Source organism: Lutjanus erythropterus, chromosome 6 (genome assembly GCF_056507025.1).
Source record: "Lutjanus erythropterus isolate fLutEry1 chromosome 6, fLutEry1.hap2, whole genome shotgun sequence".
NCBI lineage: Eukaryota > Metazoa > Chordata > Actinopteri > Lutjaniformes > Lutjanidae > Lutjanus > Lutjanus erythropterus.
Window position 1 is genome coordinate 20,014,211 of NC_139322.1, and position 72,089 is coordinate 20,086,299.

General features: G+C 39.7%; 3 protein-coding genes across 5 annotated transcripts; all 3 read right to left on the reverse strand.

Annotated features, from left to right (window-relative positions):
- Positions 1 to 14,421: 14,421 nt before the first annotated feature.
- znf740b (zinc finger protein 740b) lies at positions 14,422 to 22,600 on the reverse strand. 2 transcript variants are annotated; one of them, XM_084721076.1, is made up of 7 exons: positions 22,345 to 22,600; positions 19,397 to 19,548; positions 19,010 to 19,243; positions 17,318 to 17,446; positions 17,097 to 17,229; positions 16,176 to 16,294; positions 14,422 to 16,022 (listed from the first exon to the last, which is right to left on the reverse strand). In XM_084721076.1, the coding sequence occupies exons 2-7, from the start codon at positions 19,439 to 19,441 to the stop codon at positions 15,873 to 15,875; spliced, it is 810 nt and encodes a 269-aa protein (XP_084577202.1). In that variant the 5' UTR covers positions 19,442 to 19,548; positions 22,345 to 22,600; the 3' UTR covers positions 14,422 to 15,872. The 2 variants fall into 2 exon arrangements, with proteins under 2 accessions (XP_084577202.1, XP_084577203.1); XM_084721077.1 differs by lacking the exon at positions 19,397 to 19,548 and having other exon boundaries at positions 22,345 to 22,599.
- A 177-nt stretch (positions 22,601 to 22,777) lies between these two features.
- csad (cysteine sulfinic acid decarboxylase) lies at positions 22,778 to 29,362 on the reverse strand. 2 transcript variants are annotated; one of them, XM_084721080.1, is made up of 14 exons: positions 28,245 to 29,362; positions 28,014 to 28,156; positions 27,799 to 27,925; positions 27,618 to 27,708; positions 26,321 to 26,543; positions 26,119 to 26,198; positions 25,453 to 25,507; positions 25,181 to 25,297; positions 25,000 to 25,064; positions 24,780 to 24,861; positions 24,496 to 24,695; positions 23,915 to 23,966; positions 23,733 to 23,822; positions 22,778 to 23,496 (listed from the first exon to the last, which is right to left on the reverse strand). In XM_084721080.1, the coding sequence occupies exons 1-14, from the start codon at positions 28,267 to 28,269 to the stop codon at positions 23,323 to 23,325; spliced, it is 1,524 nt and encodes a 507-aa protein (XP_084577206.1). In that variant the 5' UTR covers positions 28,270 to 29,362; the 3' UTR covers positions 22,778 to 23,322. The 2 variants fall into 2 exon arrangements, with proteins under 2 accessions (XP_084577206.1, XP_084577205.1); XM_084721079.1 differs by having other exon boundaries at positions 22,779 to 23,496; positions 28,014 to 28,159.
- A 25-nt stretch (positions 29,363 to 29,387) lies between these two features.
- LOC146325204 (uncharacterized) lies at positions 29,388 to 38,566 on the reverse strand. Its single transcript, XM_084721078.1, has 4 exons — positions 38,426 to 38,566; positions 36,145 to 36,485; positions 30,440 to 30,520; positions 29,388 to 30,352 (listed from the first exon to the last, which is right to left on the reverse strand). Exons 2-4 carry the CDS (start codon positions 36,458 to 36,460, stop codon positions 30,072 to 30,074), a joined length of 678 nt encoding a protein of 225 aa, XP_084577204.1. The 5' UTR covers positions 36,461 to 36,485; positions 38,426 to 38,566; the 3' UTR covers positions 29,388 to 30,071.
- Between the last annotated feature and the right edge of the window lie 33,523 nt (positions 38,567 to 72,089).

Genomic DNA, 72,089 nt, shown 5'->3' on the forward strand with positions numbered 1-72,089 from the left:
ATGCTCTTGATGTAGAAAATGTCTTTGGCCTGGGGTGTTGTGGAAAGGATCACACACATAAGTGGTAATGTTGGAATGCAGAAAGGTAAATTAAGAGTATTTCATCCTTTATTTGCCCGATGGGAAATTTCATACCTCTGTCAAATGATCACTTAAAGGGATGGTTCACCTCAAAATCAAGATAACATAATTTTCTTATGACCTGTGGTGCTGTTTATCATCTAGGTAGTTTTGGTGTGGGATGCAGAGTTTTGGAGTGAGTGGCACTCAGCTTCTAGTGCCAAATTTTTTATTTTTTTTTTAAATTCAACAACGGTGTCTCATTCCAGGGATCATGATCCAGTTACTCAAGAGAATCCACAGACACTGTTGTGAGCAGTTTCATCTAGGAACTACTTTATTTCTATGGTAGAATTTACCAGAAATACTTTCTCTCTTATAAGAAGAAAGTAGCTCACAACAAAGGATTTCAGGTAGTCGACTCATTCGTAATCTAAAATCTGAGGATTTTAGACTAAGATTGCGATCGAAGGCTTCCATAAAACTTTTCAGGTTAATGGTAGAGATTGCAGTGTTTAATGTCCTCTTCTTCCCTTTTATCTCCATTTTGAAACCAGTGCAGTGTCTTAAATGGCGTATTGTTTCTTAATAGTGCAACTGAGATAATTATAGAGTATTTCATGTCTGGCTATAATCTACAGGGCATTTCAGAATTGAGAAAGGAGATCACAAATTAGATCGTGATTGTGATTAAATATATTGTGATGTTTTTTTTGCCATATCACCCACGCCTATTCAGTTGAGAAAAAAGAGTTGAAATTAAAGACTTCATTTTCTAGTTCAATGAATAACATGTATGTATAAATGCATAAAACATTAGAAATAGCTCTCTGCATGCTGTGAATCAATCACAGTTAACTGCTGGCAGACAGCAGTTCATACAAAACAAGACAACAATGTGTGCATGTGTCTGGATGCATGGATGTGGGTTGATGTTTTCACATAACGGAGAGGAGTGTAGTCAATGAAACTGTTATTGGCTCTGACCTGTGGTCCTGTTGTTTTGGCTTTGCTCCAGTTTGATTCAGCCCTTGCATCTGTGGCTCTTTATGGCTGCAGAGATAGCATGAATGGAGTCTGTGGATGCTACTTGCTCAGTGTTTTACTGGAGAAAGCGCAGTAAGAGAGGAACAGGTAATCATTATAAATGGACTCCATTATCGCTCCAGTTTACTGTTATCGCACCAGTTTGCTGGTATAATGAGGACAGCTTATGTCTCAGTGTGCGGTGTCAGTGATTGGAGGAAACACGAAGGTTAAAGAGGACGAGGTTAGCAGAAGTAGACAGCAGTAAATGTGATTAGACGAAATCCCAGCGAGGGCACGATGGGAAAGAGAGAGGGTTAAAACAGATCCCACCCAAGGTGCCTGTCCAGGCCCTAACTTCTCATCTAGATAACCCTGCAGCAAAATCGGGGGCACAGTGAGTTGCTTTCATCTGCTAATTACAGTTGCACCATCATAAAAAACCAGCAAGGTAATTTATATTAATTATACAGGCATGAGTATAACAGTTTGAAACGCCATGGCTTGACATGCTGTACATAACATGCAGTAAAATTGTCAGAGACGTGTGGGCTAGAGCCTTGTAATTGATCGATGCATAGTGAAAGAGTCCCTCTCTTTCTCTTGTGTGTGTGTGTGTGAGTGGACTGTGTGAATTAGAGTCAATAAATTATCATCATCGGTAAGCTTACAGAGTCTTTATGTCATAGTCAATGGGCCTGAGCACCCATCCAATGACTTGCCCTGCTAAAGAGAAACAACACTGGGGAAAACAATGACAGCATGTTGGATCCAATACAGTAAACATATTAAAGGAAGTGCCATTATATTGTCTGAGTAGGACAAAGGCCAAGACCCACATGATGTTTAATGACCCAGTGTATTAAAATTAACAAGGCTATTTTACTTCTACTGCCTTCGCATTTCCACCCAGCAGATAATGCTTAACTTAACGTAACGTTAACTAAATGTAATTATATTACATTTTTTTCCCGAAAAAACCCAGTGCTGTTGAGCATTTTTGTTTTTTTTTTTCCTTTGGTGCTTTCAGGATCAGAAGTCGAGTGTGCTTTAGTCTGATTATGTTAGAGAGAAAGCAGACATCTCTATGGCTGATATCTCCAAAACTCAGCAGCTCACACCAAAAAAGTCTAGATGGATAAACAACACTACAGGCCAGAGGAAAAATATGTAATTCTGATTTTTTAATAGGGATGCAGCATTATATTTAACATTACAATAAAAATATGGCTTAATACTGTACAGAACAGTTATAATATATACCATGTTATTATATGGTTATTTATTTTATTTCATTATTTTGCTACCGAAAGCTGCATTGTGTTTGTTTGGTAATTGCATATACATATTCTAAGCATATATTGCCAAAGACGAAGTTAAAAAGAAAAAGAAATTTTATATTTGGAAAAAATGCTGTACACTTCAGATTTATTATTTAATAAACACCATTTTGAAGTCATCATTTTTCTTTGTTATTAAATATCTCAATAACAGACTCTATAAAAGGTTATTATCATACCGTAGGATTCTGGTATCTTTACATCCCTACCCTTTAACATAATGTTTGGAGAAACTGACCTAATTTGAAAAGTAAATCAACCCTACTGTTGTTTATTGTTGAGCTGCATTTACTCAGTTTTGAAAATAAACTGAACCACCATCATATCTGCACAATCATTCTAAACATAGCATTTTGAAATAGGTCATTAAAGGCTGCTCAGTGCGTGTGTGGTTGTGCGTGGGTGCGTGCGTGCGCAGTTGCACAAAGGAGGAGGTATTGGCCCAGGCCTGCTCCCTTCGCCTCAGCAGCATCTCGGCAGCCTGACGTGGTTTATGGCCCCAGTTGCCCTCTCCGGGTCTGTTTATGGATTCCCATAGAATAGAGAATCATGGCCACTCCAGGAAAAGCCAGCCAAAAACAACACCTCCACCACTGCACTCTTGCCTGCTTTTGCCATAATTCAAGGCACTGTTTATGTTTCTGAAGAAAAAAAAAAAGTATTCATAGTAATGACATAAGATGACTGTAAATTCTGATGCTAATGTTTAATTTTTTTGTTGATGTAAGATAAAAATGTCACCACAAATGTGGCTTGTTTATTGGATGTCGTTACAGGTTGGTGAAAAAATTGCGGGCTTTGTTAAGAGAAAGCTCTTTTCTTTTGGGTTGGAATAGCATTGGCTTTGTAGGACCAGTTATTTTATGATACCTGTAAGATTTATTGCATGAAAATGTTCAACTTTGATAGGATAATGAAAGTGCACCACCAAGGGCATTGTTAATCGAGGAAATATTCTACCTGATGTGTTTTCCCTCTGCTTTTTTCCCCACAGTTCTCTTGTGCCAGTGCAGTGCATTACTCTTTAGTGAAAGCATGCTTCAGAAGAGTGATAGTGGGAGCACTTTGGATGTGAAAATACTCTCCGGTCAGAGCTGGTGCTGGTTAGATGCAGCAGGACAATGTTGTGTTTCTTTGTTGTTAGATGGCAAAACAAAATCCTCATAAGCATAGTAGCTCAGGTCAGCTGTGCCGCAGGGGCAACTCCATCATCCTCTGAAGTTGCACAACTGGGGCACATCTGGTTAGTGGATGGGCTTGACTGGACCCTCCCTGTAATCCAGAGGGTAGTGTTTAGCCAGGGCGCCTGCCGCTGCAGTGTCATGGCAGTCAGAGGTTACTGGGTTACTACTGTTATCAAACAGTCAACACTAAGTTTTGGTCTAGCAATGATGCAGAAGAGCGCTAAAGAAGGGCCATCAGTCATTTTCACTGTAGACAGTCAACATCAGACACAGCCATGCTGGCCGTAAAGCTTTATGAGTGTTTCTGCTGGTGTTATTCAACTCCCACTGCATCCGTCAAGGAAACATACAGTCTGTTTCTCAAGCTTTTTCTGGCCATGTTTAGTCTTTTTTTTTTTTTGTCGTTGGTGTTCTTCTTTTTTTAAGATTTCCTCCTCACTCCCTGCGGTGTTTACTACAATATGTGAGCATGTATTTTTGCAGTAGGGGCCAAAAGAATGTAAAGCAAAGCATTTTGTGTTGCATAGCTCAGAACCCTCCGTTTGCTCCCTCCTCCCTCTGTCATCTACTCTTTCTCACTTTCTCCCCTCCCTCCCCGTGGATTCCCCAACCACACCACAACACCGTTAACAGACGCGCCCTGACAGATTTACTGCCATCGTCTTTCCATTGGCCGCCAGCATGACAGCCGAGATTTAATGCTGCCTTCTCATTGGCCAAGGCTCGACAGGTTAATTTATGGGTGCACTGTGATTTGATGCCTCCTGCCTTTGAAGTGAGTTACAGCTCTGTCGCTTATAGGACACAGAAACGGTGTCAGGTTGCAATCGTAAAATCTTATCCCTGAAGGGGGGTGGCGCTGGAGTATAATAGTCCTGACGTCATGAGAGAAGAGACCTTCTTGTGAGCACAGAGGAAGAACAGAGAAATGTGTGACAGGGGAAAATGCTAGGTGTCTATCCAGAAATGCTTTGAGTAGTTTGCAAAATATTAAAAACATCCAAATATGCTGCAAAGAGAGAGGAATGGATCATGTCTGCATGCATTCACTCACATCTAACACCTTGCCTCTGATTTGAGGTTTTTCAACCTGGTCATTTGTCTTCTTTCTTCTCTCATTCCGCTCGTCTCATGATCAGCAGCTTTTTGTTTGACTCCAGGGTCAGAAGATCCTGCATGACCGACTAAATTACACATATATATCACATAGCTAATCAACAGCAACAAACTGCCAAAGTCACTTTGGCGTCTGACTACTTCTGTATCTGCTCACTGCAGCACCAGCGTTCGTGCAACACCATCATCTATCTGCTCCCTATCTCTTCATCAGCCTGGCAGTCTATCCTGACAGGATCAAGAAGAGCGAGAATGTGGCCCTGTAACAGCCTTGACCCATGGAAATCTCTAAGGGTAAGAAGCATGGCTGCCCCTGCCCTGTCTATCAACCCCTGTTGGATTCATGTGCCGTTTCCCTTGGATATCAAATCCCTCTCTTTACTCTTTCACTTCACACTTGAGGTCGTCTGCTCAAGTGGAAAATTGTTGGAAAATAAAGAGACAGAGGAAAGCCCTGGACTTGCCTTGTCAAGTGGGATTGCATAATTTCATCAGAGACCTTCTCATGAACTTGATAACTCGGGGTTACACAGCATGCCCTCTGACAGTGTGCCATGTAAGAGAAAGAAAACAGGTTTTACATCTTAAAGAGACATGATCTCTCTGAACTCGGAGGAATGATGGATAGTTTGGCGGTGCGTTAGAAGCGGTTGATACTTGTGTAGAGTTAACCATTTCAGTGAGGTTTTTACTGTTGAATCATGCTCTAATTGTGACCCTTGTTCTGCTGCCTGTTTGTAGTTTGTCTTTAAAGCTACAATGTGTAACACTTCCACATCAAAATGCCTACGAATGCTTGACATGATATATATTTTGTTGAGTTGTATGCTTACATTATCCCAAATGTTTCCAGTGATGTTCAGACCTAGAAAAATCTGTGCCTCAATGTTGCTGCCATTTTGGTTAGGTCAAGACTGACCTGTGAACAAAGCTGTGTTTTCTTTCTGGATAAAAAGCACTAAAACTTTTATTTCTCAACCAGTCTTAATGAGTGGTGTTATATTCAAGGGTTAATGATCAACATGGAATAAGAAAAAAACCATGACGCCACTCATTGAGATTAGTTAACCTAACAAAAATGGCGGTGACATTGACAACAACAAGCCGAGGCGGTCAGACCTCTATTTGTATATTCTACATATAATATATCATTGTGCCTTTTTTTTTTTAGACCAGTGAAATTTCATTGTTAGCAGGACTTGTTTTACCAAATCTTTTAATGGAAAAAGCTCTGCTGAAAATTGATATTCTGAGAGGCAGAGAGGAAATATGTGGTTTTATTTTCATCTCTCCCTATATTTGTTAAGTATGTTTCTGGTCTATGGAACATAAAGGTTGACGTGTCCCAGATAAATAAGTCTTCCCACAGTGCAGTGAGCATCCAGCACCTCTGAAGGCCGAGTATGGACTCTTGTTGTGGCTGGTTGGTTGTTCCCTGGAGAAGCAGCTGAGTCCAAACGCGTCCCAACAAGCTGTCGATTAATAGGGTGGCGTAAGGCCAAGGCATGTTAATGTATCTGTTGAGGCTGAATGCACCTCCATTGCAAAGTGATTTTTACACAGTCGGCAGGGCGCTGGGGTGTCCATCGTGTCAAGGGGAATGTGGATGACTCTGTGTGGCCAAATAAATCTCAGCAACAAGGTCCTGCACAACTGAACTTGATCTTTGTAAATATATGCATAGTACAGAGCCTCAGCAAAGGTGTACATGGCAGAGGAGGAGGCGCTCTTACTCAGCAGCCTCTGGGCTTCCTCCTTTCTCCCTCCTCTCTTTGTGAGTGCTATGTATTACTAACATTTTTTTAAATTGAGACGGAAGATTTAGTAATTGTTTGAATTGAGGGCTGGCAGTTCAGCGCATGTTTACACATTAGAAACTCATATTCATACTCAAACTCAGACATACGTTGTGTAATAGGCCTTTTTCACAGCAACATTTTGACTTGTTATTGTTGGAAAGGCACTGGTGTAAGTAACAATATTTACAATGGCTCTGTTCTTTTCAAGTGTCCCATTAAATCATGACCGTGTGTATAGCTGGGTATTGTTTTAAAAAAAAATGTGCTACAAGTACCGATACCAGTACACTTAAAGGGAAAATTCAGCACTTTTCATGTGGATGTCCAGTTAATGTTGATGTAAATGTGTTCCACTGAAGCAATAAATTCCTCAGTGTGTGCTGTACTGATTGCAAAAACGTTTTTCTTCTGCAAAATCTGTTGTTCTTCTTGCATCCATTGATTTCACAGTGATGTCGTTGGTGTTGATGAAGAACTTCAAGCTATATCAGCTTAGATCTCTAGTCTCCACCTCTGGGTGGCCAGGCGGCGTGCTAGATGAGTATTTTTGCTCCCTAACACAGCTATAGGGTAGGGTGGTTATAACATGCCAACATGACTGTGGGAGTCACAAGCTCGCTTGCAATGCATCCTGGTACATGTAGGCAATGCTGCATGTGAATATGTGAAACATTCCTGAAATAATCCCTCTGCTTTTTATGCATTTATTTTAAGTAGATGCCACAGGTGTGGAGTATAGCCATAATTTTGAACGTTTTGATTCAAACAATTTTTTTTTCTAGATCTGGGTACATAAAGGATCAAATGTGGGTGTTGTTTGACTGGAGACGTTTTTACATGGTAATAGGATATTTCAGTTGACACAAAGGTATAGAGTGCCGATACCCAGCATCAACAGTGTGACAGTGACCTGACGTGCACAATACCAAGTCCCTGAAACTTAAGTAACTAAATGAAATTCAGCCATCATTCATTTTATTATTTACCTGTACTTCTCTTACTCTGACACATCAATATTTCTTCAGTGAAAAAGGCACCATTTGGTCAACGTTCAAAGAGTTTCGGTCAATCTTATAGCCATTTACCCTAACTGTTTGCTCTCTTGCAGGCTTTACTCCATATGTGCAATTTTGCCAAGATACAAAAAGTTAATTTTGAAAATTCAGTTTACAACTTCTGACTTGACTGGAGATTAATTTTAAAGCATGAATATTCATGATTTGAACATACCAAAATATGCAAGTAGGCCGAACTTTGCTTCTCCCTTGTTACCAGTCAGATGTGATGGCTTTCGCTTCTCTTCTCCTCTGTGTTGTATTTTGAGTACTGGGAATGATAAGCAAGGGCTAATTAATCTTGTTGAGTTACACTAATTAGAAAAGCAGTGACAGACATTTGAATATGGGACAGTTTGAAACACGATATGACAGAACATCCCCCATCAGAGATGCTTTGTGAGGCAGGTGGCTGGCAGACATCCCGTCGCTGACTTTCACGTGTTTACTCGATTTTGGTAACAGTAACAGGCTTTGTACGGGTGTTAGGAATCCTTGAAATCACATGAATTTTAATGTAGTGTTTTAAATAATTTTGAATTAACTCCATGTCCATGTCCTACGTGGATAATATAAAAGCTCATTGAAATTGGTTGAGAACTGTAAACTTGATAGTGCTTTTTATCCTGAAAAATGTCTTGACTGGTCCAACACGGCAGCGTCTACATATATGTCTGTGATGGATATTGTGTACACACCAGTTTTATGTACGTTCTGGAGACCGTCTTGTCCATTTCAGATTGGTGTAAAATGGCTGTCATTTGTGCAGGCCCTTCACTTAACCCAGCTATTCTTTAATTTTATATCCCTAAAGTTCTCATATTGGTTCAGGATGCCTTTTGGTTATAAGGCAGACCAGGATCCAGCTACATACATAATTTATTTCTGAATAATAGCCCCCAGTATTGGAGAATATTACAATATTTGGTAATCATTAATAAGTCATGCACTCACACCTTCGCTGCTCATTGTTTGACGAGAACTTTAGATTTATGGCAGATTCTTTCATGTAATATCAAATAATTATTGAGCAAGTGTGATAAGTCAAATTGATGTTTTTACGTTTATGCTGACACAGTTTGGTTAACATTAAAATGCATGTAAGAAGACAGTGAGTGCACCAACAGGGTCACGATCACAGTGGATATGTTTAATTTCAGGTTTCCTCTTTCGCCACTGTTTACATCTCTGATATTTATTTAAAGAAAAACAGCCGTCGTGTTCTCTTTCATTGTCATGTCACGCCGTGCTCTGCCTGTCTGAGTGAACGTTTAAGGACATGCTCACTGAGGTGTCCAGGAAAATGGGAGTAACCCGGACAGAGGAATTGAAATTTTAATGATGAGCAGCACCACCAGCACGCTGACGGCCATGGAACACCTCAGACAGCTTAAATATCACCGCTAATTAACACAGAGAGGTGGGCTGTCACAGGCATGATGGATGCTCGGGGGGGCAGACCGCTGCTTTCAACCAACCAGCGATTCCTTTATTAATCAAAGGCTGAGATGAAAAGGCTCTCCCACACCTTGGGGAGAGGGAGATAGCAGGAGCTATTGTTGGGAGGGTTTCAATCATCTGCTGTGAGCCTGTGATGTATTTGATCAGGGGGCATCCAAACATTTGTAGGAGACAGAACATTTCTGCTGCTTGTTTTTGTAAACCTCTGAACCACCCATGTGTTTACAGAGCCTCAGTGTGTGCAGTCGGCGTAGATTTACTGGTTGTTGGGGAAATTTCTGTTTGGAGGTGCTATTTTTTTATCCCTCTGACAGGAGAGGTGAGCTTCTAGAGAGCTGGCTATCAGTCTTAAGCAGAGCTCTCCTCCCTGATGGAGTGAGCCAGACTGAGCACAAGGCAGCACTCCTACACGTTACCTCTGGACTGACTCCATGATCAGTCTGTCTCGCGGAGATGATTTCGAACCTCGATGATTTCAGCACTTTGTGTATGAAGATGGAGTGTTATCTCCTCCTCTCTGGTCTCCTCCCCATCTACCTCACTTAAGGAGGTCCATTGTTAAGTGCCGGGGGCCTGTGGGTGCTGTAAATCAGGCTGCAGTGGGAGGGGATGTCTCCCATGGGGGAAAGCGCACACTCCCAGCAGCCTTCAGGCTGATCTCATCCTGCCTATCCTAATGCTTTAATTAAGGAACTGGTCAATAGCAAAGAGGAAGGTGCTAAAGGGTATGATCTGTACTTCCTAACACACGACTGATGTGGCAGTACCCATGCAGGCAGAGTGACGGGGCAATGTACTTGAAGAAATTCTCTCCTCCTCCCTGAAGAATGTGGGTATCAGCTATCACCACAGACTTTAATGCCTGTTTGATTACACAGTTTTACTTCTTAACTACAACATTCACAACAAATCATACCGATATTTATATTCATTATTTATAAAGGGCTATAAAGGTTTTGTATAGTTTTAGCAAGTTTGTAATCTAATTGGATTTACAAACTCATTAAATGTGACTGTTTTGATCTTGGCCTGCTTTTACCTTAATTTTTACTTTTCTCAGTCTAAGTTCAAAATAGTGAAATTCAGCATCAAATACAAGTCATATATTTCCACTTACTTGTTGGCATTATGATTTGTGCCAATTATAATTTTTTCCCAGTTGCTAATAAAGATATCACCTTTTATTTTTAGTTGGTATGTAAACTTTTCCATTAAATAGATATACCACACAACCTCAAACCATTATTCTCTCCCTGGTGGCTCAGTTTTATACCAATTTCATGTTTTTCACTTCTTGCCAGATAAGACCACCTCAAAATTCCTTAGGTACATCCCAACACAGCTGTCTGGAACAACATTTGCTATGATATCTTTACATTTTCTAATTTAGTGCAGCTTCAGAAAACAAAGGTATGGGTGGCCTCCAGGTTGCCACAGAGCCTCCAACAAGGCTGCTGGGTCTTTAGCTCCCTTCCTAAATCCTTGAACACACTTGAAATTTGTGGATGGTGTTTTCAAGATTGGAAAAGTGCTAACATTTTGGATAAAGTGCTTGAAATTCTAATCATATTACTTTCATAATAAAGCCACATAAAGGGTACGTCATTTCTTCAATTAGGTTAACTGCACAAAAGTTGGCTATAACTTTGTTTAAATAGCAAATTAGCAAGATAAATGATTTTTCAGGAGTTGTGAGTGTTTTGATTCATATTTTACAACCAACTCCAGGCTATGATATCAGTGATTGATTCATGGAAGAGGTGTATTGATCATCTGTTGTCCCGACTTTAACAATCACTAAACAAAGTCACCTGAAAACTACAGAGCACTCTGCTTTGCACATCTTGCAGCATCAAATCTCATACTTCCTCTTTTTACTTTCAGTACGTACTACAGCTGTCCTTGCAAAGTACATACTGTTGCATGCAGTATGCATACAACTGGGACATATTACTCATACTACTCATAACATTGCACCTTGAACTTTGACCGTCTCGTTCATACATCCATCACAGTCCGTAGTGCTACGTTTGCTGTGAAAAGTTTTTTAAAAAGTTTGGTATTTGGAACGCAGCTTTACGCTTGAATGCACTGTCATCTATCAGTGAGTTGTCATCTGTCTGTGCTCTCTCAGGGATTTAGTCGATGTGATGTATCTCCTGTGCAGAGGATTGTGTCGCAGAAAAGCATGCTGGCCAGCATACTGCAAAATGTGACTGGATACAGCAAGACATGCTTGTATTTTTCACACATTGCATTAACATACTGCTGGTGATGATTTCCTTTTATGCCCGCGTCATGCACACAAAGTGCCCAACCCTCATGGGTTTATAGGACACCAAATACAGTTGCAGTGTTCAAACGTTTTTTTCTTTCAATACAAAATTACAGTCCATTTTATAGCTCACACTTAAACAGAATATTCTGCCTTCTCTCTCAAGCTAGGCAAATAAAATCTGCTACAAAAAAGATTACCTTTCTAAAGCACAACTTAAGTTTCATAAACTCATCCAAACAAATAAGTCAACATAAATAGAGGATATTTTAGTAAAAACTACATCCCTTGAGTCATCATGGGCAGGACAACTTATATACTACGTATTGGGACTGACTAAATGTATTTTGGGGATACTAAATAGCATGGTGGTACAGGTAGTGGCACACATCCACTGTTGTGAATTAACAAGACAGACAACTTAGGATACATCTCCCTCTTGTGGTGTAGACAAGGTTTTGAATGAACCTCCTGAAGTGACAAAACTGTATTGGCATGTGGAGTTACGGTAGTTGATCAACTGATGGTGATAGAAAGAGAATTAAACAACAATTTTCATTAGCAATTAAATATTTAAATCTCCCATTAACAAAGCAACACGTGTTTGCTTGTCACAGCTTATTAAATGTGAGGATTTCCTGTTTTCCTCAGCTCTTGTAAACTGAATAGGTTTTGTTGAACAGCGTTCAGAAAAATGGGACTCTGTTTTAAGACTCTTGGCTCTAGTACAAGGAGATTTATTTTAAAAAGCTGATTAATCAGTTATTGCAATTGGTTAAATTTGTAGCATCATTTAAAAGAAAAGAGTAAATGCCTTCATCTCATACACTGTATGTTAATTAATTGGCCTGTGCTATATTTCTTACTCAAAACTGTGTGAGTAATATGATGTTTTTGGTAGTCTCATTGTAGCCTGATGGTCCTCTGATCAAAACTTTGTATTCAAGTCAAATGCAGGTAGAGACAGGACTTGACTGATCTCACTACTTGTGTTTTCTGCCTGCCTCCCAAAGCTCAATTATGTGTGTAGCAAAAGTGTTCTGACATTTCATTGATACTTAAAACAACCGATTAACATCCATCATGGAAAGTGATGACTGTTTGGTTTTACTTCATCCATGACAACTGTGTGCAAAATTGAATTTCCTTCTTAATTTATTGCAATGTTTTTTTTTTTCTCAGAGCAGTATGTGATAATTTTGAATTACCACCAATCTGTGAAAAACAATTTAAAGTGTTTCTTCATCTTCATTACCACGCTAGAGAGAAACTTGGCCCTCATGTGGTCGTTGATGCCATCTGCTGACACAATTGGATCATTACATATATCTGAAAAGTTTTGCACTTCTAATTCTTAATTTATAATTATTTGCACTGTGATGGACTGGTTGCACAGCAAATATTTTGACTTGTCAGAGCAGAAGAAAACACAGGTGGCCTTAATGGAACTGAGCCTTAATGACTGTTATTCAGTGTCTGAGTAACAGTGACAGTGAACCAGCATGCACAATAGAAAGACCTCCCTTAAGTGGAGCACAACAATCATTAAAACATCTGAGTTTTCTGTTGTGACATGTCAAAATGTCTGCTGTGCAACTACTCCATTCTGACTGAAATTCAGTCTTGCTTTTTAGAAAACAAATAAAAAAGGGAAATGTGGATCCTTACACTAAAATCACTTTGCAGAAAATGTGAACAACATCCATTTCTTTAGAAATTGTAACAGCTTTATTGAGACTTGGGGCCCTAAAACTCTATTACAAACTCCATCCTACAGTATGATTGATTGAGTCTAAAGCCGCATTTCCACTGCAGGAACTTTCCCTAGGGAACTAATTTCCAACCACAGAGACTCCTGCTACAGGAACTTTGAGAGTGGGGTTTGCAATGCCAAACATATCTGATTGGTCGAGTACTTGCAGAAATTTATTTCAGCCCCAGTTTTTGAAAATCTGTAGCCACAAACCAGTTTGTTTTTTGTTCACTGTGCTTTGACACATCAAAGTGGAGTTTCAGAAGAAAGAATATGACAAATGGGCTGATGACAATCTTTGTTCTATGGTTGCATGCAAAAATTGCACATAAAAAACAGCTGTCATATTTTCCTAATCTTTGCATGTCTTAAGACTGTGGTGGAATGCAGACAACAACGGGCTGAAGCAACCCCTGAAAAGTAGTTCCTGGGACTAAAAGTTCCAGTTACTATGAGTGGAAACGCAGCTAAAACTGATTTCACTTCACCCCTGAAATGACAAAAAAAAAAAAAAAAAAAAAGTTGGAGCTCACTTTTTAAAAAAATATCTTTACCAAAACAAAATGTATACAAGATCCTCCAACAAACACATGCAAATGAAACATAAAAAAAAGATGCCGACTAATCGTGGCTGCTATACTAAAAGGGCAACATTGGCAGCGTTTACTCCTAATAGCAAATTTAAAGATGACCTGCCATGAATTTTTCAGTTGTCATAAGAATCATCAGACTACAGATTATAAGTTTGTAAATACTTTGATTTTCTTTTGCTGTGTAGGTCCCATACATACTATTTCTACCCCTAGTACAATTTAAATATATATTAACTTCATAAAAAGTAGACAAGTCAGTGATGGGCCCCAAACTCCTTCCACAATACCTAAAGTCTGACAGCAACAAAAGTACCAGTCTACAATAGTCTACAACTGAGCTAACGTTTTCAGTCCAGTGTTTACAGTCTGATTTAACCGTACAGAGGCCTGAACATACAAAACACCACGCTGACCTTATATTCCCCCATCCACTGCGTACAATTAGTCACCTTCACTGAAGATGCTCAACATTAAACAAGAGATGAGATGACATGGCACCGTGTTCAGATCACATTCAGTCAGGTCAAGACAGATATCAAAACTAAAAATCTATGGATGTGCCAAATTCTACTTTTAACTGTTTAATTGATCTGGACTGCTACTAGGAGCACTGAATTAAACCTCAGGAACTAGGGATGCATGAATTTATCAGCCGATATTCACCTTGGTGAGAGCCACTGGCACATAAGATGATGCAACGTTTATCTGTTGTGTAACATGTGTTGGTTATTTGCGGTAAGACTCTGACAACAATTAAGATTTCCACGTTTCTGAATGAAAGGGGAAATAAATAACAACAAAAGCAAAATATACAATCACAAAAAAATTTGAATGTCAGCTATCAGCCAAATTGTTATTTCAAACATCGGTATCAGCCCATAATTTCACAATCGGCGCATCTCTTTCAGGAACCTTCAGGTAAAACACGGTGCTTCAGATAATATGCTCACTCAACCTCACAAAACAAAATGTTTCTGAAAGGACGGAAGTCTTTCAAAGTCAGAAGGATCTATGAACACAGAGCACGAAAAAAAAAAAAGACTGACAGGGGTTTCTAGAACTAAGGGACAATAAATATATTGAAGTTATACTGGAGAGATTATTACAGAAGCACCCTGTTTTTTTGTTCAACAAACAGGTGGTTCCTACATCCTGTTAAAATGATAAAACAAAAAAAAGGCTTACTGTCTTTGTTCAAGAACTTAACAAAATGGGCTCTTCTTACAAAACTGTAAAACAAGGTAGACCAGTGAATATGTGAGCCAGCAGTTGCTACACAAACATAACTTGTGCCAAGATTAGCTTAAAATGTAACATTTCAGGGACATCTAGTTAACCTTTAGTGTTTTTCGACCATCACTGACAGGACTGTGCCTGTAGTTATTCTCTCAGTGTTACAGCTGGATGAGAAGATAAGAAATTATATTTTAGATCAATTTAAGACTTGTGTGTTAGAAAAAAAGGCTTGTACATGAATTAAATATGGATGACTAGTTTGTATTTTACTCTGTATTAAACCTATTTCATGTGTAGATCAGTGTTATCAAAAAGTACATTTAATTTAATTTCAGATGTAGTATGCACACAACACCTACAGTACTGGATCGGTGTCTAATTACTACCTCAAGTCAGCACGAACCACAAGTCTGCTGTGATCTTTCGCTCATGAACAATAGCTGGTACAGGATTAGTAGCATAAAGAACACAAAATTCAGCGGACTTGAACAATAAAAAGCTACACCCTTCCGTGTGTGCCCTTTAGTGAAGTGTCCAGACGCAGTAGAGGGTAGCACTGGGGTTGATTGAAGGGCAAGAGAACACCTCGGAGGTGCTGCACGATACATTGACGGTCAATGCAGTCAAAAATACTGGGAATCCCTTTGCAGCAATGCCAAAAAAAATTCCTGAAACCTTTCAGATAAAAGGAAAATGTGTGCGTTTTTCATTCAGTTATTGCCATATACCTTGACCTACTGTCCACGATCATGAGTCAGACCTTCCTCTTTTGCCTGTATCACAAATGTAACAGTAGATAGAAAAGTACAAAAATCCACTATCAAGCTCTATGAATGAGCCAGCAAGAGCAAACTAAAGTTTGGTTGTGTTTAAGCTAGACTGTTTTCAGGTTACAGTGCTGTTGAGCTCCAACGTGCGACGTCAGTGAGCTGCAGACTGCTCCTATCTGTAGGGTCTCTGTGGGAAGCTGAGGGTCAGACAGTCAGACGGTTGTTTGAAGGCTGTAAGGGGCTCCAGGAAGCAGGGTGGGCAGATGTGTCCTGTGAGTACTGGTTTTCCTCTTTGCTCATCCCAACTGTGCATAGCCGCCGGTGTCTCAGCAGCCTGTCTGTCCGTGAGAAGTTCTAGGGACAGGCAAAGAAAGATGTGTGTTAGTGTTACAGTTAGCTGCACAATGCTACTCACTGACTTATTGCTGCAAGGTCCTGGCTAGTATACAGAAACCCAAAAGCACATGTAAAAGCATAGAAGCTGTACTGAAATGCTGGCTGACGAACCTGATGGCAGCGATCACACTGGTACGGCTTCTCTCCGCTGTGCACCCTCTTGTGTCTGTCCAGGTGGTAACGCTGAATGAACCGCATATCACACGCGTCACAAGCAAATGGCTTTTCTCCTGTGAACAACCAAAGGTGGAACATTTATTCACATTTATCAAGACTAACAGCATATTTCAGTGGATGCAAGATACTTAAAACAGCGGTCATCAAATAAATTTGCAATTAAAGGGATAGCTCTGATTATTTGAAGTGAGACTATATGAGGTACTTATCCATATTCAGTGTATTAGCTATAGCAGAGGCTTTTATGCTATATGCTATATTTTGAATAGTTTCATTGCTTTGGCTTATTTAATGACAGCTTCTTAACAGAAAATGCTGTCTAATGTCAAGGCAAAGAGGTGAAAATATTCCCATTATAGCATACACTTAAACTAATGGCTGTTTTCAGTTGGACCGTTTTTAAAAGCTTAAAAAACGTTTTGCTGCTGACCCTTTCCACAGCAGTACATTGCTTAGCTTCCGTGCCCGTGCCCCTCTTTGCTTCTCCAAACTCAGGGCATGCAGACCGACATCTATGGTAGGTGATACACTAACTATCGATAAGCACCACATGACAACCCCTAATCTGAACTATCCTTTTAACATATCTTTTTTGAGAATCCTGCCAAAAGAGAAACACAATTGCATCGAACCAGCATTCACATAAAGAAGTGAAGAGTAAGGAAATGTAGAAAAAGCATTTTAAAAATTCTATTTCTTAACAAAAACAAAAGGAATATATGTTAAAACAGTATGTATGTAGTATGTTCCAAATTCAAGAATACTCATTACACCACCCTGTTTCCCATATCTAACTACGACATACAAAGGAGCGAGACAGGCCACACAGCGAAGACGTGAGCTGTGAGTTCTCACCTGTATGTGTGAGAATATGTCGCTTGAGGTGGTAGCTACTGCGGAAAGCTCCATAGCAGTGATCACAGATGAAGTTCTTCTGAACTTTCAAGGACATGTCATCATCATCCATTTCCATTGCTGGAAGTAAATGCTAACAACAATAACAAAAATAAGTTGAAACTGAACATTTACATATGTCATATAAATACTTAAAAATGCAGATTTGAAACAATCCTTACCTCCACTTTAACTTTGTTGGATGAGTTGGACTTTTTGTGCTTCTTCTTGGGTTGCATATTCTGGTTTGCCTGTGTGTCCTTTCCATCCATCATCCTTGATGAGTGATAATCCCCATCTTTTCGAATCAGCTTTTGAAAGATGAAAATTGTAGTAAATAAATTCATAATAAACTGTACCCAAACAGTTTGCCACTGAGACAGATATTCTGCGGCACGTGCCAAAACATGCTGGCTTGCAAACAAGCAGCAAGCACACATTCACATACACAGATATATTTACACACACATACACATATACTTTAACCTCCCTATTTAGTATTGATGTGCACTATATAAACATTAAATAAATGGTTTATAACACAATATAATGTATTTGTAAGCAGTTTAGTGTTTGTCAACAACTGTAACTTTTCCTGTGGGAACCAATGAAGTAGAGGCTTATGTATAATAATATGTATAAAATATGTGATCATAGGAGAAGTTATAATGATTGAAAAATACTGTGCATGATAAACACTTTGTATGTTTACAACTACGTTATAGTGTTGTTAACCATTTATCAAATGTATAGTTCTTATAAATGCTAAATAGTGGGGTAAAATAATTTTATTAATAAAATAAATTTATTTTTTTATATAATCACATAATATAACTCAAATGCAAAAATACCTTTTGAGTTCCACTAAAGAGTTAGAGCTGCCAGTTTTCAGCCTTTGTGTTATAAGTTTAGTTAATTTTATTTTCACTGCCATACAGAACAAAATACTCCCGTACACTTTCTTCTTCACTTGCAGTACCTGTGTACCAATAATATCTTTTGGTACACAGGTAGGTTGATTCACTCATGTGGACCAATCAGGTTATGCAATAAACTGACATGACATCACTCACTGAATCAAACAAGTATCAAAAATAATCACATAATGACACCATAAGCCTACAATATGAACATGAAACAATATATAACCTTAAATACATACAATGTTTTATATGCAGATGAAAATATACATAGTCATAATAAAGAAAAGCTGCTATACCAAGAACATTATTTAAAATACGTGATTCAAATTTGGTTGGGACTCTACAAAATTCCTTCTAGATGTGATCTAGAACACTTTATTATTCATTCATATCTCTGTCTGCAAGAAGACTGTGTGGCAGTCTTTTGTATTGTCAAACCATGGTTCTCTCCTACACACCTGCTGATCTACAGGCAAGCCTGGTATTTCATCATTTTACTGGCAAGGCCACTCTGCCTTAGGTGTTGTCAATTCTTAGAAGGCACAAAACACAAATGTCAGGGCACCAAGGCCATCAAAAAAAAGCAATTATCCATGGAAGTCCACAGAAGTAAGTTAGGGATTAAGGATGATTTCATTTTTATTCAATTTCTTCCTAATTTGCTATCACAAAATACAGGGACACTGGAAGTTATACAGATTTCAGTCTCAAAATAAAATGAAACTCTCTCAAAACAATCACTGAAGGTTTTTGTCATCAAGGCTCTGCAGAAGCCTGACAACAACCTGATCATTTGAATCAGGTGTGTTGGAGCAGGGAAACATCTAAAACATGCAGGGCAGTGTGCCTTGAGGACCAGGGTTGGGAAACACTGATTTAAATTTTATTCAGGAAAGCAACATTTAGTAAATCACAAATTTAACAAGCTGTCTGAGTTTTTTTCTCTCTTACCAGGGGCGGACAGCTGCCAGCTGAAGGATGGCCCATGTGGCTGTGGTGGGCTTGTCCATGGTGAACCTGGTGTCCGTGGTGGTTGTGACTGTGCTGCGAGTGGGTTTGGTGGCTCTCAGGACTGGCCCTGTGCCCTTGACCCAAGGGTGACATCATCCTCTTCTGGCCTGGGATGTTGTTGGCTTGCATCAGCGCCATGCTGGACAGCACCGCCTCGCAGCCCAGCAACCCAGCCTGGCAACACAAACAGCATGTCAGAGCAGAAAGAGGAGACCACAGGACTCCTCACAGAGACGAGGAGTCAGGAGGAGGAGAGGGACTTGGGGTAACAGAGAAATGCACTGGCATCATGGTGGTGATTCTGGAGATGAAGAGACTTCCACTGACCCACTTCATATGGTCTCGAACAGAGTTGGTGGAATGGTGTGTCATCGCCGTGGTTTGAATGCGTGTGTGTTTGGGGGGAACAGAGAGGGCTTCACTCAGGATGAGGGGTAACAGAAGAGACCACACCCACCCAAATCATCAGAGGCCAAAGCCTGAAAGTAGAGGCATGACAACATAAGGCTAACATTTTTACATGCTGCAATCTGGAGCTGGAAAACCAGACTGATCTTAGATTTCACAAATCATCCGATGTGGATATAGGATGAAAAATTTAGGTCCAAATAAATATGTTTATCAGGCAAGAAAGCCCCAATGGTTTGGTGCATGCCACGTTTCCATGGGCCACAGAAAACACAACAGTTAGATACAGAAAAATGACATCTGATGGGATGGAAGGAAAAAATACTGTCTTATAGGTATGATACATTAATTGAACTAATGCTTCATACACAGGGTGATACTAAAATATAAGACAAGTATCTATAAAAGTCATGAGCTTCTGGTTGAGAGCAACAAGTATACTTAAAAACAATTTTATCTACCTTAAATTGAATTGTTATAAGCATATTTATAAGCATGAAATACAATGAAATACACAGGCAACATAGAATACTTTCTAAACTAATGTAACTGTGGAAGTGAGACTGATAAATTGACACTTCAAAGTATATTCATACAGATAATGAATAAGTCTTCATCTAAAACAGTTATATTGGTTTTTGGACAAGTCATATTTCATAGTACAAACTGACAGATGAATCAAATAGAAAATCTGTTTAGTCGCCAGTCAATCACTATACACTGAAATGAATTTCAGGCAATAGAATCTGGATTTTTCTGGAGACAAATGTTGTTGTTACTTCCAGCTTTTATGTTGAATTATGGGTATTTTATAAACAGCTGAACATCTAGGGCACAGGAATTATTTTAGGATTTAAATACTTTGAAAACTTTTTGACTTGCTGAGCAGTTATTTCCTACTAAACTGTGGACTGACAAACATTCACTACTTAGTTCATCATTCAGTATTTTGGATAGTAATTCTAATGCTTAGTGTAACTGGTTCAACAAATATATAAAGCGCAAGATTTCAGATGTGCAAACTGTGAGACCTACACAATTAGCAATGTATTTGAAAAACAGGATTAACTTGTCATGAGAGTTTAGTGTCTAAAGTCCATCAAAAGCTTGTCAAAATGTATCATTTGTAACTCTTTCTATGATCAAAACTTTAGACAAAACTATGTCCTGGAACACAATTTAGAGATGCAACAATGCACCAAAAAATATGAAAACAAGGCAAAATAGATCTTTGCTTTTTAAGAATCTAACGTATAAAAGACACTCTGTAAGAAGAGATGCACTGAGAACTGAGGACAGTGTTATGATCTGGGGTTGCTTTAGTTGGTCAGGTCGAGCAACGTTATGTGCCCAAAAAATGAGGTCAGCTCACTACTTGAATATACTGAATGACCAGTTTTTTCCATCACTGGATATTTTTTTCTTCCCTGATGGCACGGGCATATTCCAAGATGACAATGTCAGGATTCATCAGGCTCAATTTATGAAACAGTGGTTCAGGGAGCATGAGACATCATTTTCCCACATGGATTGTCCACCACAGACTCCGGACCTTAACTCCATTGAGAATCTTTAGGATGTGCTGGAGAAGACTTTACGCAGCAGTTCGACTCTCCCATCATCAATCCGAGATCTTAGAGAAAAATTCTGTACAGAAATAAATGTTGTGACACTGCATAAGCTTATCGAAACAATGCCATGGCGAATGTGTGCCGCAATCAAAGCTAAAGGTGGTCTAACAAAATACTAGAGTGTGTGACTTTTTTTGGCTAGGCAGTGTATGTGTGTGTGTGTGTATATATATATGTAAATATATACACACAGCAGTCACCCCTGCTGTCATGGATCAGTGAGGACAGTCTGATATTTTATGAGTGAATTAAAAACTATCTGCATTGATACAGACATTGGATCAGATCAGACCCAGCTAACACTATTGCTGCTCATTATCACCACAAAGTGGGAAACTATGGTAGAAGAAAACAACTGTCCCTCATGCTGTGGTATTTGGCACATGCACAAGACTAATAAGGGCAAGTAGCAGTCTGGGTTTAAAGTAAAAGCAAATAAGCAGGAACTCAATGGGGAATGGTAACCTCCTTGGCACTGGAAACCACACAATTTGATATAAACGCAAAAAAGTTCCTGGCAACAAGGCGAATTAACATAAAACCACAATGCACATAACCCTTAGGGCTAACTGACGGGAACAAAAATATGCCATAGGGAGCAGTATGATTAATGAAGTGTTGCAGTGCAGCTAATAAGACTGTACATTAAAATACATAGTAGATAAATACAGGCCATAACAGTGTTATTCATCTCATCATCACTCATCAAACATGTTTTAAATCAATTTAAGTCTAAAATCACGTGTGTTGTGAGTCATTTCTAGACATGTGATTTTATGATCTTGTACAAGTAACCATGATGTATTATATATATACAAAGATGCAGTTCAGCACTAGAGAGCTAGTCAGCTACTTGTGTTAAAAACGTTTCCCAGTCAGAAAAGTGATCTTTATGAATCAAACGGTGCTGTATCTAGACACACTGGATAAAATTTATACATACTCGATTTATCAGTGTTAAGGATGGTGAGAGTCTCTGCTAAATGGAACAGAAAAGGCTAAGCTGCTAGCTAGCCAGTACTTGGGGTATGGGGCAACTCTTGTATGACTGAACTGGACCCCCACCCCCCGCCCCAGACAACACAACAGCAGGCAGGCAGCAGGGCGTGCAGCCTCACAGCCGACCGCTAAATAACGGCTCCCTCTCCGGCTACAGCCGTTACAAAGAGACGAACAGCGCATCATAAAACGTTCAAAGAGCTGCGACTGAAACCTGTTTGAAAACCGAGCGCTTACCTTTCGGTTTTAAGAGTTTTGTAGATTATTATTTCTTGTCGCACTTCCAATTTTTTCTCAGTTTACAAACACTGACAGGAAACGCCACCGGAAGTGCTCACCGGGGAGGGCGGTGATTGGTCAGACGCCGTGTCACGTGACTGCAGCGGAGTGACCCACATTAGCGCCCATAATTGTGAGGGAGCGGTGGCGGCTGCTGCGTGGATGGAGACGGTTTTCATGTGATCCATTTGTTTTAAAATAACAAATACGTTTTATGTAATACGTGAAAGTAAGAGTAGGATTCTGGGGGGTGGACATCTCCCTGATATCCCCTTATTAGCTAGCCTGAATTCCTTCTAAAGGCTAAACGTCCATGGTGATGAGACAAATTGTAGCCAGAATAAGTAATCAAGATAATTATATTATTTAAATTATAATGATAAAGTTATAATTTTTAAACAAATCCCTCCCAGTTGTCTCATTCTCATCAATTTACAACTCACTGGCAATAATCAAACCATTCTAAAAACAATCACAAATAATTTCTGTATATTTATTAAATTTGAAAATCAAAGTAATTTCATGCATAAACACCAAGTTTCTGTAGATCAAAATTACTTGTGAGGCAAGATTTTTGTTTTATAAACCTGAAGATCAATGAAAATAATTGCAGTTCCATGTTAAGTTAGCAAATAAGGTGGAGCGGCAGATGTATTAAGTCTGAAGTTTAGAGACCGCACAGTTTGAAACTTTACAATGGACAAAAAGTAAAACACAAAAGGATACAGACATCCTCATAGCTCAGAACAAAAAATGGCATTGTTTACTCATTCATTCATTCATATTTTGGTCCATGGTCCTCAGAATTCAGAGTTTAGTAACTAGTTTTATTAAGGTAGCTGTCTAAATCAAGTAAATCACATCTGTTAATTTTTGATTTTGTGCACAGTCAAGAATTCTAGATAGACAAGCTGTGCACATTTAAATTTGTTCTGTTTACAAATCATTTCCCAGTCGTTCAATTTCATCGAGAAAGAAGTCCATGTCTTTCTTGGAAACCAGTGGAGAGAAAACAATCATGCGGAAAAAGTTGACCTTGTCTCCCAAAGGCTGGTAGCCCACCATCATAGTGCCTTGCTTCACCATGCGTTCCTTGATGACTGGAGCTACCTATTAACAAGAAAGAAAGAAAAACACACAGCCATTGTCACATATTTAACTGTCAGATTCAGAGATGGTAAATACTTGGTGGTAAATGTTTTTTTAGACAGTACGCAAACAATAAGTCAGATGTTCAATCTGAGTGCTTAATGTGTGTGCGCAACAGAAGAAAAAGTTTAAAAATCTCAATCATGGAAGCTTTAGTCTTTATGTGTCCAGTCCATTGATGTAAAACAAAAACTTACTTTTGCCAGTCTTTCCTGGTAATCTGAGGTTCCCTCCTTCCCTCTCATACTTGGTGGTATAAACCAGAAGCAAACATTCACAAACTCTGGCTGTCCATGGAGACAAATACAGACAAGAACTAAATATTTAGCAGGGAAAGAAACAACTCATCTGTCTTAGTATGCTTGAGATATTTAATTACCTCACGCAAAAGACGAAACCCTTCTCTTTTCTTCATCTGCTCCACCAGATACCTGCAGGTACAATTGAGTTGTTTTTTTTATTTTGTGTTTCAATAATAGTTTAATAGTCAAGAATAAAGTTGAAATACCATGTTTTCACATGGAAAAGTTTGCAATCTGCTGTGCAAGATGGATGCAAATGTTCCCTCTTTCTTGATGTTTATATACAGAAAAAAAAAAAAAAAATAAGTAGCCAATTCAGTGATTATTATTAGATATATATGTGAATTATTTTGACATGTCAAGATCGAAATAGATAAACAGCAGTGCTTTTAAGCAGGACTTTTTCACAGCAGCTGTGTTGACATGAAACAGTGGGGTAAACAAGGTGTTACCAATCATAATAACTAAGGTTGTCTCACTGGAAGGACTCTGCTACACTAAATGGAACAGGACCTTATTTAGAATTATTGGTAACACCTGTGTTTACACTACCTTTTCCACTCAATATGGCCACTGTGAAAGAGGTCTTTTAAGATTTAAGATTGTTAAGATAACTTAGAATTTATTGTGTTATTCTTGTGTTCTATGCTTTATTTACCTCACATGGATGAAAGCTTTGTCGACACGCTCTGCCAGGCCAGTGGAGCCGACAGCTTTCCACATCAACCATAACTTCAGACAGTCGACCTTACGGCTGCACTGCAATGATTTATCCCCGATGTCCAGATTCACATCATAGAATTTGTCCTGCTGGAACAGGTACGTGGCGTTGGCACTGTGGCAGTGCTTCAGCAAGTTCTGAGGACAAGCATTGTAAAAGTTTTTTTTAAGTAAAATAATATTTTTTGGAAATCTTCATAATGGATATGAGATCATTCTTACCGTGGTATCCTGCAGCAGCAGGGCAGAACACTGCAGGCCGGCCACCAGCATCTTGTGTGGATTCCAGGCTACTGAATTTGCTCTTGTCACACACACACATAACCACACACATAAAAACACACACAGTAAACAATGCATTCTCTGTGTCATCCATATGACTCATGTACAAGCAAAATGTTGCATCATGAAAAATGCATGTTTCTGGAATGTATATTAATACCTGTCAACTCCTTTCATCAGATGTCTGTGTTGCTTGGAAAAGAGCACACTCCCTCCCCACGCAGCCTGAAAACACACGACAAAATAGACTAAACCCTGCGTGTTCTGAAATTTTAACAAACACAACTGAAGCTTCACAAGGCTTGTCAACAGACATGTCTGTCTTCCACAAGAGGACTCACATCTACATGCATCCAGAGCTTGTGTTTCTCACAGATGTCAGCTATGTGGTCCAGTGGGTCAAACGCACCCTGCACTGTGGTCCCTGACGTGCAGCTGACGAGGAGCGGCACTGCACCCTGGTAGAGACAAACTGGAAGTGAATGCAGTTTTCTTGTACCCCTGTGGTGTGTGCTATGAGCTAAATTAGTTTTATGGTTAGTCATATGACCCAAGTGACCCAAGCACGACTTCACATATCATATATATATGTACTAAACGTAAATTAATTTACCTGAGATTTTGCCAAGTTTATCTTTTCATCCAGGTCCTCTGGAATCATGCGGCCTCTGAAGTGCATGAGAGAGCATGAATCAGAGACGAGTTCTCCTGGTATTTTACCAACTTTTATACAACTCTCTGTCTGCAGTATATATTGTTTTAATTTTTAACAATCATACATACTTAATTGGCTTCTTTTGTGACAAAGTCAGTGGTTTCTTCTCACTGATACTTGGCTATTGTTCTATTAGCTCTTTGGCTGTTTTAACTGTGTACTTTTCTAATGCAGGATGAGGGTGTTTACTGGCTCTTTTAACATAGCTTGTGTTCACTGTGCCCTTATCCTGTGAGATGTTTTTTTAGGTTTACATCTTAAGTATTAATCTGAAGTTTAAAAAACAATTTCAGATAGTTTCCTTCACAGAAATAAACAAAATGCTGAGATATGAGCCCTAATCCGTGCCCTAACATATTCCCAGGCCAAATGGCACATCTTCAAATTGCTTGTTTTTAGCTGTTCTTGTACATTAATTTAACAATTTTAAACAAATAAGCTGGAACCAGTTTGTGGCATTTTTTTTCTTCTTGATAAATGACTTAAGCAATTAATCGATTATGTAAATTGATGGACTAATTTGTTAATCAATTGTTTCAGCTTGTATAATGAACAATACATTACCCATCATCCACCTTCACCACTATGACATTGTCTGTCCCAATGCCCAGGAAGGCAGCCCCTTTCTTCACAGAGTAATGACTCTGGAAAAAAACATGTCAAATTCATCTTTCAGACATTTTATGAAAAGACAACTCATTAAACCACAGCCTGGCCATCAATAAACACCTGTGATGCAGGTTTAACCTCTACAAACATTCCTGACCTGTGAAGATGTAAAAATGGCAAGTCGCGGGAGACCCCACAGCCCCTGGCTTTTGACCTCCGGGAAGAGTCGGTAGCGTGCGAGGTTCATGGCATACATGTTGGAGGCAGACCCCCCAGGACAGAAGATACCATCACCTTCTGTCCAGCCAACCAGCTGCCGCAGCCCTTTCAGGACCTCAGTCTCCATCAGCACAAACACAGGAGCCACCTCGTAGGTGAAGCTGCAGTTAATACACAAAATATGTGACAATTGATGTGACATGTAGGTTTGTAAGCTACATCCTTCCATTTGTACTGGGTGCATGACATTCAGCTCAACTGAATGGTGCCCAGCTTGCATTACATTTCAAAAGTTCACTTGAAATCAGCATGACATTTAGAACTGAAATAAAGAAAAACCTAACCATGATCAAATATCCCTGCAAATGCATCACAAATGCAAGGTAAAGTCATTGAATGAGTTTTAAAACAAAATAAAAATACTGGAGATGAAGTCAGAAACCGCTCCACTACCAAGTTAAAGTTAAAGTGAGTGTGTAACTTTCTGAGCAGAAGCCACTGGCTGCAAGTGATGACAATAAATAAAGTTTAACAGTTGTAAAAGAGAGTTTCATAAAGTCAGTGAACCTACTCAGCGATGCAGTTCTATAAATAAACAATGGCCATTTTAAGTCTGCAACCAGTGTTAGGGAGCCTTACCTTTAAAAAAAAAAAGCTTGTTATATTACAAGATTACTACTATTAAAAAGTAACTGTCTGTGTTATAGTATTACCTCCTGAGAAACATAAGTAGTTGGAGTACTTTTGTAATTCCAAAACTTAAAATCTGATTCCTTGTGCCTGTTGATTATATTGTCCTGATGATTTAAGAGGGAACTGGGCAAAGGTTACACAGCAATTACACAGCTGCCTCTATAAAAACAATCAAACAAAAGCTCATACAGCCTACAGTGCATCATCTTTCAACACACAGTTAATGCATCTCAGATCACATTCCTACTCCTGTATACTTTTTCACTGTCCAGTTTGTAAAGCCCCTGAGGCAAATTGTGTTTTCTGATTTTGGCCTATATAAATCAAATTGACTTGACTTTTAGTAAGAACAAATTTACAGTGGTTATTGTTACTTTTATTTAAGTGGAGGATCTTAATACTTCTTCTACCACCGAAGTCCAGCATACTCACATTATCTTATTTATTACATTATTTGCATTATGTTTTACTGACTTATTTGTTCATTCTCCTGTGTAAAAATGTGCTAAGATGCTTTAGTTATGTATTAAGTTGATTCTTACAGGTTTGTGTTAAGAGTCTCAGTGAGAAATCGTCCAGCCAGGGCATGATAGTCCACCCCAGCATACTGCTGATTGAAAAAACGTGGGTGACCTGAAATAAACAGGAATATTCTCATCATGAAAGAACATTTAATATCTATACAGCCAATATAAATGTCTCCACCGTCCCTGACAGTCTTACTCGTCTTGATGCTGTACTTGGCGACATCTCTTACTCTCTGCAGGAGCCTGTGTGGCGGCTCTCCTGTCGCCCTCAGCTCCAGATCAAGCAGCAGAGCCAGCTCCTCTGGCTCTTTCCACTCACAAACCTGCAGGAAAAAGACATGCATTATGGTGTTTCATTCAGAACATTCACTGCAATCTGACACTATTGTGATTTCAGGCGTCATAAGAGACCTTTTGTCGGACATCTGTGCCCTTGCAGAGCACCTCCTCTGTAATAATTTTGAAGGCTTCGTTCAAGAAGAGTTGGCCCTCTGAGTGATCAATAAGAGGCTCATTCAGGTCACGAGCATTTGCAGATTCCTTCACCTTCCCGTCTGCTGTTTTAATAACAGTTAAACACATAAACAAAAGTCAAGAATTACAAATGAAAATAGACATATGTATATAGCACAGTGTACTTACATGAGATGGGGAACATGTCTGCCATATCCACGCTTTTGAAAATATGGTGAATTTATATGCCTCTATTTGGCTGTACTGACAAGGCAGACAGCAGAAAATAGCTACAAGGCAGAGCACAATGTGGTACAAGAGGGAGGGAGTCAACCTTTGTCACACACTAAGTTATGTAATACATGTGATGAGATTAAGGGAGCACTGTGGGAGACACAATAGACAGTAAAGTTCTTTCTGAGTTTCTGTTACAAAAAGTCAATCAATTCACACATGAATGAAACAAGTTATTGTGCATTTCAGTGAACAATTTTCATTGGATCTCAACCTTATACAGTTACAGATTAACTTGTTAAAGACATTTTCAGAGAAGAAAATCTTAGAGGCAGAAAATGTGATATAATGAGTTTATTCTGGGCATTGTAGAACAAAGGCACTGCTTGTCTACCCTCAACAAAAGAGTCAAAAGACCGTCACAGATGGCTTGTGACACTGAGATGTGTGGTACATTTAATGTAAAAGACCAACATATGTAATCCAGTGTGACACATAACTATCTTCTATAATGCATCTGAGCTGAGCAAAACAGTAAAGAAAACATAAAAAGACAAGGTGACCCTTTATTTGAATGGGTGTGCATAAGACTGTGATAACCATGTAAAGACACTGAACGTGAACATGAAGGAGTCTTTAGGAACGTTTGCCTGTTATCAAGTGTAACTTGGTCAAATACTTCATTTTTATGCAAAGTTGACATCATTTGAGATGTCTTTGTTATAATAACATGACATGATCAAACTTAAAGAAACTGTTTTTTGCTAAATGCTTTAACATCACATTAAACTGTTATATGTGGTTGGTTTTGAGGAAAATGTTACATTTTGGTCTTGTCAAAAAGGTGCTGTTAAGTTTTATTACACTGTCAAATGATTTTATAACAGTGTCATGAATAAGGTTCTTGATTAATGTCAAGTTGTCATAACAAAGACACTGTAAACATTGTCAACTTTGCAACTTTTTCAAAATGACATAATTGACCAATTGACACTTAATGACAACAGTGATAAACATTCTTGAAGACTCCATCATGTTCACGATAGATGTGTTACCAAAGAAAGAATTAATTTCATCTTCCTCCTTAAATGCCTCAGTTGTTTTTTCTAATTCTTCCTCAAATAAAAGGAATGCGAAAATCAATACAGACACAATCAATAAAAAACACAGAGCCCTCTTTCAAAGACATATTTTTGACATAAAACAGAAGTCTGTTTTTTATATTCTCATAACTAGGGCTGTGATTATTTTCATTATTGAGTAGTCTGCCAATTATTTTATTCAGTCAATAAAATGTCAAAACTTTGTGAATGCACAAAATCTAAATCTAAGTCTTCAGACTGTTTCTTTTGTCCAACAAACTTTTAAAAACACAAATACTCTTCATTTACTGTCATAAATGACAAAGAAAAGCAGCAAATCCTCACATATAAATCCTGTCATTGCCTTGGACCGAGATTCTGGCTTTGAACTGGAGCTGGTGTCTGGGCACAGCACAGTGTCTGCCCACTGCTTCTAATACTACAAAAGCCAGGTCAAAGCTGTATTTCATTAAATATGTTGTACAATTTACCTTATTTAAGAAGCTGGAACCAAATGTTTGACATTTTTTATCAAAAAATGACTGAAACAATTAGTTGATTACCAAAACAGTTGGCCACTGATTCTCTTACGCTTTTTTCCTGATAGGTAAGGTCAGTCTCTATTATGAGAAACACTCATGTCCAGTAAAAACCCTTCAAAAAAGGTTTCAGTCTCAGCAGATACCAGACAGTGAAGGCCTCAGTCAGTGTCCAACAGAAAATCGATGCTGTCAGGTGGCAGCGCCCAGTCTCCCTTACTCAGCAGGTAGTGCAGGTGAGCAGCAGTGGCCTTTTCCCTCTGGCAGGTTCGCCAGTAGCGCAGCATAGCAAACACCCGCTCCACATGGATCGAATGGTCCTCTTCAATCTGTTCCAGCTTCACAGAGGGGATCACAAGGGCCGATCTGCCGATCTCCCTCCAAGATTTACCAATGGTACGAGCCACAGTCATCAGCTGCTTCTCTTTCACTAATGGAGAGCCTGTGCAATGAGACAGACAATAGGTAAAGGAGGTGATGGTCTCCACAATGTTTTAAGAGAAATAGCTTTGAGTGTAGCGTGACCCACCTTTGTTGCAGATCTGTTTGGATGGGATGACGTCTTGTAAATCAGGGGCTGTTTGTCTCTTTCTTGATGTTTTTTTGTTGCCTTGTTAACAGAGAAAACTTTTATATTTACAGAGAAATGATCATCATACTGAGCAGACTATGTTTGTATGATGCACTGGCTCCAAATGAAATGTGTGATAATACTAGTACATGAAACCCAGGGAAGCCAATCACACTCGTGGTATTAAGGCTATTCAAAATCCAAACAATCGCGCAAAAAACACTGCTAGACGAAGGGCCAGAAAAAACTTTGCTAACTCCACACCTGAGAAGCCAAGGGCTCAACTCCACATCTGATCAGCCAGACACCATCCTGATCGGGGACTCAATAATGTAACATTCCGGGTTTTATTATGTTTCCTGTTTTGTTTTTTAACACTACCTCTTGTGTCTTTTCAGTTTCCTGTGTTTTCCTGCCCCTCATCAACTGCACCTGAGGCCACTCACTCACCTGCCCCTGATTACCCTCCTGGCCATCCCTGTGCATTTATACCCCCACCAGCTCCACATGTCTCTGCCAGATTGTCTCTATTGTCTGTGAAGCTGCTTGGTGTGGTTATAGGCCTCATGTTTCCATTTGGACTTCGCCTATTTATTGGATTATAGTTTTGTGCCTATTTTTCCCTGTCTGTTTTTGTTTGCCTTTTTGGACTCCCTGTGTTTGCCTTTTTTTGGACTTAAGTAAAGACAGTGATTTTCATTTGAACCTCACTCTGCCTCCTGTGTGTTCTCTGCACCTGAGTCTCACTTCCCAGAGCTGTTACAAATAACCAAGCACGTCTGTCAGGGAGCTAACAGAGCTGTTGCCAGTGATCCTCTCTACACACCCAAGTAACATGAGGATCATTATCCATGCTGGGTCTTTTGACATTCTACAAAGGAAAACCGGCTCTGAGATCCTAAAAAAAAAGACTTTTCCCTGCTCCTGGAGAAACTGACCGATTGTCAGTCACAAAATGTGTTCATTTCTGGCCCCATTCCAACTCTGGGAAGGAATCGAGTCTTTCACCAGACTCCTTGCTCTGAATACATGGTTGACATCGGCGTGCTTCACTCATGGGATAAAGTTTATTGACAATTTTAACATCTTTTAGAACTGTAGTGACCGCTTTCAGCGTGATGGGATTCATCCAAACATCACTGGATCCAGACTACTCGGGGTCAACCTACGTCATGCTCTTGGAATGCCAAACCAAAACAAGAATGGACAGATAAGAGCCAAGGACAAGTACGAGGCACAGAGACAGACAGCCTGCATCTCTCCTCCTTCACCTGACCCTTTGCTCCACATCACCCAAGGCATTCAGAGGATGTCCCTGTCCCAGTCAGGGTTCCAACAACCCCCCTCCTGCCCTCCGCCACAGAGCCAGCGTCAACCCTCCCCACCACCACCACCGCAACCACCATGGAGCCAGAGTCAACCTTCCCCTCCTCCACCACGCTCACCAATCAAGGACTTAGTTAAATCTGCCACGCTGAAGCTCAGTCAAATTGACGAACTCTTAAATAGCAGCCCCAGACCCCATCACTCAGCTGCTTGTCAGAGAGACCCCATGCCGCTTCCTTAAATATACCGGCAATCTTAAATAGCCGGTGGCATGGTCAAACACATCTTGAAATTGAAAAAGTATCAGCCAGAGGCATCTCCAAGGTCTGTCATTCCTGTTTTGACCAGCATCAGGAAAAACAATGTGTATTCAAAACGCACAGCTACGTTATCTAATCTGACTCCAGTTATGCGTCAGCCACAGACTGTATCAGACAACAGCATTAGTACACTAAACTTTGCCTTATTAAATATCAGGTCTCTGGCTGGCAAGTCACTATTAATTAATGATTTTATTATCAACAAAAACCTTGATTTTATGTTTTTAACTGAAACTTGGTTAAATGAAAACAATAGTGCGGCAGTTCTTATTGAATCAGTCCCCCCCAAACTTCCATTTTATCAGCTCTATCAGCTTAGACAACTTAGGAAAGGAGGTGGAGTAGCCACTTTATTCAAGGATGTTTACCAGTGCAGTATTAGTAACCATTTACAGGCCACCAAAATATAGTGCACACTTTGTTGATGACTTTGTATACTGTTGTTGTGTGTATTGATTTTAACTGTGTTGTTCTAGTGGGTGATTTTAATATTCATATTGATAATCCCATAGATGGCAGTGCAAAAGAACTTTTCTACATCCTGGACAACTTTGGACTTTCCCAGCATGTAACTGATCCAACACACAATAAGGGACATATTTTAGATCTAATTATTTCCAAAGGGCTCAACATTTCTGAGGTTGTGGTGACTGATGTTGCCTTTTCTGATCATTACTGTGTTTTCTTTAAAATGGCCATCTCAGCTGACATGCAGTAAAATTACAACAGAGGTAATCAGAAAACGCTATATCAACGAAAACACCTGTACACTATTCACCCAGGATTTCACACCCACACCAGCTCTGCCCTCAGTCCCTGTCTGTCACAGTTCTGCCCAGTTTCCCTTCACCTGTTCTCCATTCCCCCAGTTTCCCTCCTGTCCCTCTGCCCCAGTAAAATTCCACTCTCCCTGCCTCTGCTCCACTTTACCTGCCAGCCACTCCCACCTCATCAGCTCAACTCCACTCACCTGCTGGCACAGCTGCAGCTCATCCACCATCAGCCCTGCTTATAAGCCTCTCCTGCACTCTGACTCTTTGCCAGACTGTTCTTCAGTATACCCCTGCAAGACTCTCCAGCCCTTTTCCTGGATTGTTTTTCTAATTGTCTTCCCTGCCCGTCTGACTCTCCTGCCTCGCCTGGTTCCTGGATACTCACCACAGCCTTCTGTTCCTGACCGTGAGATCTGTCTCTACGTTCTTTGTTTTGCCTGCCTGTCCCTGTGGCTGCTGGTGAGTCCACCTGTCACTACGTGTCCACCTGGTTCCAACTTCCCTGCTGCTCATCCCCAATCTGCTCTGTTGCTTCATCGGCCTGCTCTTCTGTTCCTTGCCTTGTCGACCTCGTCTCCTGCAGGCGCCTCTCTGTCACTCCTGCTGGCAGTGTTACGGAACTGTATGGGTCTGAAGGTTCGCGTTCTCCCCCTCGGTTCCACGTTCGGGCTCGGCTCGGCCCAATCCCCGGGCCTGAGACCCAGGGACTTTGTGTGGGCCCCAAGCCTGAGGAGCGAATTGTGTTCTGTGTTTCCTCGTCTGCTTGTGTTCCTGTTTGCTCGTGTGCTTCATTAAATTTCTTTGCCCACTATCCCAGTTTCTAGTGTGCTGCTTTTGGGTCCTAATACACCCGTCACAGTACAGTCTGGCCAGAATGGACCCAGCGCACACCTCCCGAGAGCAGAACTGTATCAACAGAATGGAAAATCTTTTCCAGCAGCATGCTGCTTTAATGGCCACCCAGAAGCAAACATATTCAGCGCTAACTGCCCGGGCTCAACAGATAAGCATGGTCTTGGCCCAGGTTTCGTCTCAGCTCTTAGGCCCCCTGCCAGCTCCAGATCAGGCTAGCTGTTGGCCTGCTAGCCCCCTGTCAGCTCCATCTCCAGAAACTGCTAGCTGTGTGCCTGCTTGTCTCCTGCCAGCTCCAGTTAAGGCTAGCCTTCGGCCTGCTAGCCCCCTGTCAGCTCCATCTCCAGGAACGGCTAGCTGTGTGCCTGTTACTCTCCTGCCAGCTCCTGAAAGAGCTAGTCTACAGCCTGCCATCCTCCTGTCAGCTGCATCTCCTGTCCCCGTGGGGCCTACACCTCAGCCAGTCAGTGACCTGCCTGATCCAGCCCCTGAGTTATTGCCTGGGAGGCCTCCCAGACACGGGCGTGGCGGTCGCCGGCGTCATGCCTCTCAGTTGCCCAGCGTTCCCGAGCCTCAGCTGCCCAGCGTTCCCGAGCCTCAGCTGCCCAGCGTTCCCGAGCCTCAGCTGCCCAGCGTTCCCGAGCCTCAGCTGCCCAGCGTTCCCGAGCCGCAGCTGCCCAGCTTTCCTGGGCCTCCGCTGTCCTGCGGCCCGGCCTTCATCTCTCCTGTCCCGGCTGGGCCTCAGCCACCTCCTGTCCCGGTGGGGCCGTCGCCATCATCACCTCCTGTCCTGGTGGGGCCTCCGCCACCATCTCGTGTTCCGATGGGGTCGCCGCCATCATCTCCTCGTGTTCCGATGGGGTCGCCGCAGCCTTCCCCTGTTCCAGCTGGGTTGCCGCCATAATCTCCTCGTGTTCCGATGGGGTCGCCGCCATCATCTCCTCGTGTTCCGGTGGGGCTGCAGCCATCTCCTGCTCTGGCTGGGCCCTTGCCGCCACAGCTGCCATCGCCGATTCCTGCTCCGGCTGGGCCGCCGCCGCAGCCTCCACCGCAGCCGTCTCCAGTTCCTGCTCCGGCTGGGCCGCAGCCGTCTCTAGTTTCTGCTCCTGCTCTGGTTGGGCCGCCGCCGCAGCCGTCGCCTCCAGTTCCCGCTCCTGCTCTGGCTGGGCCGCCGCCGCAGCCGTCGCCTCCAGTTCCCGCTCCTGCTCTGGCTGGGCCGCCGCCGCAGCCGTCGCCTCCAGTTCCTGCTCTGGCTGGGCTGCCGCCGCAGCCTCCTCTGCAGTCTTCGCCAGTCCCTGCTCCTGCTGCGGCTGGGCCGCCGCCGCCACTGCCGCAGCCGCCACCTCCACCTCACCCCCTCCTGCTCCGGCTGAGCCATCGCCACAGCCATCACCAGTTCCTGTTCCGGCTGGGCCGCTGCCACCTTCGCCAGTTCCTACTTCGCCTGCGCCATTGCCAGCTCCTGCTCCTGCTCCTGCTCCTTCCCCGGCTGGGCCGTCGCCGTCGCCAGCTCCTGCTCCTGCTCCTGCTCCTGCCCCGGCTGAGTCGTCGCCGTCGGCAGCTCCTGCGCCAGCTCCTGCTCCTGCCCCGGCTGGGTCGTCGCCGTCGCCAGCTCCTGCTCCTGCTCCTTCCCCAGCTGGGTCGTCGCCGTCGCCAGCTCCTGCTCCTGCCCCGGCTGGGTCGTCACTGTCGCCAGCTCCTGCTCCTGCCCCGGCTGGGTCGTCACTGTCGCCAGCTCCTGCTCCTGCCCCGGCTGGGTCGTCGCCGTCGCCGTCGCCAGCTCCTGCTCCTGCCCCGGCTGGGTCGTCGCCGTCGCCGTCGCCAGCTCCTGCTCCTGCCCCGGCTGGGTCGTCGCCAGCTCCTGCTCCTGCTCCAGTTGGGCCATCCTCGCCATCATTGCTCCTGCTGGGCCCCTGGCGCTGCAGCCTCCTCCAGTCCCTGACCGGGCCACAATCACCTCCTGCCCATCCTCACCCAGATCTGCACTGTTCCCCTGGACTTGCTCCAGGCTGTCCACCTGAAGTCTCCAGCTCTGTCTCTGCTCTGCCCTCGGGCCACCCGCCTGAGGTCTCTTCTTTGCCCACTATCCCAGTTTCTAGTGTGCTGCTTTTGGGTCCTAATACACCCGTCACACTGTCAATGATCTGGTTCATAGTTTCAGCTCTAAAGCTATGAATATTATGGACACTATCGCTCCTATGAAGGCATGCAATAACTACTTTTCTTACAGACAAGATTTTAAAGATAAGACAGACACTCCAACACAGTGGCTATTCCACCTCTTTCAATGTTTTTATTTTAATGCATTTTCAAGTTCTGTAAAGCACCTTGAATTGCCTTGTGTATGAATGGTGCTATATAAATAAAATTACCTTGCCTTGCCTTGCCTTACCTGGAGTGAGTGTGTTGACTTGCAGATCCTTCATAAAGTGAAGCATCGGGAAGGTTTCCTGTAGGGCCTGGTCCTTCAGTAGCTCCAGCAGACCCTGTGCTGCTTCAGGCCCTCTCTGGAGGATATGATCCAGCAGGTCTGTCACCTTCTCACTGGGAATACGGCAGGATTTCACCTGCTGGTAGCCATGAAGAGACAGCAGACAGTGAGAGTCTGCATGCTGCAGGATGAAGTCGGCATCAGCGCTTAAAATTTCTATAAGTTTGGCCTTCTGGCTTCTGAGGAGCTGGACTTCTGCTGCTGGTTCCTCAGCCATATCTGAAGGTCACTTAAATCAGCTCCTGAGGACATAAAATGAACAAATTTGAAATAACTGCAAAAATAAATACTGAATAAATTCTGTCAGTTCAATAAAACTCTGTTTCTTGAGTCCTCAGTTCAGTTATTTTCCATTTAGATTCTCACAACGAGGTCATGGTGTACTTCTTTACAAAATGAAACATTAACTGTCTTTGATTACACTGTACTATTGATAGGTGATAAGAGATTAGACATAATAACATTCTCACATTTATTTGAAGTAACATCCCAAGGTCACAGTAGCAAGTCCCTCCAGTTATTTGTTAATGACTAATACGTAATAAGTAATACACTACAAGATCATTAAAGCGATCAAAGATTAAGTAAAGGTATTTAAAATTTGCAGCTAATTACTGTATAACTAAAAAACACAACTTTTTTAAACATATCTTGCAGCCCTAACCTTGATGATGGGTGGGACATTGGTACAGTGGTTAAGACATTCGCTTGACATTTGTTTGAATCAAAGTTCTCTATGTATGTTCTCTACGTGCTTGTGTGGGTTTCTGGGTGGCTCTGCCCCACCCCTCAGCATCAAAAACATGTACGCTGGGTCAACTCTCCACTCAGAACCCCATCTACACGTTATATTACATTACATCTGGAGCTGATGCCCAGGCACTGCTGGCACTGCATACAGCAGCTGCCCACTGCAGCAAGAAGAGTTAAATATAGACACTGAATCTCACTGTCCGTTGTCCTCTATATGACTGTATATCTGACAGCAAAGTTGACCTTCACCTACACAGTATGTGGCTACAGCAGATGGGAAGACTTGACTATCAGGCTGTTTACTAACGCTGACTGTATCAGAAGGCTCCGCTCAGTATCTTTGGTCATGAGGAAGTGCAAGTGTGAAATTAACAGCGTAAACCATTACCGATTTCAGTAACATTTTATATCGAGGTGCTTGTAGTAACAGTTAGTTAATAGGTAATAAGGCCCTTATAAGATGGTTATTAATGTTAATGTTTTAATAAGCCTATATAAGTGTTAATAATAGCATATTAAACTTTTACTAAGCTTTTTTGTGGCTTTATTATGATTTTGACACACTTTATTATGAATTTATTGGCAGTTCTTAACAGAAAAAAATCACAGATAACTGTTAACACTGCATAATAAAGGATAATTTAACTTAATTAAGCACTGTTCACACTTTAGAGCCAGCATACCCCAAAATCCATAGTTAACTGTTAATAAGTGGATAATAAAGTATTAATTAACCTTAGTGAGCATGGTTAGCACTTCATGAACTGCTTGGGAATGTTAATGAAAGCCTCATGAGTTTCGTATAATTGTTTATGACAGCATTGCAAACACATTTGTTTAGATCAACTAACTTACTTTTTATATAATTGTTAATTTTTTGTTAAGCTTTTGTTGTTGCTTTATTAAGACTTCTGCTTACTTCATTATGCATTTATTAACTGCTAATTACGCATTTTGGGGGTACCGGATCTAAACTGTTAAAAACTTAAGACGGCTTATAAATGTCTTATAATCTAACAATAAACATATTTATTTTACTAGTATTAACTCATATAAAACATATAATATATTGATGTTAATAAACATAAGGGCCTAATTACCTATAAGCTAACACTATTCCATGAGACCTACAGGTGTGCATTATTAGTCCAGTGCAGGTTAACAATATCTGACTGTACGTTTGTTCAAGAGCTGAGATAAGAACAATACTCTGAAGACGAATTTAATTCAAAACAATACGGCTTTATGTTGGTTATTTTAAAACAATATGTTTTACACTTTGAAACTACATGCAGCACCAGCATTTACGTGTTTACGTCTGAAGACATCATCTGCTGTCCTCCAGCTGCTCTCTCTCTCTCACACACACACACACACTGAGTGATCAGCACTTTTACCAAACAAACATGTTCTCCCATAAGACTCTTACCATTTACTGTAACAACTGCAGTAAAAGACACAAACACGGTGAAACGAAGACAGCTTTTCGCAGACAGACGGAACACATTTCCTCTGTTTACATGAATGCTCCCGCTGCTTTCTTCTTCGCTACAGCGTCACTCGTTCACACCAGGTTTGTGTTTGTGCGTGCTTCCACCCAGTGGAGGGATGTGCAAACTGCTGCAGTCTGCCGCCGCTCTGAGGGTTTGGTGACATCTGGTGGAAGTGATTACACACCGCACTCAGTGGTGAGAAAAATCCTAATAACTCAATGTTCAAAATAATATGAGACTTCACTGATCTCAGAAGGGAAATTCACATGTTACAGCAGCACAGACACAGCCTGTTTAAGACTTATTAAAATTATTATTCATGTTAAATAGTTTATAAATGCGAAATAAATGCAGACTGAGTTAACAGGCCTTCTCAGTGGTTTTATTTCCTCTCATCAGAAAAATCAAACCTATGCCATAAGTGAGACTAAACAAACACATTTTGATAAAACAATATAGGCATTTTAACTGCTTTATTAAAAACTGCACTACCGGTATAGATCTTAAATTTGCAGAATTCCTTTCATAGTCTTTTACGTGTTTGGTGATCCAAATAAAATATCCAGTGATCCATCTGTGGGTCACGACCCAGTCTACCTCAGACTATTTGAGAAGACGTGCACAAATAATTGTGCAAAATACATCCACCAGTGCAACTTGGCAGCCATGATGAGTGAACTATATACTATAAATGTATAAGTATAGATATGAATAATATGTACAATATGTAGAATAATATGATATTTATGATATATATAATATGCTATATAGAATAGTGCAATACTATTTAGTATATATAATAGAAATCAAAGAGAGTATTATGATATAGAATATAATACAATGATATAAATGTACTTTAATGGATATAGTCAAGGAAATCTTTATACTTGAGAGGGTGATTTTCTATTTGAGAGCTAGAGGAGCAACCTTCATCAGGAAATGGGAGAAATGGACTGTCTACATTACAGCGGAAGACGACACAATTGTCCTGTGATTTCCTAATGGACATCTGACATGATAGATTATGATTATTTAACTGGTGCAACCCCACACTGTGTTCTTTGTTTTTGCTGTTCTTCCTTTTTTCCTTTTCGTATTTAATGCAGAAAAAAATCATAATATAAGATAAATATGTATCTAAATGAAAGTATTTGTCTGTCTGTAATGCTGTTTCACCAAAATGAACTCAAATTCCTACACAGTCACTGTGTTGTTATTCATTTAAACTGTTAAACTGTTAAACTAAACGTCTTCTCCGCCTGGGCACTCCTCCTCAAAACAAGATGCTCAAACATTCATGTTGCTGATGCAGAGAACTGTGTTGTTGTTCGTACTGCGGAAGTGGAATGCTGCAAACATGGAAATAAATATTTGATTGTTTTGTTTGAGCAGGAAAAGACTTGCTGCATGAATACCAAACAGAAGATATGTGTGTATGTGTGTGCGTGTGAGAGGCAACGTGGATGCTGCAGGATATACGCAGTACATGTGAGTTGAGTGTATCATTTCAGAGGAAAGACCTCTGACTGTTACCGGACAACAATTATCAGCATCCAGCGGTCACACATCTGCTTAGCCTGTTTACTCAGCTTCAGCTCTGGGAAATGACAAATCAATATCTTATTCCTGGACAGATATTTGCTTTGTGTGAGAGGAAAAGCCTCTCGAGCCCATTTCATCCACACACAGTATACACACACTGAGTCACTGTGTGTATTAGCTGTCTGAATAAATCCAGTTTTCTCTCTGCCCACATTGGAAGGAAAGAGGAGAGAGAAAACCATCATTTATTCTTATTATTTATTCTCACAACCCAGGTGAGTCTGCTGTGTAACAATGCACAATTCATCCACCATTATGTACCTCTAAAGATTTTATTATGCTATAAATCTACATTATGTTCAGACTTGATCTTGAGAAGATGCGTTGTGAAGACTTAGCTGAAATGCAGTGATCTACTGATCTCTGAAAATATATACATGTTGACACTCTGGGTGGCTTTCAACTGAAAACGCTGGATAATAATGTGCACTTAGTCATCTCACATTATATCACTGCAGCACAAGTGGAACACAGTCTCTGTGGAATATGAAAATGAACTTTCTTTGCCGCTGATCGAGCACGATCCCACTCATACCCTTGTGCTTTTCAGGCCCCATCGCACTCTCTGTCAAGTGGTAAACTCCATTTGTACTTGCATGCTAGTGCTGGATGGTATAATAGCTCGGACGCTCCACAGTGCTGATAGAGAATAATGCACTTTCCTTATGAGCGGCTCTGGCTCCACTCTACAGACCTCTGCACCTGGAAAATTGGGATTTTCTCGATGAGGGTGTGTGTATGTGTGTGTGTTTATTTATGCATGTATACAATTCAAGAGTGAGCCAGCGCAGCAGCTTATCCCCCTCCATGCCTTTACAGATAAATTAGATTTACATGTAAAGTAACAGACAAGGGAAATCGCTCTTACTGACAGTCTTTAGCGCTCTGAACCCAGAGGGGACAACAAAGAGTTGGGTCTGCATTTGAATGGATCAAATATGCTTTGGATGCACTTTAACAATAGATGAGTAGACGTTTATGTGTTTACAAAAACACACACATGCACATAAACAGAGCTCCTTCACAAGCTCTGGTAAATTCCTTGATAAAAGAGACCTGATGCTTCCTTTGAATAAGCATCCACTTCACAAATACAAAACTCCTTTGTTACATTGCCTGGAAACTTAGGCTGCATTTACACCGCCGGCATTTGTGATTCAGATCTGTTTTTTTCATGACTGTGTGAACAGCACATGTCATATGGGGTCTGGTCTTTTCAAATCTGTTTTGGGCAACTTCAGCATTGTTCAGACTGCTAGCCCAGATTATTTTTTTGGCATATCCAGTTTGTATCCTGATTGATTTTAGAAAGTCTGGACAGCAAACAACCACATGAAATGCAATTTTCACAAATTGGAGCTGAGCAAAATTTAGAGGTGATTTGAAATGCGATTCCAATTGGATTTCTAAGGATACATCTCATCATGACCACTCTGGACACTCAAATCGGATTTCAAAGTGTCGTTTGCATCATGTTACACTTGATGCATGTGATGCACAATAACAACATCAAAGACACAGTTATGGACTTTTGTGGAGACAAATGTTAGTGAAAAAGTATCTTGACATCCAAAAATTTTGGATAGAATCTGTTAGTGTGAATCCATTCACGTCATGATAACACAACTCCTGGCTCTGAACTCCATACTGAAGTAGCAGCCATTCCTCCATGGAAAAGCCATTATTAGAAATTTTCCTCTCTGACGTTTGAACTGCCACACAACATGCAGATTACTCTACACTGAGGAATGGTTAATAAAAAAAATGTGGCTCTGTTTTTCCTCACCCATGTCCTGGATATTATCTGCTCACAGATTTGCTGGCTTCCACTGCATTTCAACTTAAATGAATTCTTATTCATGACTAGTTCACACTGGCTTCTGATACTGGCCACATTTTGAAAATGATGTGGGCAGCCAAAAAAAAAAAAAAAAAAAGACACAGTAACAAATATACGCAACTGTATAAAAATGTATAAAATACAGGTACCCTAAAATAGACTTGACTTGAGGCCACCTTTGCAATGATTCTGCATAAAAGCTGCACTCTCAGAAGTAGTATTACCTTATGAAACAAGTTGCACTTTTGTATAAATAGACTCTTGTATAAGAGCAGCATTGATTTTTTTTTCCTATAGAATGTGCAGTTTGTATATTTGCTGTAGCTCACCACGGTTCAGTCGGGCCTGGGCTGCACTACAGGGGCCTTTGAGACATGACCCCTTCCTCTCAGGGTGGCTGCAGCTGCAGCGAGGGGACATCCATGCATTTGAGTGACTGTGACATGTCTGTTTGTTTAACATGCATTATATATGAAGGACCAGAGTGAGAAAGGAAAGAGCATTGGAGCAGGGCAACAGAACAGAGAAATGGCACTGAGGAGACAGACACTGGGAAGATGGTGTGAGAGAGAGGGCACAGGAAAGCAGCTGTTCACAGTAGAGTGGATACATAGTGTGGATGGAGAGCTTCAGTTTCCCGCAAAATGAGGCCAGATATAGTATTATGAGGAGGAATAGGAGCAAAGTGCAGAGAAGTATAAAAGTAGAAAAAGAGATTTCAGTAAGGCTCAACTCAGAGCAGCTAAGTAATGCCATCTGAGATGATATTATCCTTACTTTTAGGGAAAAAGACATGTGTAATATGGTCTAACATCAGGACGGCCATTCATTATCATTCAGCATGTCATATACATTCTCTCAGATCAAATATATATGAAGATGCTGTTGTTCATTATGGAAAGAAGACAGTTTGTGGAGGACTTATAGCTTGAGCCTGTGATGTAATTGAGGGGTCCATTAACGCTGATAGAAGTGTAAATAATTTAAGTGTGCGTGCGTGTGTGTGCTCCTGAGCACCCCTACTTTAGAGAGGACTCTGAAGAGCGAAAAACACAAAGGCATTTCCCTTCCTTTAAGTCTAATGAATGGAAAAGACAGTGAGTCTGACTGACAGAGCAGACACATTTTCAGACTGCATTAAAGCCACAGAGGAGCTGCTGGAGAAAACTGGAGGAGTGCAGGAGAAAGAGAGACCACGTTTGTGTGTGAGTGTGTGTGTGTGTGTGTGTGTGTGTGTGTGTGTGTGTGTGTGTGTGTGTGTGTGTGTGTGTGTGTGTGTGTGTTTGTGTGTATGTTTTGGTGTAAGATCATCATGATTGAAATAACTGGACCCAGGGAGAGGCAGGTGTCAGCATGTCATTGTTTTATTTATTTGACCCAGTATCACAAATCATAAATCTGCCTCAAGAGGGCTTGACAGTTTGTACAGCATGCAACACCCTCTGTCTTAAAACCCTCAAGATCCTGTTAACAGGATTCATCAACACTGAACCAGGGGAAATCCACATCATCACTATCATCATCACAGTATTTCAATTTCATCTATTTAAACTACATATTTAAAGGAGAAATATTTCACATATTTACAGTACTAAATCATAAAATGAACATGACATGTCATTATGCTAAACTGAAACCCTGGCTTCTCTGGCAACAATGCCACAGCCAGACTGAAAATTATAATGTCATATTTTCGCAGAATGAGTTGGTGTCTGTTTATGAGTCATAAAAAATCATTAATAATCTTATTTGAAGCTGTTAAATTGAGCAGTATGTTAGTCTAGCAGGCAGTCACTGAATTCAAACTCCAGAGTGTGTATTTTCAGAGCAGTGGACTTTTCTATTCTGGGCAGAAAAAATAAAATGTAATTATAAGAAAATACTTTATGAACTTGCATCCTTCTATTCTATTTGAAATACTTGAAATGATTATTTTTTAATATTAGGGATGCATGATATGGGATTTTTGATATCCAATATGCCTATATTTTCAAACTCATTTTGGATGAATGACTATGTCGATATCAATATATGTGCATATTTTTTCCACCTATCTGCAGAGAACATCAAGTCATTCCTGTAGTGGAATGAAAATGTTATTATACCAACTCTTTCACTTTGACACATTCACTGGGCAAAATAAGAAAACTATTGCTAGCAGGTTTTTGTTCTTCACATATTCGTAACAACTGAGATAATGTCTCCTAAGATGGGCAATTCAGATTGTGGAGTTGAAGCAATGCGATATGGCTTGTACTCGCATGACTGATGCTGAGTTATCATTGCAAATAGCAACTTTGCTATCCCTTTCAGACATTTCAAAAGATCTTCTCATCACACATATAATTAAAGTATCATCATGTCAGCAGTAAGAATATTATCCTAATCACAGTCTTTGGCTACATACAAGTAAATCACAGTGTCGGGTCCAGCAACACACTCATTATGAACTACTGTATTTTATTTGTCTTCTTCATGATAGCTTGAGGAAAGAAGCTGCTTTAGTGTTTGATGCAAACTTCCACTAAGATAAAGGTATGTAATCAAAATATGATCAAATATTATATACAAAGGCAAGATTATTGAATGTCACTGACATACAGCAGAAGAAAAAGACACTTAGCAAATGTGTGCTTTAGAATTGCCAAATATAGCCAACTTAGCAGCTAGAAACCACCCAGCATGCACCCCTGAAAGTGTATTCTCCAACCTCCAAGTTATCCTGATTGGCCACTTCAGATCTATGATGTGGGAAATGGACAGACCTCATCTTTTCAGTGCTCAAGTCAGAACCTTAAAACTAAAATGTGACAATATTAGTACGTATGAGATGAATTTTTGCATTTCTGAATTACAAAGTACTTGCATTTTAATCACATTAATTTTCCATATTAGTATTTTGTGTTTTATTTTGATAGAAAGGTACGTTTTCATGTATTTGTGCCCATCTTTGATCACATCAGATGGGGGAGAGAGCAGCTTGATGTGTGTGCTGACCTCTAGAGGGAGCTCTTATCATTCTAAAGTATCCTTTGAATTCTTTAAGCAGGCTTCCTCACTCAGCTCTTCATTTAAGCATACCTTTTGAATAATTTCAGCCATTAAGCTCAGACTTTCCTCAGCCCAACAACATCTCTGTTGTTGGGCTGAGGGACACAAGATCCCTCTGGCAAAAGAGGGTGAGCCAGGTTTCCTGAGCCCCCCGAAAAGAAACCCAGCAGCATAGTGGACCAACACTCTGCTGAGCTTTAGGGACTGATCTGGACTGTCCTAAACTCAGTGACCTCTGTGTAAGAAGTGGAGTGAATCTGTAATGTTTTCTGAGGACATCACACCCACCCTATTGATCCAAGCAACAGCCCCTGTGACACCAACTGAACATCAGCCACCATCTGCTAATGCATTTAAGCCCCTTGTGGATTTACAGCAACATGAACAATTCTGACAAAAGGACTAATCTGAATATACAGTAAGGGACAAAACTGGCCAGAATATCTTCCCAGATCTGAATGTTATGTTTCTAATGAGTAAAGACCTGCTCAGTCAGCGGGTACATTACCATTTTTACAGCTAAAGCCAGATTATAATTTTGTCCTTCCACATCCAGTCCAGTCAGAGGACCCCATTCATTTCATCACACACATGAACCTGTAAATCCATATTGCATATTGTAAATAGTTATTATGCATGTAAAACTCTTAATGCCAGTCAAGAACTTTTTTTTTTTTTTTTTTTTGTGAGAAGGAACATTCCCAAGTTGTGCCTTCTGTGTTCAAGCTTAACAATTTTGCATTGGTCAAAACTGAAATCACACTGTCAAAACTCTTTACACAATCAATAAAACGTGAGTCTATGTGCACCAAACTGTGAATCACTTTCCATTGCTTTCATACAAAATGCATTCAATGACCACTTTTTCCAAAATCCATGAACTCTGATCTGATTCCTACTCCACCAACTGCAAACACTTTCAGCAGCACAAATGCCATCACAAGTTTTCAAAACTGTTACAAACTCATTCAGAACAGAAAGGTGGCAAATTTTGTGCATTTCTGCAGGGATCATATTGAAATATAGTATTTGCAGAATATTTACTATTAAATATAATTATTTATTGCTTGCTATTTCATCTGAAAGTCTAGCCAGGCATTCTGTTTTTAGTCTTGTTACCAAGCAGAGAAAAAGGTGCGGCTTCAGAATGATTTTATCTGGAAACATGGATCAGAGATGACAGGTATAGTAAAAGAAGAGCGGCAGAGTTGAACTTGACATTTACAGAAGATACTTTCTGAGATGCATCACCAGAGAAGACATGTGATGTGATGTTGATGAGCACAGTAACTATTGCTATAATTTTGATACTATATATTCCTATTCTTTTGTATTTTTATTCTATTTTTTTACTTTATCTTTTCCACCTGTACTTTTTGAGCTGCTGTAGTGTGTGATTTTCCCCATTTTGGGATCAATAACATTTATCTTATCTTATCTTATCTTATCTTATCTTATCTTATCTTATCTTATCTTATCTTATCTTACAGTATTATTGGAATCATTTTCAAATATATAGAAAAAAATCTGAAGTAAATTGATGAAATACTGACTTTTTTTTTTTAAAAAAAATACTCAAGCTTCAAAATTAAAAGTTCATAATTTATGTAATGCCACCTGTTAGAGTTTTTAGGTCAGTGGGTTGTGAGTAATAATGTATGCTTTCTGAGTGAGAACTGTTGACAGCAAGTTTTTTGAGTGAGTTTTGGAGGTGATATTAATTGTTTGGTCAACACGCATGTTGTTAATACAGACTGTGTGAGGAAAAACTTAATATGATCCAATGCAGGGTGTCAAATGTACAGCCCATATGTCCAGAACCGGCCCACCAAAGGGTTCAGTATGAGCCATGGATGACTTTCCAAAGTGTAAAAAATTGCACAGAATTCATTAATTCCAGTCCAGAATATTGAAAATTGTGCAAAATATTGTCAATCATGATAAACGCTGATAAATGAAGCAGTCTCACAGCCTCTGGAAAGAAGAAGCTGTTCTGTAGTCTGGCAGCAGATACTTCTGTATTTCTTGTCAGACAACAGTGGGGTGGACAGGCTATGGCTGGGGTGGGTATTGTTTTTAAGTATTCTTGTCTCTATCAATGCTTCTGATCTGTCTGCAGTTACTGTATTGCACACAGTCATCATATTTTGAGAATGCTCTGCACTGCTGCCCCTATTCAAATCTCAATATTACTGGAAATATGACAAAGCACCAAGGGTGGGAGGGTGTGTGTGTGTGTGTGTGTGTGTGTGTGTGTGTGTGTGTGTGTGTGTGTGCGTGCGTGCGTGCACATACATCTACCTGATCTTATCCGTATGACATTTAGCTTCCTAATGATTAATGACATGATTCAGAGAACTAGAACAAATAGTATTAATTTTTTCAGTAACACACTGAACATCAGTGGTGGAGGAAGTAAGGAAGTAAAAATAACAATATCCCACTTTAAATATACTCCATGCATCATTACAAGTAAAAGTCCTGGATTAAGTGTGTGAGTATAATCAGGAAAATGTGGGTAAAGTATTAAAAGTGCTCAGTGCATAAAAATGGCCCCTGTGACTGTTATACTATTAAATATTATGTCATTAGATTGATATTACTCATGCATTAATGTAAAAGCAGGATTTTACTGTTGTTGATAGCTGAGGTGGAGAGTGAACTTTTAAATTATTTTGTAGAGGACTGTAAATGAAAATTATTTCCATTATGGAGTAATCTGATAATTATTTTCTACATTAATCAACTGATTGTCTGCTTGGTAAAAATACTGAAAATAGTTTCAATGTTTATTTTGTCCAACCAGTCATTAAAACCTCTAAATGATTAAAAATAATTTGAAATTATTGTAATAATCCTCATATTTGAGAAGGTGGAACCATGAAAAATTATGTAAATAAGTGTCACAGTAATTGATTAATTTTCCGTCTAATCGTTTTGGCTGGACGTGTTTTGTGAGCAAAAATATTAATTTGTAAAATAATGAATACTATCAGATAAATGTACTGGAGTGACAAGGACAGCATTTCAATATAATATAATATAGTATAAATATAAAGTAGCATGAGAGGAATATATTCAGTTAACTTTTTACTTAAGTACAGTAGTTATATTCACCACTGCTGCACATGGTCACACTGATGTTCTCTGCATACATACAGCATTCCTCTCCATACACATACTTATTTGAATGGGTAATCTTTTTTTTTTTTTTTTTTTTTTTTGCTCCAATGAAAATGTTGAGAGAAGTATTCATTTTATTTGCAGATTTCATGTTGAACCACTCATAAAAATATACAGATAATAGAAAGAAATTATTATTGAACCAACTGCTTTCATTGCTTTCAGCTATATTTCCGTGTTCATTGTCAGCTGAAGGAATCCCATGAACTGTATTGATCCGATCAATACAGGAAAACAGTGCTGTCTGTGAAAAAAATCAAATCCCATGCTTTTAGTCTCTCTGCTGTCATAAAAATCATACGACTGAGCAAATTGTCATTCATTCTTATCCCGTCAGCCCTGCAACTACCACCATTACCTGCAGACAGTATTACTACATCCTGATAACCCCATTAGTGCTGGAAAACACCAGATTCTTTGTGGGTTAAAGAAGTCCATTGGATATGTGTGTGTTTCTCCCTTATGCTTTTGAACACATCCTGCTCTGCATAAGCCAATTAAAGCACTGGGAGACAGGGGAGAGACTTATGACTGAGTGATTTGTGTATGTGTGAGTGTGAGTGTATGTGTGTGCTGTAAGTGTGAAAGTGTTTGTGTGTACATCCAAAGCTTCGAGGTGGTGTCTATGTCTCTGTGATTTTAAGTGTTTGCGACAGCCGTCACTCTCTCCTGCTGTGTTTCCTCTGCATATTGGTGTGAATATGTGTATCTGTGCCCGGGTGTATGGGTGTGTGTATAATAATTGGTGGTAGTCCGGATATGGCAGTGATTCACATTTGAGTGTTGCATCACTCCCCAGCGGGAGGAAGTCTCCTTACTGATTCAATTGGGGAAAAAAAAGCTTTGCTCGAAAGCCTTGAAAAAATGAGATGGATTGAAGTTGGAAAAAAGAGAGCTGTAATATTTTACTTCTAATCAAATATGTTGGAGTATTTTATTCATCATCGTCTCCATATTTATTGTGAATGTCCTCATTTTATAGTTTGAGCAATATTGATTTTTGACGGCTCATGCTGATGCAGATGTATTTAGAGCAAGTCCCTGATTGCTGGTGTTTTGTTACAAAAGTCAATATCTGTAAATTTGAGTGTTTCATAGCTGTTTGTCATAGAAGTTGTTCCTATGAATGTCTGAAAAGCCTCCGAGAGATGCTTTAGTTGGGTTATGCATTTTTAAAACCAGGTCCTCATCTCACCTTAGGTTGCTGGCATCTATTCAGTGGTAAGACAACTCTTGAATACATCTATATATGATGAATCAGTTCATGAATTAAAAAAAACAAATGAGGGGAAACATATTTTTAGGCTTGGTCTTGATATAGACAGTGCAGAGGATGAGGTTGCACTAAGACCAGTGGGGTTGAGGCGCCCATAAACAGAGCAGATCTGTGTTTGGTCATGGTCAAACATATGTGACTTTGCATCCTTTCTTTGCATGGAGTTCAACTTTGATAAACTTTGATTGGCAAAACTGTGGCCTTGACCAATTTAACATGGATAGATGGGCTGTGAGTTGGCTAACATCCTCTTTTTCTAAACATAAAGAACATAAATGGACATAAATGAGAGATCTGAGATCAGTCTATAACTATTTAGAGTCTTAGTGTTAAGGTTGAGTCCTTTCAGTAGGGCTGTTTTGAAAGCAGAGGGAACAATACCAGAACTGAGGGATTTATTAATGTTGACAAGGGGGTTTCCTATTAGAGGGAACAGGTGCACTAATGTGCACTGGGGCCAGTCATAACTATCTTACACTATTCCTTACACAGTTAGAGAATCCTGTGCATTTCTAGGTTTGCTTGTTCTTCACATGCCCATATGTTTCTTTCAACACAGCCTGTAGGTCAGATGGACTGGACTGTTGTCATAGACTGTGTGTTTTCTAAGCTCAGTGTTGGCAGCCAGTCCAGGGTGATTCCCTGTTTGTCACTCAGTGCATGTTTGGATATGGTCCAGAAACAGAGCAGGAAATACAATGAATGAATGAGTAATTAAGCATTTACATGAATGAAATATGTGCATATCACAATGATCCTGACTGATGTGAAAAAACTCATTCATTCATTCCCGAAGGGTCGCAGGGGGCTGGAGCCTATCCCAGCTGACATTGGGAGAGAGGCGGGGTACACCCTGGACAAGTCACCAGTTCATCGCAGGGCTGACACATAGAGACAGACAACCACTCACATTCACATTCACACCTACGGGCAATTTAGAGTCACCATTTATCCTAGCATGCATGTCTTTGGACTGTGGGAGGAAGCTGGAGAACCAGGAGAGAACCCACGCAGACATGAGGAGAACATGCAAACTCCACACAGAAAGGCCCTGGGGGATTTGAACTGAGGAACTTCTTGCTGTGTGGACCTTTTGCTGCACTGTTAAAAAGCAATAAAAAGTGAATTACAAAAAAAAAAAAAAAATGTGGGGAGTAAAAGTAAAAAGTTGTCTGAAAACTAAATACTCAAGAAAAGTTCAGATTCCTGAAAAATCCACATAAGTACAGTAATGTATTTGCACTTTATTGTTGTTTTGTTATTGTTACTTATATTATTTCCCTCCTCTGTCTTTGTCCTATTGAAGAACTTTATCCCCGCCATCCTAACAGAGCTCCATGCTATATCCAGACAATCACTTAGTGCCTGGCTGTGGCCTGCTACCCACAGATTGCACTATTCCTCCCTTGGCCACATTATGCAACGAGTGGCCTACCTCAGGTCATTAAGATGCCCTCACTCAGCAAAACTGGCACATCTGCACGGGCTGATCAGCCTGGCCCTGTGGTTGGTGGAGGGATGATAACTGCACGCTAATTAAAAAGCCATTCATTGGAGTGAAAGGCCAATTAAAGGCCTAATATTTGATAAGGCTCTCAGTTCACTCAGCAGCAAGCCCACCTGGGAGGTATTTATTAAATGTTAATGGAGACTGTAATTAATATCCAGGGCGGATTAACGTGCAACTGAATATCATTCATATTCACACAGAGTGGGAGAGGGAGAGAACAAGTACAAGAGAGAGACAGATATGTAACTAAGCATTTTGCTCTGGTAGGCTGCCGTTAACACAACAGGCTCTTATACACGTTTGAGCGTTACTGCCGTGGAGCACGACGATTTCTTTTTCACGGGCTGGAGGAAATCTTAGCAGAGATCTTCTGGTTCACATTTTCTAAATATAGCAGCCAGTTAGATCTTGATAATTGGGTGCTTGTGTTTCTGTATATTGATATTCACACTGATGAGCCACGTGAACAGAGTGCATTTGTGTGTGTATTTGTAAATTAGCTTTGTGCGTGTCTGTAGCTGTTTCTGAGGCGGTAGTACATTTTACATTACAATATTTACTGAATACTTTGCATGTCAGATCTAGAACGCAAGATGCAGAAATTCGAATGCAATATGCACCATGTAATTCATATGAACATAATGTAATGTAATGATGTAAGCGTAAGAGAGCCTATGCAATGAGGACCATAATTTTGCTGTTTTCCTGTTCAGCTTTTACACATGTGAAAGTCATTGAAATGGAAACTGAATGTAAATGTTCCGGTGTAGATCACTGCTCCCCCCTCATGTTATTTTCAGTCATATTGATGAGAAAATGTCCTTTGACCAAGTTGGCACAAAGAATTATGGAGCAGTTTTTATCTATTTTAGGGACCATCACATCCACTTTTAAATTGCACTCAAATCACTGGTCAGTTTGTATCTGTGTCACACCTTTACCTCACTAATGAAGCATGGTGAATGTGAAATCCAGGTGACTGTCTTAATGCTCACTTACTGTCCAGAAATCACATCCATCCAGATCTCCACTTCTGCTCTTCACACCTCCACCATCACTCGTGTCTACACTCCATTTCAGAGGTTTTCCCGTACAGCTTATGATGTGACTACCAGTGAAGGATTGACCATTTGGATTTGGGGCAGAGGCCAGAAGGGCCGCCAAACTATGAACAGCCTGTGTCGCTCAGAGTGAGTCGTCACTGCATTGATAAAAATGAGATCAATAATTTTGCCTTTAATTTAATTAGGCCTCTGATTAGCTTGCAAATGCCAGGGCCATTTTTTGATCCCAGTATTTCACTGCTACCCCTGTAAAATGATAACACCATTTTCAGGTCTAATTGCTTCAAAATATGTCTTCCTACTAGGCACACTATGTCAAATAAATTAACTCTTCAAGCCTTTCTTTCAGTTGAAGTTCTCCTGATTGAACTAATTTTGCACATATACTTCAAAATACATTTTCCATTCTATTAGCACTGTATATAGAATGACGTTTTTGGACTCTTCTGTGTCGCTCTTCCTGCCTGGTTGTGTGACTGTGTCAGTGTGTTCTGTTAGAGTGACTGTCCTTGGTTCTGTCCCTCAGAAGCTGGCCTCTATTTGTAAGTTACACTGTGTCCTCCTGGTCACTAAGCAGCACAAAGCTTGAGAGATAGTGTTGGGCAAAACAGTTCTTTTCACTGTCCTGAATCATTTGAATCCATTCAGTAAAAAGATTTGTCCAAAAGATTCCTTCACAGAAACGATCAGTGCTTGGCCAGAACTCCAGCTGTGTAGTCCCACTCACTGAACTGAAACACAGCCAAACATTTGTGGTTGTTCGTGAACAATAGAATTTTATAGAATTTAGTTGATAAACTGTTTACAAACTGAAAACTGCTATGTCTTACCTATTATGTTTTCTTTTATATCACAGGTTTCACCACACATAAACTACGAAAGGTGTTGAGATTTTTTAAAATAATTCAGAGATTCACTGCAGCTGAATGTTAGCAAACCAAATCAGCTGTGTGTTTGTTGTCTTGAACACATGCCACAAGAATGACTTGAATTAATCACTCATTGAATGAGTGCCTTCATGTTAACTTGCAGCTGACTGAGAGTAGGGATGGGTGGTTCGATTCTGCAGGATCAATACATCAGTCCACACTAACTACTCGTTTAGTATCGATTCACAATAAATAATAGCATTAAATAAATACAAAACACATGTGGGTGGTCCACTTCCAAATGTTTCTGGTACTCTTGTGTAATGTTTGTGCCAATAAACAGCTCTGACATTTTTTATTAAGCTGGCCCTTGTCACGTGACAAACAACCTCATGAGACTTGAGCACCACGCTCAGGCATCAAACTTGTGAGAAATGGCAGAAAGAAAATGTACCATGGTGTGGTGATACACCAAACAGTATACATACACCAAGATGCATTATTTGTGACAAGACAGTGTGCAGTAAAACAAACCTCTTCAAACATTTAAAAATAACACCCTGAAAGTTATAAGGAGGCTAAACAAAAACACATATAATTTAGTTCAGTATAATTTTTATTGGAGCATTTCTGTTCAACAGACTAACAGCCTCTGTGAACTTGAGTTGAGTTCACTTAAACAAACCAAGTACTTAAATGTTGTGCTTTTTTCAGTGGTGAAATGTAACTAAGTACATTACAAATTAGAGGCACTTCACATAAGTGAGAATGAAAAATGCCTCTAAAACAAATAGTCTCAAACCATCCAGTTATTGAAAGTAAAAAACAGACTCATCTGGCCTCTGTAGAGCCTTTTAGTCTTTATTTAAATCAGGGCTGCCCAAACTGGGGCACCCAGACCAAAGTTGGCTAACCTTAATGTTTGATTCGGCCCACCAGATGTTTCTAGCTTTAATTAAGAATGAATATATAAATTGTTATTTATGCTATTTTTTTTTTGTCTGTCATCTCCTTTGTCTCTCTCACCTTTCCAGTCTACCTTCACCTGTCTTGTTCAATAAAGGCAAAAGCCCCCAAAATAATATAAAAAACTCTTTAAATAGGAATCTTTATTATTAATTATTTTTCATAATCTGTGCAGAGGAATAAAGCGACTCTTTGCACAGGAACTTAATGGAACTTGGGATCTTAGTATCATTTTGTATCTATGCAACACATCAGGTGTGTACTTTTGGCTCATGGCCCAACAATAAGTGTCAGTTTTATCTCTTGAAGGGAAAAAGTTTGTCCACCTCTGATTTAGATACAGTCCATGTTCCCTCACAAACAGCAGTGAGCACAAGTTAAACCTGCCTGTTGGAAGTCCTGGAGCAGCTCTAATCCAGAACAAGGTAAATATGAATGTTGTAAAATAAAACAGTGCAAGTAGTTTTTAATTAAAACAGTTGAAAACAAAGTTTTAGTTTAGAACTAGTCATGAGCCTTTTAATGTTTACTTATTTTTTCTGGTAAATAAAGTTATTATTAATGCTTGTTTATTTACTGGCCCCTAAAATATGAAAATATAAGATTTACAAGTGAAAATGAATGATTAAAAAAAGAAATAAAGGAGAATAAAATATTACTAAAATTTAAAAAAAAAATATATATATATATAAAGAAACTCAGATATAAGAAATAGTTTGTTAGTTATTATTTTTGAAAATCTGCGTGTCCATTTAAAAAACAATTCAGTATTGGTAAAATTGTGATAAAAAGTGTCTGTATTTTATCAATTTTTAAAAGTCTTGTACCGGCCATCCCCTGACGGAGAGCTCAGCTGGGCTGGCTGAGAAACTGAGAAATGAGCAGATCATTTCAGCTGGTGATTCAGTTCATTCACACGAATGAATCTTTCTTTTGAACTAATCATTTGTGCAGGACACAACACTATTGGGAAAGACACCGTGTTCCTCTGTCTCTCAACAACAGAGGACAGGCCAAGTTGAACGGTAGATAACGTACCTGGCAGGATGATTTCCCTCTTGAACAGGCCTCATGCTCTCCTTTTCCTTTTACGAATAGCTTTTTTTTTGTTACTGCTGCCATGTGTCGAGTTACCATCTGTCTGTGATGATGGTTTTCTTTCATTTTCCTCTCATTGTGGTGAGCTGTTTTGCTTTTACTTTTGACCTTGTTTACATCCCCTCCACATGCCATTAGGAACTATGTAGTGTGTCTTCATTACTGATGGCTGCTCTATTGCCCAAGACTAATAGACATGGTCACGGAGGAAGGACATGCCAATAGCACTAAATATGCTAAAGGTAATGATCTATCGGATTGGTGGCAGGATTGAGGTTATAGTGAAAGGTTGAGGTTAGAGCTACAATCTAACACTGGTGAACAGACAGAGAATTTGATAATGTTTAGTGACTCCTGTCCACAGTAAACTGTCACGGGGACCAGTGTCAGCTTTTTTTTTAACCAGCGGCAAAAAGGAGATAAGCAAATAATGCAGCGTCTACACTAGAATGCCACACAAGCACTATTATCTAATCTCATTGTTAATCTGTTTCCAATCTGTGTGTGATTTTGACAAAGCTCACATGTCTGCATACTTGTGTGAATATGTGTTTGTCTTTTTTGTGTGTCAGCACCTCGAGAGGATGATGTTGACAGGTTACACTGTGTGAGGTGAGAACAGACATTCATATTATGAATAAATACACACGCCTCAACCTGTGTTATTTAAATGCCCTTAAATAATGAACAGAAACTGATCATGAGCTTTGCAGCAGCGGACACACTTCTCTGGACTAGAATGAGTATATGTGGGTGCATTCACATGGATTGGTGTTTGTAGCTGCAGAGTCACAAAGTCTGATTAAAACTGACATTATTTAATTGGATTAAATTAGAACATAATTAGCTGATTTATTGACTTTTATATATCAATCCTTGAAATGTCATTCTGGCAGTGGTGGGTAGATTATTGAAAGTCTTTACTCAAGTAAAAATACAATTTAAGGAGCCCCAAGTGAAGGTAAAAAAGTATCTGGTTAATAAATTACTTAGTAATTAATTACTTAATTAATTACAAAGTGCAAGCTACATTCTATTTTAATATTTTTTAGGGTTTTCTGCAATCATGAAACTAACATAAAAATTGAATGTGACATTATTTTTGTTTAACTTCTTTCTAAAGCACACCAATTTAATGCCCAACAAATAACAACTACAAGAATAAGTCAGTATCTGTTACATTAAAGAGTCACAAGAACATTGCAAGTGAATTGGTATAACTAATAGGGAATCCAAGCACATTATTTGCAAAGTGCAAATAATTTAATGGATACAGATATTTCTTCCATCTAAATTTGCTCGTCATTATTTGGGGACAAAAAAATACTTTCCAAAATGTAATACAGTAAAGTTCAGAGCACTGAACGTTTATAGTACAGTTTTTTAAGTACACACAAGTAGCCTACTTAATTTTAATAATACAATATTTTTATAATAGTAATATAAATGTATATAGTATGCTTAGTTAATAATAAAAATAAACAAAGAGAAAGAGAGAGACTCAAAGCACAGTATGAGGATGCAGAGATAAATTTCATAATCAGCTGTATGCTAATATGAAATCAACTTGAGGTTTTGGAGCCACAAAAATTGCATTGAATATTAGGTTATAAAATACAACATTTGCCCAATTTAGTGTGACTTCCAGGATAAAACAAACCCACATCCAGTCTTCTATCTGAACACAGATTCAAACAGATCAGTTCTGTTGGCTGAACAGATACAGATACAGATACAGATACAGATACAGAACAGATAGAAGAGGAGTTTTTAAAAGTGGAGATCTCAGTGATTTCAGGAGGCACAGCAATCAACTATTGTTGTTGTTGTTACTGGTAGTAGTAGTAGTATTTTTATGTATTGCTGTTGGAGGATCCCTGTTGTTCTGGGTTTTGCTCTGTCATCATCGCATTGTGGTCGAAAGACAGGTGGTGCTTATTTTTCTTCCAGGCAGCAACGACTAGAGGTGCTCTGTTCACGCTCTTTCCCACTCAATCTCCACATTCAGATCAGACAAGATGTAACGGAGGTATACGTGGCAGACGTGCCGAAGTAAAATTAGATAACTGGCTCAAAAATATATTTGAGTAAAGACTGAAAATGCAGTTTAAAAAAAAAAGGGAACATGAAGGTACTTGTACTCATGTGCGTTTTTATTGTATGTGTGAAAATGACAGACTCAGCAGTAGAAAACCAGGCAGTGTTACATGCTCCCATGTGAGGAGAGCCAGACGACCCCACAGTAAATTGTGATAGTTTCAGTAATAGATGTTTGTGTGCCTGAGTGACTGCGTGGTGTGCAAACAGCAGGAATGAAGTGGTGTGTGCGTGTGTGTGTGTGTGTGTGTGTGTGTGTGTGTGTGTGTGTGTGTGTGCGTGTGTGTGTGTGTGTGTGTGTGTGTGTGCGGTCTTTATTGGTCAATAAAATACTCAGGCCTGAGCTTGAATGTAAATTTATAGTTCCTGTGGTCAGTTAGTTGTGTGTGCACGAGTGTGTGTAGCAGTATTAAGGCCACAATATCCTGTAAATCAGTCAGACAGAGTAGACAAAGCACTATGTTAAAACTTCACTGTAGAGCAGCTGGAGAGCTGTGATGGATGGGTGGGGGAGGTGGGGGGCTATTAAAGGATATAAAGTAAGAAAAGGGAGGTAGGGCCAACGAGAGGAAATCAGCAGGAAACGGCTGTTGAACGGCGCTCAGATCAATACTAATAACCACACACAGAGAATGACTTCCTCTCATCTCTAATAACTCAGACAGAGGAGGAGAGGAGAAGCAGAGAGATGGAAGCACACACACATCGAGAGGAGAGAGAGGTGAGAACATGGAGGCTGTTAGGGGAGAGGCGTAGGAAGGAAAAATGAGTGTGAAGTTCAAATTTGTCTGTTTCGCAATCTCTGTCTCTTTTTTCTTTCTCACTTTCTGTTTAATAAGAGGGCAGGGTGAGCAGACGGCCATGTTTGAGGTGCCACTTTATCACTGTGGAAACGTGGTGCCACCCATCTCCTCCTCCTGCAGCCCTCACTGAGCTCACTGAGCTACAGTCATATTTGGAAGATTAGAGGAGTGTGTGTGTGTGTGTGTGTGTGTGTGTGTGTGTGTGTGTGTGTGTGTGTAGAGTGTTGGAGTGCCATACAATTTGTGGTGAATTAGATTGTTCTAAAAGCATCTCTCAATAAGAGGCTGGTGAATGCGTTTGCCCTAATGGCCTGCCATTTTATATTTCTTTAATGAAGTTACAGAAGAGGAGAAAATGGTCAACCCCGCCGTGCTCCTCCACACATACACGCACACACACACGAGTGCACAGTGCTCTCCATTTCCTTTCTAAGCTGAGGTGCAGACATTAACCTCAGCTAATTCTGTGTGCCAGAGTGAAGCTGAAGCTGCATAATGCACACTGGGAATTAAGTTTTGTGTGTGTTTTTATACCCACTAAGTGCCAACTGGGATTTCCAGTTGAAAAATGGATGATATTTGGTCTGAACAGTTAAGTCCTCTTTTTTTTTTTGCCTTATTATCAATCACACTGTGCCTGGTATTTCAAAAACTGTTGAATAAACACATTGAAGAGAACATGAATAATGTTCAGTTGCAACCATATAATTTTCAAGCACTCAAATAATGACATACCAGTTTCACGTCTCATTGTGAACATTTTTTGCTCCAAAACTTTTCTCAAAATCAGAGATTCAGGTTTACCCAAAGAAGAAAAGCAAATTGTCTCAACAAAAGCTTTTAGTTTATGTCAAAGCTTAAGAATTTTGATTCAAAAATATATGATTATTATGAGTTTTCTCACCTTTTTATTTACAGTGCAACTAAAAAAAACATCAATGTGCCACAAAACACAAAAAGACAGTCTTGAATGTTGTGAAGGTATTTCTCAAAGGTTATATTTCACTGGGAAGTGAAACCTGTTCTACAGGAAGACATAATTTCAACACATTTACTGTTTCATATAAAATGTCATTAATACAGAACTGACTGGCAGCAGCTGCAGTCGATCTGCAATCAGGGAACTGGTGCTTAAGGAGTTTGCAGCAGAACAAGTCTGTGCTGGCAGGCTAGTCTGCTTGTTAGTGTGTGTGTGTGTGCCCTGCCAGCCTCACTGGTTAGCAAGGATACTTGTTTTCTTTCTATGTGTTATATGTCTAGTCAGCCTCTCAGGTTAGCAAGGGTGCTTGTTGTCTTTTGTGTGTTTTGTCTTCTAGTTTAGTAGATTAAGTTAACATTTATTGTGTTCTCCTTACTTAATTTGAACTTTATTTGTTAATAAAAAGAACATTTGTTTGCATTCTTGTCTCAGTTTTCCCTTCTTCCTTTTTCCCTGGTTACTTTTAACTACTGTTACATCCTTCGTCCCATAGCTCAGACTTTGGGGTCATAACTTTGTCTTTGCTTTGCCCACCCTTTTAATTTCTTATTGTTTTCTCCCATCACCAATTGTTTACACTTCACAGCCCCTCATTAGCCTCCCTCTGTATTTAGTCTCGTGTCTCTCCCTGCTTAGTTTCAAGTTTGTCCTCGTCTGTATGTCAAGTCGCCTCATTTTGATTATTGTCTGTACTCTGATTGTCCTGTTTTTCCTTTTGGATTTATTGTTTGCTTATGAACTTTGCTCTGGTGAAAAACTGATTCTGTCTGACCTACATGTAAGCCTTTTTTAAAACTGAGTCTTGAGTTTATTAAATGTTCTGAACAGGATCCTCCGCTCTTTATTTTTGGCTCCATCATGTTGTTTCTGCTCCTCCTGGTAGACACTGTGGTTTGGGAAAAAATTGTCCTCTGGCCTCTTGGTGAAGCTTGGTGAAGTCTATAAAGAGTGATGAAGTCGCTATTAAAAAACAGAAGATATGATGGATGAATGAATGCATTAAGCACAGGACTTTCATCCACAATACTAGGGTTTCTCACAGTCCTGAGAAATTTGGATGTGATTTCTTGGTTAGGCTCAAAAGTGACGATTTTTATTTTTGAAAATTGTCAGTTTTGCTAATTCCAGTGACACGTGGTTTAAATGTCAACACTCAATGTCTTGAAATAGTCGGTGAAATAACTTTACCTTCTGAACCTATTTTCACCAGTAAACACAGTCTTTTTTCAAACTATTTTTCAGCAGAAAACAGCTCTCTGGGTACTGGATGTTTTGTATGTGTGTACATATCTGCGCACAGCTGAACTTACCAACACTGTACTGCCATAATAGCATAGCATAATAATGTGATCCAAGCTTACTTTAGAGTGACAATCCCATTTCACCCAAGCTTCCCAGCTTTGTGGAAATTTCAACACCTTGTTCAAACTCAAACATATTCACGCTCCGCTGAGTTGAAACGTCCCCATGAGAGTGAGCGTGTGTGTGTGTGTGTGTGTGTGTGTGTGTGTGTGTGTGTGTGTGTGTGTGTGTGTGTGTGTGTGTGTGTGTGTGTATGAATGAGAGACAGAGGGACAGAAAAAAGAACGGACTCGTCTGATGTCAGATGAGAAAACTATGCACACATGCAGAAAGTTTAATGTTGCACATTGCCTGACAAGTGGAACAATGAATCCGGCTTCTTCTATACGGTGCCAAATACTAGAACCAAAGGCAACAGATCTGTCTACAGCACATGCCTTCCCCAGTATGTTGCATGGTTGTTTGAAGAACCTCTTCAGATAATTTCCAACGCAGTGAGTGTTGGAAAAAGCGGACTTGTTGTGACTCCCAGATGGCAGGCGGCTCATTGTCTGCTGCTACATACATAGAGCCAAAATTTTTGGACAGAGCTTTCATAAGCTGGCCATTATGGTAGAACTCAAGAGCAGATGCCGCCTTAAAGCCCTGTCTGAAATGTTCCTACCACAACCACAATGAGGACATATTGTCTGTAATATTTTTCATGCATTACTCTGGTAGGTAATGACCCCTGGGTATGGAAAAGCAAAAGAGATTATATGAATCTTCACTTAAAAAGCAATATGTCGCAATTAATTCAAGTAGTGTCTGTACTAGTGTCTATTATCCAGGCAATCTGCTCAAAAAGGCAACTCATAATAATCAGCTTAGCCTGAATTTGAAAGAAAAGTTCAGAAGCTTTGAGGACTTTGCTGACAAAATTGAAAACACAGACTTGAACGACTCGGGACTGTATTTTCTTTTACAATATATAACTTTGAAACACTACAATCAACAACAAAAAGAGATGTGCTTAGGCAGAGCATCCCAGGTGTACTTAAAGGTATTGATGTGCAACAAAACTGTTTCCCTGCACAGAAACAGGAAAGCACCTAAACTATATGACTCAACAGAGCTTGAACATGGCTTACGTCTCCCAGGTAAGTATTTAAGAAATTGATTAGACCAAATGGAGCATATGAGGATTTCCTTAATTTATTCTGATGAAAGAACATCTGAACATCTCACTGACACACATTTAGGTGTCATCAGTGCAACCTTCAACAAGATATGTGCTAATCAATAGTCTACCCTTACCTATAGATTTTCTCTAGGGCTATCTTCAGATGATGCTACAGCTTATGAAACAACAATGATACATATCACCATCGACCCATCCTAATCAATTATTCAATCCAAAGACCTAGGCCATACCTGCATATTTTAGACCCCTAATGGCCATATCTATCTATTCCTGCTGTTTCTGTCCTGGCATCACTCTCTGATATCGACTCAGGCACAACTAAGGTATAGTTGGTACTGAGTAATAATGTCTGGCCAAAATGCTATCAACTGGGACAGTAGGTATTCATCAAGTTCATACCATTGGTGATGAAAGGTCCTCCATGGATATCACAAGAACGCACAGAGATGTGAACATGTGCTTATGAACAAATATAACCCAGGATGATGATGTGACGAGAAACGTCTGCACGTATGGCAAAGTGTCAAGTTGTCAATATAATTCAAACAGAGTGTTAATTGGTCACATAAGTGAGAATACGTGTATGATGTGTTATATGTGCTATTCAGCTTATGTCTCTGTTTCATTATGCTTTTGTTTAAATTCATTAATTCTATCTTAAGTGGTCAGAGTCACATCAGTCAATACTGCCATCACAATGGCAGTCTACTACTTTTCTGTAATAGATGTGTGATGTGAAAAACACAAAGAGGATAAAACATACAACAAATTAGCAACAAGAAGTGGAAGAGTAGAATATGGCAAACTTATCTCCTTCATTGTTGATTGTAAGTTGTTTTTATCAACATATTTTTGTGCATATTTTGAAGCATCATGTTTTAGGAAAAGGTTGATGTAGCATAGCCACTGCAAGGGATGGAGGTGGATGATGTGGGGAGATATACAGAGCGAAACAAAGCTGAATGAACATGACTTTTAGGGAAATAAACAAAAAAATATTTTGCTAGGGATATAAACACAGCAATAGTAGGGATGCTACTAGATTTCTCAGGACAGTGTGAAGATATTTGAGAGATTAAAAAAGTCCATACAGTACATTGGCCAACATTCATGTTTTAAACATAAGCACATAACATTGATATTTGATAGATAATATGAGCTGATATGTCAGCCAAAGCAATTTATGAATGAGGTTCCAATGGCAGCTGAATTCTCCATACAGGACTAAATACACAAATCAATCAGGTCTTTGGTTTGTTTTCATTATATATATTTAAAAAGGGAAACATGGTCACTTATCATTCTTTGCTGGGTTGGGATGCTATTGTCACAACTTTACAATCTAATAAAAAAAGGTGATTGTATGTTAAGACTCATGTGCAGCACTGATATCTTTGCAGCCATCTCTCACTAGACAGGACATAGTAAATGAAAACCTCTTCTGACTAAAATATGGATATTTTAGTTTAATTTATGTGCATTCCAACTCTCAAAGGAATTTAATAGTGGCTCGTAAGCAAAAGAGGTGCTGAGACACTAAAAGATTATGTAATTGTTATTTCCATGATGGAAATTCTATTCTATTTCTGAGAAACATTTTGGGGTTCATTGCTGCATGACACTTGCTATACAAATAATGATAGTATCATATATTCTATCTTTATTCTCAGTAGTAGTGCTAATAGCAGACCATGAGGAATATAAAATAACAAAAAATGAAAACTAGAGGTTGGTACACCTAACACTGAATACAACTTTTCATCAAACAAGTAACGTTAAGCACATATCTGAGTTGACTCAGTATAAAATCTGCAAATATGATGGAACAAGGAAGATCCTGAAAGTCATTAAAAATGAGAAACTTTCTTGAAATTATGACTTAGCATCTCAAAATAATCAGAAACTTTCTCAAAATAATGAGTTTGAAGGGGATACTGGTGACAGTTGCAACAACTTTTGCATTTCTCTCAGCTGAGTCGTTGAGACCAACTGAATCTTTATTTTACATTACAATATTTGTTTGAATTGAAGCCAGACGTTGCAATTGACTCAACCCTGAAGAGAGTTGCAACATGTTAAATTTCACTCATTAACTTTTGCTTTTTATTTCAAAAACAGAATTATGAAAATATGCATTGATTTACAATGATAATTTAGCATAATTTATTTATGATGATTTATGATATCTATTCAATAACAGCTATTGAGCTTTGCTTGTGTAAGCATAGAATAAAGGCATACCTTGAGCCAATGCGCAGATGTTTCAGATGTTATTCAATATCTCTATTTTTCAGTATGATACAGGATGAATGGAACAATTTGCATCAAAACTTATATCATCAATATCAATGATCTCAACCAATAAGTTTTGATTAATGTATATAAAAAAAGAGGCCAGGACTGTGTGACAAAAATACAATTCTTTTATTTAAAAAATAATAAATACAGCAGCAGATATTGATTGTGTCCTCTGTCTTCCTGGGAGTGAGAAGGTCTAAGTGAGTTTTATCACTCTGGCATGTTTCTAATTGGAGATGTAAGACTTGTTGCCACTGTCCCCACTCTACCCTATCTCAAAACAATGACTAATGTATCTCAAAATAATGTGTTAGCATCTCAAAATAATGAGGAGATAAGACATTATTTTGAGAGAGTAACTTGTCATTTTGAGATACAACTCAATCTTTTCAAATACTAATAATCAAATCAATCAAAAAGCATGGCTGACTGTGATACATTAATGAGACAGATGCTACTATAAATGTTATTTTATGGCACTTAATGACACTGGTGATATATCGAGACATCAATTTACATGCAGAGCAGATTTTATTATATAATAGTATTTATTATTTTAGGCTTCAATGGGTGCTGCCTTTTTTGTGTGATGTCATACAATGTCTTCTTTGTGGATATGCCCCAAGTACATTATATTTTCTTCCTGTAGGAGGTTGGAAATGTACCAGCTGCGAGTTGTCAAGAACACACCATAATGCTGGGGCAAATCCATCTACCCAGACTTCATGAAGTCGTTGTCTGACGTCACACAACAGTGGCAGCACCCATGGAAGCCTAAAATACATACCATCATATAAAGAAGACCTGTTCTGTATATAAAGTAAGCTGCACTACTGAGTGTTCAATTAAGTGTACTCTTGAAGTGAAACTGAACAGTTTTGTCACTGTCAGCCATGATTTTTGTTTACTTTATAGTGCATTCATTTAGTGTCAGAATAATCGGAAAAATGACCTCCCGACTGGAAAAATTCCCAAATGCCCGTTCAAGTCAGAACAGCAACTCCAGAAGTCGGAGACATTTCTGTTACACAAATTGCCGAGTTGTTGTTTGTTTATGTCATATATGCAGGCCCATGGAGTAAAATTGCATATCAATTTTTGGGCCTTATTTAATATTAACTTGTAACAATTAGATGCCGTCCATATAGAATGGCCTAGATTAATCAGATATGTTATTGTGTAAGTGTGGGATGCCTACAAACGAACGAAGAAACATGACCCTACTCCACCCTCATTACCATCAATGTTGTTTCAGCTTTACGACCTACAGAGCACGTGAACACGCCAGAACAGTCAGAATGAAGACTTCCCATCGCAGGAACTAAGCACCTGAATGCACCGTAGACGCGATACACCTGAAACACTTTGGGGTCCAACACTTGTGTGTCAACGGGGAATTTTCTTCCTCGTTATCTCTAACGCAGCCTTAGTTAGTTGCTGTAGTCAGGTGTTTCAGTGTCAGTTGTCTGCAGAAAGACAGCAAACTTTTGAGACGTAACGCTAACTCGGGTTATAGGCCCGGCTTTGAGCCACACTCCAGCATCGTAAGTGGCGGTCATACATCGTAACGTATGTCGCCATTACATTGGGAAGAAAAGAGTCGCTTCACCCTGCCCTGTGCAGTTGTTAGGATAGCAAAAGTCGTAACTAGTGGTAATATTGAACAAAAGTTTTCTAAGTTTTCTAAATTTCCGAGGAAAAGGGAAAGTAAGTCTGCGAGAGAGGACTGGGTGAAATATTGTACGAATATTTCTGAGAAACTGACTTGTGTGAGTATGCTAGCAACGTACATCTTCATACTAACATAAAGCTTGCTAGCCTCACCTGCTAGCTCAACTGTCCTTCCAGTAATAGGGTGTGGAGGGGAACAAATTCTTAATAGCCGTGATATTTTTCATCTTAAAAAAATACTTAAAAAATTGACTACAGTAGAATAAGCGTGAACTTGTCACCACTTGCCATAACTTTGATAACTGTCAATTTAAGGATTGGTGAAGCTGAGGTGATGAGCTGAGGGATGGAGGGTCTCTACGACGCCACAATTAAAGATGATGAATACAACTGTAAGTAAAAGTCATTATGTTTATTATATGTGTTGTGTTGTTTATTATATGGCCGCCGTGCCATCCACAGTGCTTGCTTGTCTGGTGAAGGAAGTTGTGTTTTATTTGCTGATGTTGTTTGCTGATTTGTTGATGTTGTGATTAGACCTTGGCCACTCTTACCTTCACTGCTGTGATCTCATTAGCGGAGTTGAGTACATATAAATAAATGAATCTATTATGTAGCTTTATGTAGCCTAGCAAATCTATTCAGTATGCTGGCTTTGTATTTGCATGTCTGTTGGCTACCTTGGCATTGACTTTCTCTGTTTAAAATATTCATGTAACTTTATTCACAATGGAGTTTACTGGACTTTCTAGTTTTTCCTCAGTTGTTTCAGTGCCATGGAGAGAGACATACTTCCAAGTACCACTGTCTTTAAGCACAAGACAAGGAGGTTTTGATTAGTTATGAAATAGTATAAATTTAATACTGATGCCTCTACATGACCTATATAAGCAAACAAGGCCATCAGCTAAAAGACGGGCTATTTAGTTATCCTTAATGCATGTCATGGGTTGGATTCTCCTTAAATGATTTACTGTTGGTAAACCTACAGTGAGTAGTACATTTGGTTGCAGATTTTACTTTTACATTTTATTTTGTGATTATGACAGTGAAAGCACCATTGCTTTTGTCCACAGGAGCCTCCAAAATGAACACAGTATGAAAGTTCTTTGTAGCTCCTTTAGGATACTTTGGCAAGAAATATGATTGTTTTTCCTCTTCCAATTTGACTTCGTTGGTTGTCAGAAAAGGTGATGCTCATCAAAGCTTGGTATTGCATGTGCATATAAAAAGATTATCAAGGTTTTTATATCACAACAGTCTAATAGAAATTGTTACTTTAATTTTAGAGTACAAGAAATATTGTTAAAAGGTTAAGCTCTGGTTATCATTTCTATAACTGTCAGTATGAAAGTCTCATGGACTGGACCAAGAAGGAAGACTTCTATGTTGCTATAACACAACGACAGCTAAATAGAAGTCTACAAAACTGCACAAACTAAAATTCATCCTCTAAGTGATATAATCTTTTTTGTTTTATGTCATATCTGTGTCATTGCTGGACCTAAGGTCTGTGCTTTTGTTACCTGTTGAGTGAGTGGCTGTGCAAGCTTTAGTTCAGCTGCTGATGAGCTGCTGTGACTAGACTATCGCAATAGTCACAATACTGTGCGGTGTTCTCATTGATTGACAGTGGTTGGATTTATATAAATAATTTTTAAGACTCTCACCTTTGTATTTCCATGTTTGAGTTATGTTTGCTACCCTGCTATTACTAGAACCAGATGCTTGTGATTTCTGTTTTTCTTCTATTTCTATTTTTTCTCAGTGACAGATTCATTAATCAAACACACATTCCACACACAGAGGTGATTTGGGTAATATGAAAAAAAAAACAAAACAAGATGTATTATGTAATATTTTGTGATGTAATTTTTGTCCGTTAGTGTAAGTATTTGAAATTGGTGGTCTCCTGGTTACATTAAGACTTGCTAAGTTTCCCTATTGCTTCAGTACCATGGACAGCAACATTGTCCCTTGTTTGGCCATATGTTGAAGTCTCTGTGACATTATCACAGAGGGAATCATGGTGTGCTTTGTTTTTCATCCTGGTGTGACTTACATTAATAAATAAATTGTTGCACTGCATGTGTGCTGTTGAATAGGCTATGTACACGTCATTTGGAAGTCCTATGGTCATCAGAGCTTGCTATAGACCTCTCACATGGTAGAATTTTTGATTTGTCACATTACATTGTCACAATAGCAATAATTGTCCCAGCAACCATGCCAGTGTGACAGCATGTACAGAGCATGGCCCTGAAACTGGCTTGACTTAAATGAAAAAGAATAATATAGTAAATGGATTAGCATCAAGGTAATCAAGATAATTTTGCTTTCACTTTATTGTGTATGTGATGCAAAGACAAAATGGAAGATTTAGGCTAGTTGAATGATTTGTGTTAGAGTGTTTGTAATGTGTGTGTGTGTGTGTGTGTGTGTGTGTGTGTGTGTGTGTGTGTGTGTGTGTGTGTGTGTGTGTGTGTGTGCAAGCGCTCTCACTCACATGTGTGAAGTGGGTGAGGACATGGGAACTAATGGTGACTTATTAACATCATAATTCAGCCAGGCAGGACAACTAATCACTGAGACCTCAGATAGACCAGCCACAGGGGGTGATGGATGAAGCCTGTGTGTGTGTATGTTTTTGTGTGTATGTGTTGGTGTTTATGTGCGACATATACATGTTTGTGTGCATGTGTGTTTCTGAGTGTGTTAGTGATGGATGGGTTGTGTGGGAGTCCTTTCACACTGAGATGTCTACTAATCAGTCTTAATGATTAGACTCCATTGATGAGGTGCATTGATGGGAATGGGATTGTGGGTGTAGGGCGTGGCAACAAAACTCTCTGAAACAGGAAATACACCCAGCTGATATCCTGCCTATTTCAGGGTTTGAAAAAGGTTTATTTAAGACTAAACAACATGCTTACCACTGATTAGTATGTTCATGTTGGTGTTTTTATGGGTTGTGTCTGCTCTCTGGAATTGAGAGCTGGGCTGAGACCATTCGTCACAAGGAACTTTATAGAGAGGAGTGTGTGGATGTCCCGTCTTCTGTCTTCTCCTCCTCTGTCTCTGTCTTCATCCATCTCTCAGCCTCCACCCTCAGCGATGCCACTCATTTGTCTCTGGCCCAGTCAGGGCTGTTTACACTAATGTAGCTCCAACTGAGGTGCGGCAGGGCAGGCTTTGAGGTATTTATAGGCAGTCTGAGAATAAGAGTTAAGAGGCAACAAGAGAATAAAACAAGAAGACTGAGGGCTGTATATTAAATAGTGGATGGAGCTTCTGGGTCTGAAAAGTGAAGCCAGTGCGGAAATGCCTTAAACCTGCAGTTTTCCTAATGGCCAGCAGGGGGGGGGACTCGCTGGTTTCAAAAAGAAATCAGATTGTATGTGCTCTGGTGGCAAAATGAAACTACTTCTCACTTGATTTATTACCTCTGTAAACAGATGATTGTATGGTCTCAATTGCTAGTTTGAAGTGTTCCTCAATTCAGCATTATGTTCATTTTGTAAATTATGGTCCCATGAAAACAGATGATAGATCAATAAAATGTTTTTAGAAACAAGAAATAAAGTAATAAAAAGTTTATTTTTGAGGCCAACGTTTGCATGTGTTTTACTGCACCAGACTTGTTTAAAGAGTGGGTACAGTTTCAGTTGACCAAGGTTTTCTTTGGTTGATTACAGCCTTGCCAGTCTGGCATGGTACCATTTCTTTCTTGCTAAATCGGTAAGCCAAGACCAAGCACTTCTCAAGTTGCAGTTTGTCACTTTTTTTTAAAACATCATCTTGGAGTCAAGTACCTTGGTAGTGACCAAGAGCTGCTGCAGATATGTAGATTACAATGAGATATCTGCGATGGCTTCTGCTCTGTTAAGCTTGCAGTTATTGTAACCGATGTAAGCAATGAAATTACACTGCAGAGATAATTTAGCACATGTCTGATAGGAGTTGTTCTTAATATGGACATTTCCCCACCCTTCCACTTTATATCTCCTCATCCCTTAGCAAGAAGCGAGGGCCAGCGGAACAGAGGAAGAGACAAACTGAATTAGTGTTCTTTTCATCATCCGTGACCAGCGAGCCGTCTGATAACCCTGATCTCATTATGAACGCTAATTGTAAAGTTCTCCCTCCTCTCATCCTCTCTTCCTCTCTTCCTCACCATACACATAGATAGGACTAAAGGCCCATCTCAGCGAGAGGACCCCCCCCCCTCCCTCTCTCTCTCTCTCTCTCTCTCTCTCTCTCTCTCTCTGTGTGTCTAAGTATTTACTTCCTGACTGCTAATGGCACCAACGTCAGGCAGAGGTCCGATATCCACTTTTAGCATAATCATTCTAAGCATGGGCAGCAACATGAGAGATTTATGCTCTGCTGAATGCAGTCTGGCAAATCTTCCAGCTTTCACATTTCAACCTCTTAGCTGTCTGTCTCCCCAACCATCTCTATCCTGCCCTCCCCTCCCCTCTGTCCACTCATTCAGTTAGTGTCTACATTTTTCATATGTATATATATATATATATATATATATATATATATATATATATATATATATATATATATATATATATGTATGTATGTATGTATGTATGTATGTATATATGTATGTATATATATGTGTGTGTGTGTGTGTGTGTGTGTGTATATATATGTATATATATATATATATAGTATTTTTCGAGCTTCTTCTTCCTGATGTTGCTGTTGTGTGTGTGTGTGTGTGTGTATATATGTGTAAGCAATTTAAATGCTTCCTGTGTTCACCATGAGGCAGGGCGCAGAGTGGTTAAACACAGTGCTATATGTCATGTCTGCCTGTTATACAAATGAAGTTCTTAAACTATATCATTTACAAATCTTGTAGCCCGATCTGACTGATGACATTTTGCCATGCATTACATTTACTGGTGAGGTCCCTGTATGTGTTTAATGTGTTATGGAGTTTGGGGAACTCTGAAAAACTTTTCTTCCATCACTCTTGGTCATGTCTAGCAGGGAACCCTTGATTTGCAAAACTCTTGCAAGATTTTTACAAATCTATGGTTACTTCTGTTTACCTTGTGACATGCAGCTGTTATATCCTTGGTTGCGTTTTGAAAGGTCAGCAGCAAACAGGATCACAATCCTAATAATTTGAACAAGACGTTTAGTTGGGCACCACTGCTCTCTCCACAGCAAGATGATGGACAGCCAGTGCAAAGCGGTTTAACCGCTGATCATGTGTGGGGGCCTGAATGGGCTGCAAATCATCAACAACGGTTAGGCTAAAAACAAGGCTTACCTAGTCTATTGCAGGACACCTTTTGGTCTTTACCATGGGTCAAAAACTGACAACCATAGAAAAGTTTGGTATCATCTTGAAGTGGAGCATATGCAGATTAATCCCATACCCAATATGATATGATCAGCTAAAGTTACGCATAATATGAGATGAATAAATCCTTGCCATCTAGACTGAACTCATCTTCATTTGGGAGGGAGGAGGGAGGTATGGACCTGTTTTATGTGTTACAACAAAATGTTCTGAATAAAAAAATAAGAAAACCTGAAATATAATATACAAAAGAACTCTTTTCAAAACTTTGCAAATCTTCACTATTTGCATCTGGCAGTTGTGGTGGCATTACAGTAGGTCCTTAACCATCTGTTGCCTGGTGGAGTCCTGCACTGTACTGAGTGACCTCCTCTAGTTGTTTATTTATTGCTGTATTTTTTGCATATCTTTATTTTTACTTCAGTTTAGGGTCAGGGTTAGGGTTGTCTGTGTCTCTTTTTCAAACAAGAGCAAAGTCTCCTGAGTTTTTCTTTGTAATACTTTGTTTAAAATATAAATGGCACATCTTGTGTCCTTGGTTCAACTGGCTGAAGGCCTGAATGTGGGACAAGGGAGCATCAGCCATGTTTTGATTATTGGTTTCCTCTATGTTCCTGCTGTGAGTAATGACCACGACTTTTAATGGGGTCTTACCAGTGTCCTGCTATTAATTAAAGCTTGATTGGAAGAATAAATTAATCTAGCTGTGGTCTGCCCGATCAATAACCCATATGAGGGCTCCATTAAGCACCAAGGGCTGAGCGCTCTGCATGTGATGTGTGTGTGTTGAAGGAGTTAGGGGAGTCAAATGGGCCTCTTAGATTGCCAGTGATTTTCACCCCTATTAATCATAACAACCTCATCAAATCATGGGAGGTGTGTGTGTGCATGTGTGTTAGTATCCGTGTGTTCCATACAGCAGTATCTTGTAATTTTATTTTTTTTTAACAGTCTCGAATTGATTTAAGAGTTCAGATGGTATTTCGTGCACATAAGTCAGTGGCATCTGGCATTTTTCACTTGAATCAGTGAAAACCTCTATGATGAAACAAAGGTAAATGACATTTGCAAATAAAGTTCACTCAGATGAAATTCTAATCTAGAGTCAGTTTAATATGCAGCCCCAATGTCTGCAAAATAATTCTGCTGAAGAGCTTCATAAAGGTGGCAAATATCCTATCGACTAATGCTGAATTCTCAAAAACAGGTGTGAAGGGTTTTATTCAAAGTGATGTCATTTGCAGCTTTTGATGCTCTAGCAACCTCTCAGATTGAAATCCCAACACAAAACATATCATCACAAACTTGTGAAGACTGTGCCTATTTGAAAAATAATTAGGTGTTCCCATAACAAAAGACTTCAGCTATAAGACTGAATGTAAAATGAGTAATTTATTGTAAGATTGATATATTAAAGCACATGCAAGCTTGTGATCTCACTGGGCATATGTAATATTTATAATTACATTGTCAATGCCCTAC

What these genes read in the sequence shown, in the direction of transcription:
- znf740b (XM_084721076.1), bottom strand. Translation starts at nt 19,441, where the DNA reads ATGACACACCATTCCACCAACTCTGTTCGAGACCATATGAAGTGG. An exon ending in TTCGAGACCATATGAAGTGG is followed by an intron (nt 19,244 to 19,396) that starts GTCAGTGGAAGT and finishes TTGTGTTGCCAG; the next exon opens with GCTGGGTTGCTGGGCTGCGA. An exon ending in CTGGCAGCTGTCCGCCCCTG is followed by an intron (nt 17,447 to 19,009) that starts GTAAGAGAGAAA and finishes ATCTTTCAAAAG; the next exon opens with CTGATTCGAAAAGATGGGGA.
- csad (XM_084721079.1), bottom strand. Translation starts at nt 28,269, where the DNA reads ATGGCAGACATGTTCCCCATCTCAT. An exon ending in GTGGTGAAGGTGGATGATGG is followed by an intron (nt 25,508 to 26,118) that starts GTAATGTATTGT and finishes CATGCACTTCAG; the next exon opens with AGGCCGCATGATTCCAGAGG. An exon ending in TAAACTTGGCAAAATCTCAG is followed by an intron (nt 25,298 to 25,452) that starts GTAAATTAATTT and finishes TGTCTCTACCAG; the next exon opens with GGTGCAGTGCCGCTCCTCGT.
- LOC146325204 (XM_084721078.1), bottom strand. Translation starts at nt 36,460, where the DNA reads ATGGCTGAGGAACCAGCAGCAGAAGTCCAGCTCCTCAGAAGCCAGAAG. An exon ending in AGTCAACACACTCACTCCAG is followed by an intron (nt 30,521 to 36,144) that starts GTAAGGCAAGGC and finishes TCTGTTAACAAG; the next exon opens with GCAACAAAAAAACATCAAGA. An exon ending in CAAACAGATCTGCAACAAAG is followed by an intron (nt 30,353 to 30,439) that starts GTGGGTCACGCT and finishes CTCATTGCACAG; the next exon opens with GCTCTCCATTAGTGAAAGAG.